The sequence below is a fragment of the Cervus canadensis genome, chromosome 28 (assembly GCF_019320065.1).
Source record: "Cervus canadensis isolate Bull #8, Minnesota chromosome 28, ASM1932006v1, whole genome shotgun sequence".
Classification (NCBI taxonomy): Eukaryota; Metazoa; Chordata; class Mammalia; order Artiodactyla; family Cervidae; genus Cervus; species Cervus canadensis.
Genome location: NC_057413.1, coordinates 20121611 through 20193699, shown reverse-complemented (window position 1 = coordinate 20193699; position 72089 = coordinate 20121611). Strand labels below are relative to the sequence as shown.

The 72089-nt window shown below is 43.9% G+C and overlaps 1 long non-coding RNA gene across 1 annotated transcript; it reads left to right on the top strand.

The window, feature by feature from the left end:
• Positions 1–46081: 46081 nt before the first annotated feature.
• Positions 46082–65164, top strand: LOC122429649. Its single transcript, XR_006266076.1, has 3 exons — positions 46082–46144; positions 53209–53286; positions 65122–65164. It is a non-coding gene; the product is annotated as an uncharacterized LOC122429649 (long non-coding RNA).
• Positions 65165–72089: the final 6925 nt, after the last annotated feature.

Sequence of the window (72089 nt, the reverse complement as noted above, 5' to 3'; positions counted from 1 at the left end):
GAATGTTGAGACAGAAAGCAAGCATTTTAGGAATTCAGAGCAGGGTGAGATCATTGCAAGAAAGGGTGATGGGGAAAATTTTGGTTGGGGCGTAGAACTAGCAGAAATGCCGGTAGTCACACAAACCCAAATACAACTCCTGGCTTCCCTACCAGAAACCTGCCAGGCTCTTCATTGCTAATAGTTTTAAATGAGATAATTATAAGTTCATCTTACCTTTTAGAATATAAAACGCTGTCTAAGAGTGCTTACTGGTCTGTGTTTTGTCACTGGTCCTCCACCCAAATGATCAACATATTAAAAAAAAAAATACTCCTATGTGTTTCACAGTGATTCTAAAAACACAGAGTAACTTGGATACTCTAGATGTGAAATAGTTTGAGTTGCCTTAATGACCCAGTGACGAGCATCTGATGATACAGCTCAAATGCCTTATTAACACTCAGAGTTATACAAGGTCAGCTCTGCCCAGAATTTCTGCAGTGTACAATGCATGGAAATCCAGCCTGTGAGTTGACTGGGCTTGCCTACATTCTCCTTACATAATTGTAACTATTTCTCTGCCAGTAGTGATTTAGGAATGTCTTTCTGAAGCCCTGTGCTCTTTGCCTCAGCTTCCTTCAATTTTTCTAAAGTCTCTGCCCTCTTCCTTAGCATTTGGTTTGCTTTGGTTTCAAGCCACAGAAACTCATAATGGCGAACTTAGAAAAGCTGAGTGTTGCAAGGATATTGAGTAGCTCACAGACTCAAAGGAAGGTTAATGAGCCAGGCTCAGGGAACCCAGGAACCAGGGCAGCTCCTGGGACTCCACAGTAGGAATCAAGTCTCACCCTCACTACCTGATGAAATGAATGACAACTAGTTTTTTCTTTTTTTTTCCTTCCATTCCTCACATTCATGTTCATCATTCAAAGCTCTGGCAGAGAGAGTCTGATTAGTCTGGTTTAGGTAGGGCCCAGGGAATAAAGGACATCTTAACTGACAGCTCAGTGGGATTGCCCATAGGTAATTCCCCTCAAAGAATCCAAAGACTATTGTCAGAAGAGGAGAGAATCATTGCTGCATTGTCAAAACCCAGAAAACATCCACTTAACCCCACTTTTCCTTCCTAACCTCCATTTGCTACTTTTTCTAATTATCCACAGTAGGAATGACCAATGTATCTTTCAGGGTTGTGGAAAACATATACAAATATAAATATACCTTTACTGGAATTTTTCTCCCAAAAGAGTGATGGTTGCGGAAGTTTGGCCTTACCTCTTAGGGTTGAGTAAAAGGATACTTGTTGTTTAGTAGGTGAGTCATGTCTGACTCCTTTGCGACCCCATAGACTGTAGCCCGCCAGGCTCCTCTGTCCATGGGATTTTCCAGGCAAGAATCCTGGGGTGGGTTGCCATTTCTTTCTCCAAAAGACTTTCTGACCCAGGGATCGAATCTGTCTCCTGCATTCACAGGCAGATTCTTTACCACTGAGCCACCAGGGAACCCCTTTAAAAGTAAAAAGATTAAGGAAGATAATACATGTAAAATGCCTCTCACAGTGCCTGGCACCTAGTGAGGTTGATTACATGAATTGCCATTTATCTCCCCTGCCCCTCGCCCATGTACTGGAGCCAGCGCATACCAGCTCAAACCAGCTCACAAGAGCAGATTGTGATGTTTTCATGAATTTTGTGAGCCAACTGACATAACATTGGTAGCTTTTAGGTGACCTTGATGAGAATATTTACACCATGGAAACTGGAAATGCAGCCAGTTTGACTCCCCTCCAGGCAGTTGTTAAATGTTTCTCAGCAGAGCACTGCATCCGCTGTTTTCTTTCCTTCACCAGATGTGAGTAGAGCCACAGAACAGTTCAACTACCTTATAAACACTCGCTTATACAAGGTCAGCTCTGCTCAGAATTTCTGCAGTGCATGGAAATCCAGCCTGCATGTTGACTGGGCTTGCCTAGGTTCTCCTTACATAATCATCACCACTTCCCTGCCAGTAGTGATTTAGAAATATCTTTCTAAAGCCCTGTGCACTTTGCCTCAGCTTCCTTTAATTTTTCTAAAGCTTTTTACCTTCCTTGCTTGGTGTTTGCTCTCGAACCATAGAAACTCATCATGGCTAACTTTAACAGAAAAGTTGAGTATGTGTGTCAGTTAGGATTAGGTTCAGCTGTGAGTGACAAAAAACTAGAATAGTGGTTTACTAGCTATAAATTCCGGAGGAGGCAATGGCACCCCACTCCAGTACTCTTGCCTGGAAAATCCCATGGACGGAAGAGCCTGGTAGGCTGCAGTCCATCGGGTCGCTATGAGTTGGACACGACTGAGAGACTTCACTTTCAATTTTCACTTTCACACATTGGAGAAGGAAATGGCAACCCACCCCAGTGTTCTTGCCTTGAGAATCCCAGGGATGGGGGAGCCTGGTGGGCTGCCGTCTATGGGGTCACACAGAGTCGGACACGACTGAAATGACTTAGCAGCAGCAGCAGCAGCAGCTATAAATTCATTTTCTCCGACAGAAGCAAAGTCTAGATTAAGATTGGCAGTTCAGGCTTGGCTAGAAGCTCTATTTTGTTGTCATGTCTTGAATACATGGTCGTTTACTTCATGATCTAGGATGGCTGCCCAAACTCCACATTCCAGTCGGTAGGACAGAGAAGGGCAAAGAGACACATCCCTTTCTGTAAATTCACTGACAGAAGTAAAGCACAGAATTTCTCCTTACTGAAGCAAAGTCATCTAACCATATCCAGCAGCAAGGGAGGCTGTGTGTTAGTCACTTAGTTGTGTCTGAAACTTTGCGACCCCATGGACTGTAGCCCGCCAGGCTCCTCTGTCCATGGAATTCTCCAGGCAAGAATACTGGAGTGGGTTGCCATTTCCTTCTCCAAAGGGAGGCTGGGATATATCTTATTTACTCAAGGCAGCCCTGTGCCTGGCTGGAAAAGGAAAGGAAGAGAAGGATGGATACTGGGGGACAGCTGGCTGGCCCTGCCACTGCTGGGCAGGGTTTAGGTAAGCATAGGAGAAAGGGGAGAGCCGCGCTGGTGTGATGGGAATAAGTGCTCTTTGTGGAGTTTTGAAGGCGCCAGCTGGAATAGAAGATTAGAAATACTGGAAAATGAAGTTAAATAAGCAAGGTGAAAGCGAGATCTCAGTGAGAGTCCAGGAAAACAGACAAAAGAATCTTTATCTAGTGCCATTAGAAACAGGACACAGTGAACTTTGGGGTAGGGGAGCTGCATGATCAAAGGCACTTGAGAGATTTTAATCTGGCGTTTACGTGTGAGTCCAGTTGGTGGGGGTCAGGGCGGGGGAGGAAAAACAGGAAAGGGCAGGGAGGTTGGAGAGGAGACCAATTTCACAACCCAGGTGAGGTGATTATGTGGGGGCAGTGGGAATGAGGAGGAAGAAATGCATCTGAGAGGCATTTGCTAGAAAATATGTTAGGATTGATGGCTAACCTGATAGAGAGTTTCAGGGTGGGGTGGCCAAGAAACGAGAAAACAAGTGAACCTGGCTTGATAGATGTCTTAGGCTGGGTCACCTAGAGGCAGAGCCTGGCACGGAAATTTTCTCCAAAGGACTGATGGGGGAAGGAGAAGAAGAGTGAGGGGAATAAAATGACAAAGGGAAGAATCTAAGCAAGGATGTGGGTTAAGCCATAATCCAAGTCTACAGGGAGATTCTCTGGCACAAATCAAATCAGAGCCGATGCCATCTTGAGAGGAGGGGGCTGGTGTTCTGCAGCCGCGCATCAGGTAGTCAGTGGTGGAGGTCGGTCCAAAGTGTGCTGTGGGGGCAGTGGCTTGTCTACCGTTCGGTCCGAGTCAACTTTCCAGAAAAGGGGACAGTTGTGTGGGGTTATCAGACAACAAGCCTGGTTCCTGGGGATGAGTAGACCAGCTGGTAAAGTGGATCTGGGTGAGGCCCAGATAGCAATCCATTACAGAGGGTCCACTTTGGATGTGCTGGATTCAAGGGGGCAAAGAAATAAGGCATTGACACATGACTAGAGGGAAACTGGAAATACAAGATAGGAGTTCATGTTGATGAATAGGGTTTCGCAGGTGGCTCTGGTGGTAAAGAATCTGCCTGCTAATGCAGGAGACAATCCCTGGGTCGGGAAGATTCCCCTGGAGTAGGAAATGGCAACCCACTCCAGTATTCTTGCCTGGAGAGTTTCATGGATGGAGGAGCCTGGTGGGCTACAGTGCATGGGGCCACAAAGAATCGGATGTGAGTGAGCACAGCACAGTTGATGAATAGGACTAGTTATGGAGATACTGGCATGGGAGACTCTACACACAGGTGGTAGTTTCATCAAGGAGTGAGCTCTTTGAAAGCCAGTGTTAGAGAGAGAGGACCAAGTCTTTGGGAAGCAAATTGGTTACAGCCTAGTAGGAAGGTGCAAGGGAGAGGAGGAACCAGTGAGTAAAGCAAAGCAGAGAGGGGTAGAGAAGCACATCCATGTGATAATTGACTGTATATTTTGATGGGAAGTCAAGGAAAGAAGTTGAAGGAGAATGAGTATGGAGAAAAGGCTGAGGTGTTTGGTCATTTGGGAGTTTGTTGGTGGCCTTTGAGGGAGCAATTTCACAACAGGACAGAATTAGAAACCACATGGTCAAGGCTAGTAATGCTTTCCACATTTAACGCCATTCCATCTGACTAACTCAGCTCCTCTAGGGCACTTTCTCCTTCAATTTCTATGCTGCTCAGAAGGCCCAGATTTGATCACTGATCCCACATACCACAACTAAAGACCCTGTATCCTGCAAGGAAGATCAAAGATCTCTCATGCCACAACTAAGACCTGGCACAGCCAAATAAATAAATACTAAAAAAATTTTTTTTTCTACATTGCCCATTCAAGCTCTAAAATCACTGCAGATGGTGACTGCAGCCATGAAATTAAAAGATGCTTGCTTCTTGGAAGAAAATCTATGACCAACCTAAACAGCATATTTAAAAGCAGAGACATTACTTTGCTGACAAAAGTCCATCTAGTCAAAGTTATGGTTTTTCCAGTAGTCATGTATGAATGTGACAGTTGGACTGTATGGAAAGCTGAGCACCAAAGAATTGATGCTTTTGAACTGTGGTGTTGGAGAAGACTCTTGAGTCCCTTGGACTGCAAGGAGATCAAACCAGCCAATCCTAAAGGAAATCAATCTTGACTATTCTTTGGAAGGACTGGTGTTGAAGGCCCCATATTTGGCCACCTGATGCAAAGAGCCGACTCATTAGAAAAGACTCCGATGCTGCGAAAGGTTGAAGGCAGGAGGAGAAGGGGCCAACAGAGGATGAGATGGTTGGATGGAGTCACTGACTCAGTGGACATGAATTTGAGCAAGCTTCGGGAGTTGGTGATGGACAGGGAAGCCTGGCGTGCTGCAGTCCATGGGGTTGCAAAGGGTTGGACATGACTGAGAAACTGAATTGAACTGAACATTCCTGCTAGTCCTAAATGATCTGATTATCTAACATGGCCTAGAAGATTACCCCAAGATTTAGCGGGCATGACACTCTTTGTTACTGTCAACTACTAATTGGCACTTGCCAAGAGCATTTGCCAGCGACTGAACATCAACAAGGGCATTTGCCATCTGCCTGTGCTGCTGTGGCTGCTGACCTTTGACCCTCCCTGAAGAGAGTTCAAGATAGAAAGTGAGGCACTCTGTGCTCCAGGGAAACTGGTGGAACAGGTCTTTAGATAGTTTTATTTTCAGGAACTTATTTCATGATCCCAATCCTTGCAGCTCCTTCTGTCTAGAAAAGCATTAAATCCCTTCATGGTGACATCAGCTCCTCATGATTAGCAGAATACCTTTTGTAAATTGAGTGCTTGCTTGCACTGAACTCCCCCTTCATCAAAATCTTATATATTGATTTCTCCCCACTGCTTCTTTGGAGCAGTCTCTAAGAGCTGTCTGAGGTGCTGTCTCTCAGGCTGTCATCCTCATTGTGACCCAAATAAAACTTAACTCACAACTCTCACATTGTGCTTCCCTAATGTCTCAGTGGTAAAGAATCTGCCTGCCAATGTAGGAGACATGGGTTCAATACTTGGGTCAGGAAGATCCCCTAAAGGAGGGTATGGCAACCCACTTCAGTATTCTTGCCTGGAGAATCTCATAGACAGAGGACCCTGGCAGGCTACGGTCCATGGGGTTGCAAAAAGTTAGACATGACTTAGTGACTAATCAAAAACTCACGTTGTGTGTCTTTTTAGTCAACATTACCTTTATGGGTTGTGTGGATCAGGAGTTTGGATGGAGTGCAGGGGGGATGTGCATGGCTTATCTCTGCTCCAGGATGTCTGGGGTCAAAGTTGGGAGACTGGAAGCCTGGAGACTGGGATCATTCATCTGCAAGATCCTTCGGTCAGCATCTAGCCATGGATGCTGGCTATCACCTGGGGGCCTCAGTTCCTTTCCTGTGGTCTAGACCCGGCTTCTCTTGCATGGTGTCTGGGTTACTGAGAAGGAGAACCAGGCATGGACTGTGTTCTTTTTATGACCTCACTTTATTATGATCCATATTGCTCTCCTCATACTCCACATTGGTTACGGCAGTCACAGCCACACCCAGATTCATGGGGAAGGAACGTGAACTCACCCTGGAGTGTCAGTCCTGGGACCAGAAGAGCAAGGGGGAGGGGCACACATCTTTGGAAAATGCAACTTTTCATCCTCTGTCAGAGTTCTCCATTTGCTTCTTATGGGTGGCCCTACTTGGTCAATAGTCATCAGTAATGATGGAAACTGGAGGAACTTCCTGAGGGCAGGGGTCTGGCCTGTTACTATTGTCTTTTTTTATCTTTTATCCTGAACATTTTGAGGAGTAGTAGGCCTGCAGTTGATCTTGTGAGAGGAAGAACTCTTTTTAAGTCTATTTTTCTCAAATGCTGCATCACTTGGTCCTAAACTAGCTATCGTGACCATTTCACAGTTGAAGAAACTAACAGACTTGGGTAAGTGGTCTACCCCTCAGATGACTCAGCCAGCAAGAGTTCAGCTGGTGACGTCAATCCAGGTCTTCTGGGTTGAAGCTATTTTTTTAAGAACTTGATGCCTCCAAAAAGCGGAAGTGTTCCTTTAGTGCCCTGGCCTGCTCCATCCTTATAGTAGCCCAGGGCCAATTATGGGGCTATGGACAGTGACCCCTCAGCTGCTGACTGGCCAATCCTGCATTTGATGCACTGATTTAGCATGGTGATTTCATACCATCATTTAATGTGATAGTGAACCTCTTTTCTTAAGAGAGCAGGTGAGGGCTAGGGCACAGGCCTTCGGGCTGCGCTCAGCTTCTGAGCTGGGTAGATGGCCAGTTGGTCATCTCTCTAAGTGGGCAGCACCTATGTCAGGAGTGTGGGGTGAGTGGAGACGCCAAGAGCTGGGCCAGTCAGATGGTGATCTGAGGCAACCTCATGGGAAGAGGTGGGTGATAGCCTGAATGGAAGTGGCTGAGGCAGTTCCAGTAGGTCCAGTCTGGAGGGGAGAAGGGAGCCAATGTCCATTCCCACCCCAACTCACATCCCAGCCCTCAACTGCATCACAGGCTCAGGAGGAAATTCTGGCCTAGTATCCAGTGTGGGTGGCAGGAGTGCTTATCTAGATCAGGAGTGGGTGGAACAGATCTTAGAACTTGTATCAGGCCCTAATTTTCCAAATCCTGCCTGTGCCCTGCCACCCCCACCCTCTCACACCCAATCTTTGACTTTATCTCTTTAGAAATGTCTCCAGGCTAACAGTTTATTTCTGAGAGATTGCAGATCAGGAAGGACCTTTGGAAACCGCAGTTTCCACTTCTGCTGTTGGGTAGAAAGCATAGGGCAGCCTAAGCCCTTGGTTCCGGGGAAGTGACTAAAGACCAGATCTACTCCATGTTGTAGGATTACTGGCCTTACCAGGTCTCTGCTATCACCCTGCAGCCGCGAAGGGCCCACTTAGGGTCCTTCTGTCTCAGGTTTCTCCCCATCCTGCTCCCCTTGGCTACAGTGCCTGCTCTCCCTGCTCCTGAGCTCCCTTTGAAGGGAGCTCACTGTGACTTTTCATATCACCTCCAACTCTGTGGCCTCACCTTCGTGGACCTTGGTGGACCGGCTTCAACTGTATCATTCGTGAGTCACCCCTGCTTCTTTGTTCCAGCCCCATCAAGTGCTTGTTGCTCTCCCCCACGCAGATTACTCACCGCTTAAGTCACTAGTCCCTCTGGAATGTGCCCCTTCTTCCATGACACCCATTCTCTCCACATCCTTTATTATTTTGTTTAAACTTACAATGTTCCCTTCCCAACCCCGCCCCCCTCCGATGATTAAAATAATGCTTGTTTGTTGTGGAAAATCTGTGAAATGCAAAATGTGTACATACGGAAGAAAATAATAAGTACCCCAAATTCCACAATCCCAATGTAGCTAATGTTCCCATTCCAGTGGATTTCCTTCCAGTATTCTCACCAGCACTCCCTCCTCCATCAGGCCTTCATGTACCTGTATTGTTCCTTTTTATTACTCCTAAAGTCTCTCCCTCTCTCCCCCTCTCCTCTTCTTTCTTTCTTCACCTCCTAGTTCTGTGAGTCAATCAACTCACCCTTACTATCATAAAGGTCATTCTCTCAGTTAAGTCTCCCTATTACGCATTCACAATACCCAGTACTTTTTTTTCCTTGTAGCACTTACCACAGCTAGAAATAAACGATAATTTTTGTCCTCTTGTGTTTAACGTCTGTCTTGGCCACTTGACTTAAGGTCCATGACTGGCTTTCTTGTTTATTCAGACAACCCTAGCATCTACCACTGTGCCCTGGATACAAAGAAACCACAACACCTGGCACCAAGATGCCTTCTTGGATTACTGTGTATCTGTCCTCTCAGCACTTTAAAATAGTCAATTTCACAAATACAGTGAATCAGTTACCATAGGCCTGACCTGACTCCAGGTATAGGATACCCAGTTCTTGCCCTCAAGGAGCCCTTAGCCTTTTGAAGGATTGTGCATGTTAAGTGACTGACTCTTTGTGACCCCGTTGACGGTAGCCCTCCAGGCTTCAAGCTCCTCTGTCCATGGGATTCTCCAGGCAAGAATACTGGAGTGGGGTGCCATGCCCTCCTCTGAAGGATCCACAGAGCAGTAAGTGGGACATTCTACTACATCTTTAAGTACATGATTATTGATGGTATTGAGTGACACATGGAAGAAGGGTCCCTAAACCTTGGGGGGAGGTGACACCATTGTTTCATTTTGTCCTTGGTAATGCGTTTGCTTTGTAGAATCTCTGACTTCCTGCTTCTGTAAGTTGAGTTTCTCTTGCTTCCTCAAATATGTCCAGATCTCTTGCATATCTAAGCCCTCTATCACCTTCTGTCACCAGATCTAAGTTCTCTATCATCTTCCTTCCTTCCTTTGCCTGCTCCACTTCTATTGTGTCTTTGTAAGGAAAAATTGATCTAGCTTTGCAATAAGCAGATATGGTTTTGCCCTCTTTTGGCCCAAGTCCATCGAGGCATCACAGGATCTGACTTGGACCTCTTTGAGAATCACATACTCTTTTGAGAACTAAGAACTGAAGATGGTGGCATGTACAACTTCCTTTGTGAGTCACAGACCAGAACTGAATTCCTACTTTATTGGTGAGCTTCCTCCTTCTGGGTCTATATTTTGGCTTTTCAGTTTCTTCTTAGGGAGACCCACTGGACTTACTTCTTGAGGAACATGGCTCTCCCTTGTAGATAAGCAATAAACTCAGCTTCCCCTCCCCCAGCTCTGATGTCTCTCTATTTTGGATCGTCATTTGCAAGTCTCAGTTAAATGTCAGTCCCTAATGGAGGCCTTCCCTGATACTCCATCCTGGGTTTTGTCCTCTGGCTCTGCATTCCTACGGCGACCTATTTTCACCTTTTATAAGAGTCACCGCCTCATTTCTGTTTGTCTCATGTCTGTCCTTTGGAGCTCCATTGTGAGGGAAGCATCTCCATCAGGATGGTTGCAGTATCCAGGGAACTAATACAGGGGCTGGCACCTCGTGGGATGGGTATCAGCAAATACTAGCTTTTCTGAGTAGATGCTCCATAAGTATCCATTGGCCCGCATTGTCCTCAAAGGATTTTTCAGATAGTATATGCGTTTGGTTTTCTAAAGTGGACTAAAATTTCTCAGAAGAATCCTGTCTTTTCTTTAAATCTCCTGCACTATGACCATCATAGTTTTCCTCATCCAAGAAACATTTCATAAATGATTATTAATTGATCTCCCCCACAATAACTTTCCCAAGAGGCGTCATATTTGAAGAAATGAGAAAATTTAAGTAAATATGTTATATAGCAGGACAACTTATTATGCATTTATTTCATTTTATTTTTTATGCATTTATTATAACAATAATCTATTGAGAATTAACAAGGAATAAAGGAATTCTTCCGTTCCTCTTCTGCATTGTCAGGACACAAAGTCCTTAAAGTTGTGGACCCTTGACCCTTAAGGGGTTTGTTTTTGTATGTGTGTTTCAGAAAGAAAGGGAAGAATCAGGCTGGGTGGGACTTTATAGGAAGCCCACACCAACGCAGGCCTTGGTTTTGGAGGGTGCTGGCTGTCTGGTCTGAGAAGGGAGGCTGAAAAGGCTGTAACCTCTTTCCTGGATGATTCTTGGGCCTCTGGGGACTCAGTTTCTCCCGAGCATGTGGAGTGCTGGGCCTTTTCAAGGGCAACCTCTCTGATGGGACTGGTTGTCAGCTTCTGTAAGAACTGCGATGGGTACTCTGCACTGGGTATTTTCGGAATTACAACAACCGCTTCCCACGCCCCAGGCAAGGCCAGATCGAGACGGTGGACAAACACAGAAACTGTTGTGGTGCCCCTCATCCCAGTGTAATTAAAAATGAAAAGAACTGCATAAAACCAGACAGCTTTAAGGATGTACTATGTGATTTTTTCCTAGATGCCTGACTACTTTGATGCCTTCCTGTTCTCTATCTCCTCCTCTTCCTTCTTCTTCTTTGTCTTGAATATCAAATTATTTCCAAAGTTGGTGTTTTTATTCCCCTCTCCTGGCTTTGCTGAGGGTGTGCTTGGCCAATTAGGAATTACCCAGGTCAGACTTGTGGCCTGTTTCTGATGGACCCCAGAGGCCTGGGTAAGGAATAAGATGATGCTGACCACATGGTCAGAGGAGCAGAATCTCATCTGTGTCCTAAGAACTGCAGAAGCCTTTACTTTCTTGTTTGATCCAAGGCAGGGAGTCTGAAGACTGTCAGACACTAGACTACCATCAGTGATGGTCAGGGTTGAAGCTAGACTTGGTATGAGTCCACAAAGAAATAGGACATCATATGAGCCCCAAGAGCTGTGGATCAATTCATTCATATCCATTACATTTATAAGGATATACATGCTTGTGTGTGTTAGTTGCTCAGTCATGTCTGACTCTTTGCAACCCCATGGACTGTAGCCCGCCAGGCTCCTCTGTCCATGGAATTCTCCAGGCAAGAGTACTGAAGTGGGTTGCCATTCTGTTCTCCAGGGGATCTTCTCGACCCAGGGCCAAACTGGGGTCTCCCGTGTTGCAGGCAGATTCTTTTATCATCTGAGCCACCAGAGAACTCCCTCTCTACACGCTTACATACATAGACGTGTTTCTATATAGGTGCAGAAAGAACTAGTAGTGAGACTATAATTTTTTTTTTAGACTGAGGTTTCTTTTAAACATTGAACAAATGTTATTTTTACAGTAAAAATGTACTTCAAAAACTAAAATGGGGACTTCCCTGGCTAGTTCAGTGGTTAAGACTCCATGTTTCCACTGCAGGGGGTGTGGGTTCTGTCCCTGGTTGGGAATTAAGATTGTGAATGCTGTGTGGCGTGGTTAAAAAAAAAAAGAAAATTAAATCAGCAGCAACAATAAACTCCTCAGATCGCTAATATTTACAGATTTCAGACTATAGGACAGCTGGAGACTCTGCTTTCCAGGAGGGCTGATCCTGTGAACCAGGCCTGGGCTGTGAAGGGGGGCTGGTGATGCCTTCCAGCCGCAGCCTGTCCAGTAGGCAGCCGGAGAGCAAGCTAAATATAGAGTAGTCTGCAAAGGGTGCCAAGATGAATCAGGGCTGGAGCCAGAACATTCCTTCACTGTGTCCGTGAGCACGTACCCCATCCCTAAGTTCCAGGCACTGAGGATGGAGGATTGAGCAAAGGAGATGGGGCTCCATGGGCCCCAGATTTGCAGTCAAATCACAACTACCATCAAGATATAGAGCAGCTCCACTGCACCCCAAAACTCCCTCTGCTACCCCTCTGTAGTCACATATTCCCCCCGCCCCCCCACCACATCTCTTGCTATTCTGATCTAGTCTCCTCAGTTCAGTTTTGTCTTTTTTAAAATGTCACGTACATGGAGTCATATAGCATGTAACCTTTTTGAGACCAGATTTTTTTACTCAGCATAATGCCTTTAAGATTCGTCCAAATTGTTGCACATATGAATAATTTGTTTTTGTTTCTGGATAGTATGTCATGGTATATGAAGAAGTCAAGTGAGGTGCTTACCCATTTTAGCCAGTTTTTGGCAATTACAAATAAAGTTGCTCTGAGTATATAATGTATAGGATGTTTTTTTCTCTTAAAAAAATTTTTTTTTCTTCTTTAGTTTCATATAGTGTATAGGTTTTTATTTTCATTTTATTTTAGTTCTCTCAGGTAAATCCCTAGTGGATTATTGACTTGTATGGTAAGTGTATTAACTTTAAGAGAAATTGCCAAACTATGTTCCAGAGTATGAGTTTGTGCTCCACCAGTAATGAATGAGAGTTCCTGTTGCCTTCTCTCTAACACTTGGCAGTACTGTCAGTATTTCCCTATTTTTGTTACTCTGACAGATCTGTAGGGCTTCCCTTGTGGCTCCGACAGTAAAGTGTCTGCCTGCTGTGCGGGAGACCGGGGATTGGGAAGATCCCCTGGAGAAGGAAATGGCAACCCACTCCAGTACTCTTGCCTGGAAAATTCCATGGACTGAGAAGCCTGATGGGCAACAGTCCATGGGGTCGCAAAGAGTTGGACACGACTGAGTGACTTCACTCACTCACTCACTCACTCACTCAGATCTGTAGTGGTAATTCATCCTGGTTTTAATTTGCATTTCCCTAATGGCCAATAATTGAGCAACCTTTTCTGCATTTATTTGCTTTCCTCTTATCTTCTTTGTTGAAGTGTTTATTCAAGTCTTTTGCCTACTTTCAAAGTTGGGTTGTCTGTTACTTGCTCTTAAGTTTTGAGAATTCCTTGTCCTTTGTTGAAAATGTGACTGGCAAATATTTTCTCCTATTCAGTCCCTTGTCTTTTCATTCTATTAGCTGGATCTTTGTCATGGTAAATATTTTAATTTTGATGAAGAATATTTTTTTAAGAATATTTCTTTTTTATTATTCATCTTTTTTGAGATGTAAATGACACATAGCAAAGTGTACAAACCTTGAGTGTACAGCTCGACAAATTTTTACATTTGTCTTCACCCATTTAACCACTATCTAGATCAAGATAGTATCGCCCCAGAAGTTTCCCTGGAACCTCTATCTAGTCAATATGCAAAACCTCTGACTTGCCTGCCTCTAAATGAACTGCTATTCTGACTTCTATCATCCAGACTAACTTTTTCTAGAAGGTTTCTAATGACAGTGCTCCAAGTTTTGTGACCTGCTTGGTTTTTGTCTTGAAATCAGAAGTCTCCCAAACCCCACACTGGGGAGAGATTCCAATGCCCCTCACCAAATGAGATGCAGAAGTTGGTGAGCACTGCTGGGCTTCTTACCGTCTGGCCTCTGGCATTCCAGAAAATCAAGCTTCATAGCAGAGTCCAAAGACTGGGTAAAAAATGGTAGACAAGGCTTAGGCACCCCTAGAACCTCCAACAAAGGTCTGTCTAGTCAAAGCTATGGTTTTTCCAGTAGTCATGTATAGATGTGAGAGTTGTGAAAGGTTGTTGTTGAACATGCAGAGACGCTGGGATTCTTGGCCTCTGGAGGAGAAGAATTCAATCCGGGGCCAGAGACGAGGCTTGATCACTCAGAGCTTTTGTGCAATAGAGTTTATTAAAGTATAAAAGGGACAGAGAAAGCTTCTGACATAGACATCAGAAGGGGGTAGAAAAAGTACCCCCTTGCTAGTGTTAGCAATAGAGTTATATACTCTCCAATGAATCCAAAGAATGTCTGGAGGTTGTAAAGACCTCACTAGACCCACTCCCATAATTTACACCTTAACATAACAGGATTAGCCAGAAGGTTTTTTCCAGAGACTGTCCTCAAGCAGGATACATTATTGTTATATAATCCTAAGGAATGTAGAGGGACAAAAAAGTTTGTCCTTTCTTCCTCCTTGAGAATTCCAGACCCCCTCTCCTTGGGGACCCCTAGACTTCCTATTAACCTGCCTAGGAAAGGACTCTCTCAGTTGGACTATAAAGAAAGCTGAGCACTGAAGAATTGATGCTTTGGAACTGTGGTGTTGGAGAAGACTCTTGAGAGTCCCTTGGACTGCAAGGAGATCAAGCCTGTCAATCATAAAGGAAGTCAATCCTGACTATTCATTGGAAGGACTGAAGCTGAAGCTGAAACTCCAATACTTTGGCCATCTGATGTGAAAAACTGACTCATCTGAAAAGACCCTGATGCTGGGAAAGATTGAAGGCAGGAGGAGAAGGGGACAACAGAGGATGAGATGCTTGGATGGCATCACTGACTCGATGGACATGAGTTTGAGCAAGCTTCAGGAGTTGGTGATGGACAGGGAAGCCTGGTGTGCTGTAGTCCATGGGGTTGCAAAGAGTCAGACACGACTGAGTGACTGAACTGAACTGAACCTCCAGTGGAGTGGCAAGGGCACAGTCCCAGGAATCAAAAGGCATGGGTTCAGCCCTGCTCCCCTGACATTTACTACATGTCCTTAAATAAATTATATAACCTTCCTGTGCCTCAACCTCATCTGTAAAATGGGGACAGGAATACACACCATGTTATCAGGACTATTCACCAATATGTGAGTCTCTCTCTCCTTCCAGATTCCTAGGAAGACTGCACGTTGCCACATCATTTCAGTTCAGTTCAGTTCAGTTGGTCAGTCGTGTCAGAAGCTTTGCAATCCCATGGACTGCAGCATATCAGGCGTCCCTGTCCATTACCAACTCCCAGAGCTTGCTCAAACCCATGTCCATCAACTTGGTGATGCCATCCAACCATCTCATCCTCTGTTGTCCCCTTCTTCTCCCACCTTCAATCTTTCTTCCCAGCATCAGGGTCTTTTCAAATGAGTCAGTTCTTCGCATCAGGTGGCCAAAGTATTGAAGTTTCAGCTTCAGGATCAGTCCTTCCAAAGAATATTCAGGACTGATCTCCTTTAGGATGGACTGGTTGCATCTCCTTGCAGTCCAAGGGACTCTCAAGAGTCTTCTCTAATACCACAATTCAAATACATCAATTCTTCAGCACTCAACTTTTTTTATAGTCCAGCCCTCACATCCATACAGGACTACTGGAAGAACCATAGCTTTGACTAGACAGACTTTTGTTGGCAAAGTAGTGTCTCTGCTTTTTAATATGCTGTCTAGGTTGGTCATTGCTTTCCTTCCAAGGAGTAAGTGTCTTTTAATTTCATGGCTGCAGTCACCATCTGCTGTGATTTTGGAGCCCCCCAAAAATAAAGTTTCTCACAGTTTCCTTTGCTTCCCCATCTATTTGCCATGAAGTGATGGGACCAGATTCCATGATCTTAGTTTTCTGAAGTTGAGTTTTTAGCCAACTTTTTCACTCTCTTCTTTTACTTCATCAAGAGGCTCTTTAGTTCTTCTTCACTTTCTGCCATAAGGTTGATGTCATCTGCATATCTGAGCTTATTGATATTTCTCCTGGCAGTCTTGATTTCAACTTGTGCTTCATCCAGCCCAGCATTTCTCATGATGTACTCTGCATATAAGTTAAATAAGCAGGATAACAATATACAGCCTAGACGTACTCCTTTCCCCATTTGGAACAAGTCTATTGTTCCATGTCCAGTTCTAACTATTGCTTCTTGACCTGCATACAGATTTCTCAGGAGGCAGGTCAGGTGATCTGGTATTCCCATCTCCTGAAGAATTTTCCACAGTTTGTTGTGACCCACACAGTCAAAGGCTTTGGCATAGTCAATAAAGCAGAAGTAGATGTTTTTCTGAAACTCTCTTGCTTTATTGATGATCCAATGGATGTGGGCAATTTTATCTCTGGTTCCTCTGAAGCCGGTTTGACTATCTGGAAGTTCATGGTTCACGTATTGTTGAAGCCTGGCTTGGAGAATTTTGAGCATTACTTTTCTAGCGTGTGAGATGAGTGCAATTGTGCAGTAGTTTGAACATTCTTTGGCATTGCCTGTCTTTGGGATTGGAATGAAAACTGACCTTTTCCAGTCCTGTGACCACTGCTGAGTTTTCTAAATTTGCTGACATATTGAGTGCAGCACTTTCACAGCATCATCTTTTAGGGTTTGTCATTTAACTCCTACCAATTAGGAATGGCTATGTGACCAATTAAAATGTGTCTCTTCTACACGGAAGTGTTAGAAGCTAGCATATGCTGTGCTTTTCCACATTCTCCCCTTCTACGATGGCAAATGGCGATGTTCTGGGTAGCGGCTGCTCTGTCATCCTGAGGGGTTTCCCAGGTGGTGCTAGTGATAAAGAACCCGCCTGCCAGTGCAAGAGACATAAAAGATGCCAGTTCGATCCCTGGGTCAGGAAGATCCCTTGGAGGAGGACATGGAAATCAACTCCAGTATTCTTGCCTGGAGAATCCGACGGACAGAGGAGCCTGGCGGGCTACAGTCCACAGGGTTGCAAAGAGTCAGACATGACTGAAGTAACTTAGGATGCACATGCTGTCATCCTGGGCCCTGAGGTTAGGCAACGATGGCTCAGAGCAGAGCCTCAGTCAACCCACCGTTGATAAGTAGGTTGTGTAAACGAAATAGATAAATCGTTGTTGTGAAAAACCGCTGAGATTTTGAGGTTCTTTGTTACAAAAGCATAACCTAGCTTCTTTGAATGACACGCCATGCTATAAGCTTATTACTAAGATTATATGAAATAAAACGTATGGGACTTCTGGAAGCATAATAAGGATTGATTTCCTTCCTTTTAAAATCTCCTTCTTCCTTTCTGAGGAGTCATGAGCCCAGGGATACTCTTAACCAGCCCGGAATGCTTGATAAGAGTAAAGAGAACAGAGACCACCACTCCACCACTCAAGCACAAAAAAGAATACAGAGCAACAAAGGGTGGAGTTATATGACACAGAAGAAGGAAGAGAAACAAAGTATTAAGGAAGGAGAGGCCAAGCATAAGAGCAGGGAAAAGAGATAGGCACAGAGGATGCCTGAGACAGAGACAGGGGTGATTCTGAGAAAAATAGTGGCTGAGGATGGAAACTGTATCTGTTCCAAGATGTTCATCCCAACCCCAGGCAAACAGGATCATCTGTTAAGGTAGCTGAACAAGGGAATTTCCTGGAGGTCCAGTGGGTAGGATTCCATGCTCTCACTGCCATGGCCCAGGTTCAATCCCTGGTTGGCGCATTTAGATCCCACAAGTCATGCAGCATGGCCAAAGCGAACCGGTGCTGTTAGTTCCCGGTCATCCATTCCTCAGTCTTTCCACTCAACCATTACTGATCACCTACTGTGTGCCTGGCACTGCGCTCTGCTGATGCAGTGATGTGCAAGACCCAGTGCTGGCCTTTCCTTTCAAGGATCCCCCAGGCTGGTGTGAAGCAGTCACCTGAACAGTTAGGGTACGGTTTGGCCTGGACAGTGATGGAAGTGCCTACCAGGAACATAGGAGAAGGGGCACCAGGCTCTGTTCAGGAGAATCAGAAAGGGCTTTCTAGGAGACATGAGTCTGAGAGTCCTAAAGGGCCACCAGGGAAGCCCGAAAGGTAACTAGGAGTTGCCAAAAGCAGGGCTGGTGAAGGCAGGCTGGAGCAGCTAGTGGAGGTGAGAAGTGCCAGGCAGTCTGGTGTTGCTGGACCCCTGATGAGCGGCAGCAGGCAAGGGGAGATGCTGGAGAGGGCTCAAGGGCCCATCACTGGGGCTTGGTGTCTACCTGGGTGCGAGGGTGGGGCTGGGGTAGGTTTGGGTGGTGAAACAGGGGAGTGACATGGTCAGATTTCAGTTAAAGAGCTCTGCTTGCTGTGTGGACTGTGGGTGGGAGCAGAATCCCCCTCATTTTGTGGGGAGGGGCCCATGCCAAGAGGCTTGCAGGATTTTAGTTCCCCGACCAGGGGTTGACCTTAAACCCTTGGCAGTGAAAGCATCGAGTCCTAACTACTGAGCAGTCAGGGAATTCCCAGGATCTCTTTTCATGAGATCTCCTGGGACTGGGCTGAACACCCAGGTCAGGGCCTGCAGGTGCAAAAGATGGCCTGGGGAAGGATTATCCGGCTAAGTCTTAGTGAGCACTGCCACAGCTGGGCAGTGATCTATGTGCTCCAAGTAGAGTAGGTACTTCACCCTCCCGACAAGCCTGTGATGAGGTTGGTATTCTTATCATCCCCTATTGTGACCACGAGGTAACTGGGCCCAGAGAGTTTAAATTATGTGTTCCGGCTGCACATTCTGGTGTAGGCTACCTGGCTCTTGGATCAGCCTGCCTCCTCAGGGTCTGCTGCCCTCTGGAAGGCGGAATGATGATGTATTGACATCCTGCTTTGAGTTTATGAAATCTTTCACATGGATGACCTCATTCCAGACATGCAACAGTAGCTTCTGTGAGTAGGTATTATTACTCACAGCTAAGAAAAGCTACCGAGGTGATTTGTCAAAGGTTAGAATTTAGGTGGCAGAGACCCAGACTTGAGTCTAGTGTCGCGTCTCACATTCATTTGTCAGTCAATGCCACGGCCAGCCTCATGGTCAACATGCCACATGGTTCAAAGGCCAGGGCATTTTCTACTCCTACTCAGCTGCTTCCTGTCGAGGAAAATGCTTTTCTGAATGGAGGAAGACAGTCATAGAGAAATGTGTTGCTGGCATCAATTTCCTCTGATTGGGCAATGGTGTCCACCATCTGGACCAGGTGACGTCAGCCGTCTGGGTTTCAGCCAGTGTTTTCCCACCCAGGAAACTGACTTCCGGGCAGACTCCCAGCCAGCCAGCTCTGGCCTCCTGGAAGAGCAGACCTCTCTGTTTGCAAAGTGAGAGACTTTAAATCAGATCTCAAGGATGGTTTGGTATAGGGAGGGAGATAAAAATGGGAAAGAGGAGTTCAGAGGACACTGAATAGGAATAGGCAAGGGCCCCCTTTGTGTGGAGTCTGGGGTCTTTCTTGGGGCCGATTCAGAGGATCCAGGGATTTGACGGGGAGGTTTAAAATTTTGTGACTAATGGACTTCAGCAAATTGAGGGGCAGTGGGGGAGAAAGGTAAGCAAAGCTGTGGAAATCTGGAAAAAGTTACACAAACACAGAAGGTCAAACGTAAGTCAAGAATAGAATGTTGTTCTCAGTCCTCATGCACTGCTCTGTGGTTGTTAAGCCTTGAATAAATCAGTAACACGAGAATAAGCAGCTCTTTACTGCTTTACTTTTTGAATTACAAAAATGTACCAGTTTAAAAATCTAAACCATAGATAAGTAAAGTAGAAAGCTTAAGTGTCCCTCCTCCATTCCAAACATCCTTTTCCAGGCCTGGTTCATAAATAATGTTGTTTTTAGCTATTCCATCAGCCAAAATTCATCTCATTTACTGTTCACAATGACCCTACGAGGTAAGAACTATTATTATGCTTTAATTTTTATTTATTTATTTACTTGGCTGTGTCGAGTCATAGTTGAAGGCACTCGGGACCTTTGTTGCATCATCATGCAGGGTATTTTGTTGGAGCTCACTGGCTTAGTAGTTGTGACACATTGGTTTAGTTGCCCCGTGGCATGTGGGATCTTAGTTCTCTGACCAAGGGTGGAATACAGTGTCCCTGTATTGGAAACTGAATTCCCAACCACTGGACCCCCAGGGGAAGCCCTTCCAATCTGTTTTCTGATTCTAGCCATTTTAGAGGGAATAAAGTGGTATCTCATTGTGGGTTTATGTAAGTGTTTTTCTAACGGCTAAAGATGTTGAGAATCGTTTTATGTGCTTATTGGTTATTTGTATATCTTTGGAGAAATGTTGATACAGATCCTTTGCCTATTTTTAAGTTGGTTTGTCTTTTTATTACTGAATTGTAAGAATTCTTTGTATATCCTACTAGATACGACCCCTTTAACAGATCAATGACTTACAAGTATTTTCATCTCATTCTGTGGGTCATCTTTTCACTTTTTAAAAAAACAATTATACTCCATTTATGAACAAAGCTAGTGGAGGTGATGGAATTCCAGTTGAGCTATTTCAAATCCTGAAAGATGATGCTGTGAAAGTGTTGCACTCAATATGCCAGCAAATTTGGAAAACTCAGTAGTGGCCACAGGACTGGAAAAGGTCAGTTTTCATTCCAATCCCAAAGAAAGGCAAAGCCAAAGAATGCTCAAAGTACCGCACAATTGCACTCATCTCACATGCTAGTAAAGTGATGCTTAAAATTCTCCAAGCCAGGCTTCAACAATACGTGAACCATGAACTTCCAGATAGTCAAACCGGCTTCAGAGGAACCAGAGATAAAATTGCCAACATCCATTAGATCATCAAAAAAGCAAGAGAGTTTCAGAAAAACATCTATTTCTGCTTTATTAACTATGCCAAAGCCTTTGACTGTGTGGATCACAACAAACTGTGGAAAATTCTGAAAGAGATGTGAATACCAGACTACCTGACCTGCCTCTTGAGAAACCTGAATGCAGGTCAGGAAGCAACAGTTAGAACTGGACATGGAACAACAGACTGGTTCCAAATAGGAAAAGGAGTATGTCAAGGCTGTATATTGTTACCCTGCTTATTTAACTTATATGCAGAGTACATCATGAGAAACACTGGTCTGGAAGAAGCACAACCTGGAATCAAGATTGCCAGGAGAAATGTCAATAACCTCAGATATGCAGATGATACCACCCTTATGGCAGAAAGTGAAGAGGAACTAAAGAGCCTCTTGATGAAAGTGAAAGAGGAGAGTGAAAAAGTTGGCTTAAAGCTAAACGTTTAGAAAACTAAGATCGTGGAACCCGGTCCCATCACTTCATGGCAAATAGATGGGGAAACAGTGGCTGACTTTACTTTTTTGGGCTCCAAAATCACTGCAGATGGTGACTGCAGCCATGAAATTAAAAGACGCTTACACCTTGGAAGGAAAGTTATGACCAACCTAGACAGCATATTAAAAAGCAGAGACATTACTTTGTCAACAAAGTCCATCTAGTCAAGGCTATGGTTTTTCCTGTGGTCATGTATGGATGTGAGAGTTGGACTATAAAGAAAGCTGAGCGCTGAAGAATTGATGCTTTTGAACTGTGGTGTTGGAGAAGACTCTTGAGAGTCCCTTGGACTGCAAGGAGATCCAACCAGTCCATCCTAAAGGAGACCAGTCCTGGGTGTTCACTGGAAGGACTGATGTTGAAGCTGGAACTCCAATACTTTGGCCACCTGATGTGAAGAGCTGACTCATTTGAAAAGACCCTGATGCTGGGAAAGATTGAGGGCAGGAGGAAAAGGGGACAACAGAGGATGAGATGGTTGGATGGCATCACCGACTCAATGGACATGGGTTTGAGTGGACTCCGGGAGTTGGTGATAGACAGGGAGGCCTGGCATGCTGCGGTTCATGGGATCACAAAGAGTCGGACACCACTGAGCGACTGAACTGAACTGAATGCTCCATTTACAGTTATTATAAAATATTGGTTATATGCCCTGTGCTGTATATCTTTATCATTTATTTTATATCTAATAGTTTGTACCTCTTAAACCCTTGTCCTTATATTGTCCCTTCCTAACTCCCTCTCCCCATTGGCAACCACTTATTTGTTCTCTGTTTCTGTGAGTCTGCTTCTTTTTTGTTACATTCACTAGTTTGTTGTATTTTTTAGATTTCACATGTAAATGATATCTAGTATTTATCTTTCTCTGCCTGACTTACTTCACTTAGCATAATGCCCTCCAAGCCCATCCATGTTGCTGTAAATGGCAAAATTTCACTCTTTTTATGGCTGAGTAATATTCCATTGTATATACATACCATATCTTCTTTATCCATTAATCTGTTGATGGACACTTAGGTTGCTTCCATTTCATATCTTGGCATCTTTTCACTTTTTTGATGGTGCCCTTTGAAGCACAGAAGTTTTAAATTTTGGTGAAGTCCAATTTATCTATATTATCTTTTATTACTTGTGCATATGGTTTCATAGCCAAGAAACCATTACCTAATCCACAGTCACAAAGATTTGAGCCTATGCTTTCTTCCAAGAGCTTAATAGATTTAGCTTTCACTTTTAGATTTTTCATTCATTCTGAGTTAATTTTCTTATATGGTGTGAGATAGGGATCCAGATTCATTCTTCTGCACATAGATAGCCAGTCATCCCAGTGTTACTATGTCTATTTTGCTTTGCTTTGTTTTGTTTGACCAAGCTGCATGGCTTGTGGGATCTTAATTCCTCCACTAGGGATTGAACCTGGGCCCTCAGCAGTAAGAGCTCAGAGTCCTAACCACTGGCTGTTGCTCAGTGGTTCAGTCATGTCCGATTCTTTGTAACCCCATGGAATGCAGCACACCAGGCTTCCCTGTCCTTCACTATCTCCTGCAGTTTGCTCAAACTCTTGTCCATCGAGTCAGTGATGCCATCCAACCATCTCATCCACTGTTGTCCCCTTCTCCTCCTGCCTTCAATCTTTCCCAGCATCAGAGTCTTTTCCAAGGTCTTTCCAGAGTCTTTTCCAGTTCTTCACATCAGATGGCCAAAGTATTAGAGCTTCAGCTTCAGCATCAGTCCTTCCAATGAATATTCAGGACTGATCTCCTTTAGGATTGACTGGTTTGATCTCCTTGCAGTCCAAGGGACTCTCAAGAGTCTTCTCCAACACCACAGTTCAAAAGCATCGATTCTTCGGCGCTCAGCCTTCTTTCTAGTCCAACTCTGATATCCATACATGACCACTGGAAAAACCATAGCTTTGACTAGATGGACCTTTGTTGGCAAAATAATGTCTCTGCTTTTTAATATGCTGTCTAGGTTGGTCATGGCTTTTCTTGCAAGGACCAAGCGTCTTTTAACTTCATGGCTGCAGTCATCATCTGTAGTGATTTTGGAGCCCAAGAAAATAAAGTCTGTCACTGTTTCCATTGTTTCCCTATCTATTTGCCATGAAATGATAGGACTGGATGCCATGATCTTTTTTTGAATGTTGAGTTTTAGGCCTGGTATTTCACTCTCCTCTTTCACCTTCATCAAGAGGCTCCTTAGTTCCTCTTCACTTTCTGCGATAACGGTGGTGTCATCTGGACCACCAGGTAATTCCCAGTATGCCTTTTTACAGATGAATAAATTGTAAATCCCATGAAAAAAAGAAAGTCCCTAATTTTGCCCACCATAGTCCCCTCAGGATTCACTTAACCCCATACCTGATGTACATACAAGATGCTCAATAAATAATAGGGTGAGTCAATAAATATATGCATGATTGAGTCTCAAAGAGGTTAAATAACTTGTGTAGGTCAGTCAGCTGGAAAGTGCCACACATTGTTCAATTCCAAGACTTTTCATTCATTTCTAATGAAGAGTTTTTGTGCGTCAAAGTTTCTGAAAGTTTCTCAGGTTACCAAAAGCTCTTTACCACCAGGTTTCCTCAAAGTTTCATTTGCTGTCTCTCCCTGTAGCATGCCAATAACTTCAGTGTTTGTGAGCAGCCACACTTCTTAAATCTAGCGAGCCTCAGGCCTCTTCTGCCTCTGCCTCCCCTCCCCTAGCTAGAGCCAAAGACTCCACTTTCTCGTAAAATTGTTTTATAGTTGGAAAGTTTTTCTAGCTATCTAACCACAGCCTTCTGCTGCACAATTTTACCATGAATCCTCCTGAGTGTTTGATGTTTGGTATATTATGGGACCTGGTTTAATGCAGGAGGCACGTTGGGTGCGCAGGAAGCTTTATGTGCTCTACTGTATGGAGACCAGCTTTAGGGAAGCCCACTGTCCTTGTTCTGGTCCTGACGTGGAGCCCCCTTTGTGGGCTGTGGTTTTTGATTCTGGGTGTAGCTTGCCATCTTAAAGGAGAACGAAGCCAGCTGGCATAAACACCAGTTATGGAACATTTAAATGGACTCACCTCTTTGGGGATGAAGACAAGGGTGAGCCTGAAGAGAGAAATAGGTACGCCCTTTAAAGTTTTTGAAGTTAAACTCAAACTGTAGCGAGAGTTGGGTTGAATTACCAGCCCCCACTCTGACAGTGTTGAGTTTGGGCTCCCCCTGTTGGACCCTTTGAAAAATAATTATTTGAACTGGGGCTTCCCCAATGGCTCAGCTGTAAACAATCTGCCTGCAAGTCAGGAGCCACAGGAGATGTAGGTTTGATCCCTGGGTCAGGAAGATCCCCTGGAGGAGGGCATGGCAACCCACTCCAGTATTCTTGCCTGGAGAATCCCATGGACAGGGGAGCCTGGTGGGCTACAGTCAACTGGGTTGCTAAGAGTCAGAATAGACTTGAAAAATAGTTATTTGAACTAATACAGGCAAAATTAAGACAAAGATAGGGGAACAAAAGAAAGAACATTTGAGAGCTTGCTATACATTAAGCATTTTATTTGGGCCTCTCATTTCATCCTCAAAGTGATCCTTCAGGGAGTTTTTATCAATCCTAATTTGCAGAGTTGGAAGCTGAAACTTGCCCAAAGTCACATAAGTATTTGAACCCAGAGCTCTTCTGACTCCCTAAAGTCATCCTCTTTCCAGGGCTCTGAGCCAAGGGAGCCAGGGGGTAGAAATAGCACACGAGGTCTTCTCCTTATCTTTACTTCCACCAGGTCTATTTGCTCACTTTGTCAAGACTTCTCAGGGGCCCAGAGACACACTGGAAACCCTCCTGAATTGGTGGTATGCTGGAGTCAGCTCAGACTGGCTGGTGAGAATGTTAAATATTCAGGAGTTTTCCAAGCTGATTGTTAAACCATTGGTAGTTGGAAATCAGTCATGGCAGAAGGGAGTATTTACACCATGGAAACTGAAAACCTACAAATTAGGGATTTTCCCCCACCCTGTAGCCCCCCAGTATAGATTTACCAATATACCACTGTAACTGGGCCTTCTGTAACCTTCTGAGGTTGTCAAAGACCCAACAGAGCATTAACTTTGAGTCCCAGATTGAGGGCTGAGGACAACAGGGTCTGCCCTCGGTGGTCACAAATTCCAGCTGTAGACTGAGGAAGATTGACAATGGTTTGGAAAATGAGGGACTGTGGGCACATGGGAGAGAGTTATGAGGCTGTAGAATGTTGGTTATTCACACATGGGCAAAGTACCACCTTTTTTTTAAACTGAAACTGAAATTTTAATTTATTTTTTATCCACTGCTTAAAAAAAAAAAAAGAAATATAATTGACCTACAACCTAAAGTCAGGGGACTTCCTTAACTGGCTCAGATGCTGCAAAGAAATAGACATCTCCCGTAATAAGAAGAGATACATCCTCTGAGGGGAGGCGGTGGGAGGGAGCATCTCCATGGGGAGAGGAAGGGACTTCCCAGCCCTGCCACGTCCCCAGAAGTCTCCCTGTCCCTGTCCCTTTGTGCTTCTGAACAACCACAGCTGAAGTCATCAGCACCACAGAGACTTTAAACAATTAAGCAGGACTCCTGTAAAGGCCTAGAGTTAAGAGAAGGGAAAGCAAAGAACTGAGCAGCAGGTAACCCGATGATCTGATTCACCAGACAGACTCAGCTGATTCATCTTGTGCCCTCAGCCGATGGCACGGATCTCTCCTCCCTGGCTCCTGACCTGCTGCCTCCATCCCAAAGTAATGTCCGAGTCTTGAGGGGGAACATGGAAGTTCCCACCCCTGCCTGCTCAAGGCTCTCTTTCTTTCTTTTTTATTTTATTTACTTATTTTTGGTCGTGCTGGGTCTTTGTTGCTGCGTGGGCTTTGCTCTCGTTGCGAGGAAGCAGGGACCACCCTTCAGTTGCAGGGTGTGGGCTTCTCACTGCGATGGTTTCAAGAGAAACCTGTTCTGGAGCACAGGCTCCTCAGGGCCTGTGGGCCTCAGGCTTCAGTAGCTGTGGGGCAAGGGCTCAGTCCTTGCAGCTCCTGGGCTCCAGAGCACAGGCTCAGTAGTCGTGGTGCACGGGCTTAGCAGCTCCACAGCAGGTGAGATCTTCCTGGATCAGGGATTGAGCCTGTGTCTCCTGCTTTGGCAGGCAGATTCTTTACTACTGAGCCACAAGGGAAGCCCTCAGGGCTCCCTTTCTGAGTTATAAGCTCCACCCTGAGGGCCCGCTCACCTATGCCTATCGGTGCCAGACTGTCCATCTCTTTCAGACACCACATTACCGCCAGGTGTATGATCTTGTCCTACAGGGCGCAGAAAACCAGGTCTCCAGTTAACCCACACACAGCCAGGGGTGGAGTAGGGTGTGGTCATTCCTTCCAGGAGTTATTGACTCTCCTGAGGTTCAACCCAGGACCGGAGATTGTGATCAAAGGGATACCCAGGTTGGATGGGTGTGCACAAGGCAAGATCTGTGAGCCTGACTTGACAGTTAGGATTAATCAGTCCTTTCTGCAGGGCAGACTTCCACCCGCTGGTACAGCTCCCAGGCGAGGCGAGCCTGGGCAGAGCTCACGGCAAGGCGGACACCGGAAGAGGTGTGCAGTGGGAGGGAGACTGCTCGTTTCTGTTGAGGAGAGGTCGGCACCCACGGAAGCCGACAGTCAGCTGACTACTAGCTGGTGCACCACCTTCTCTAACCTTTGAGAGAACCTGCTACACTGCCTATTCACATCCGTTCATTCAACAAATATTTACTAAATTTCTCTTAGGCGCCAGGTGCTACTGGTTAGGGCAGGAACAGGACAACCGTCTCGCCTCCAAGGGGGTCACGGGACAGAGGAATGAAAGACAGTGAAGTAATTAAAGGGAGATAAGTGTTATGAAGGAAAAGTTCAAGAATATAATGAGGTACCTAATTAAGTCTGGGGTGACAAGGGGTGCTGAGAGGATGAAGGAATCTAACTGCATAAAGGGATCGTGTGTGTGTGTGTGTGTGTGTGTGTGTAGTTAACCCTGCTTTAGCTCTGCTTCGTAAACAGCTTTTATAAAACTGCTGATGCTCTGTCTGATTAATGATAGATCAGAAAGGGATGGTAATGAGATGTACATCATTAGAGGCAACTTAGTAATAGAACAAGCCCTGACATAGATTCCTTCTCATTTGGGTTTGACTCCTGAATCTACCACTTATTAGCTATGATAACATGAGCTAGTTGCCCGCCACTCTGATGCCTTGTTTTTTTGTAAATTTTATCTTCCAGGATTGTGAAGATAAAAGATAATGTATACAAATTGGAATGTTATAGTATACTATAACATTAATACTATATAACTGTTACTATAGTATAACTAATATAGATATTACACTATAGATCATATGTAGAATAATATTATATATATTTTACATATAGTATGGTATAACAACTATTAATATAATAAATAACTATAATACTTGGTAGTTATCTTTGTTGTTTATATATACCAAAAGTGAAAGTGTTAGTTACTCAGTTGTATCCGACTCTGCAACCCCATGGACTGTAGCCCACCAGGCTCCAAGCTTATATCCGAAAGGACATTGATAGTTATGAGATATAAACATGGTAAACCTGGATATTGTTTAACAAGAGTAAAATAACAAATCAAGTAGAGAGGGAAGTGAGGATGAGTATGCAGTGTTGGATAATATATGTGTAGAAAGAGGATGAGCCCTTGGAAGATAAATCAGAAGACTCCTAATGGGAAAGGGCTGCTATTCGAGGCATACTGGCTGCTTTTTCCTACCTCCCTCCCCATGAGAAAATCTTGTTCCAGGGAGTTCAGAATTTTTCAACCTCTAAGGCACGTTTGTAGCACATTTTGGGTGAGGGATACTGAAACGAAAAGATGGATGTGTATTCATCCATTGGCCATGCTTACAGAAAGAAGAGCAGACCCTTTTGACCTTTACAGAGATCTTCATATATTTCCAAATTTGATGATCCATAAGTACTTCTCCAGATTTTCTGGGTCTTTCTGAATCATATTTACATGGAGAGGCTGCTGATTTCTGCTATAGACTCTTACCACAAGTTAACCGCTGTTCTTTCACTTAAGTTTTGTATCTTACTCTGTGTAAGATTTTTGAGCTGCCTGAAAACATTTCCTGAAATGGCTTCTCAAGTCTCTTTTCAAACATCTGCAATTATGTGGATTAAGAAAGCTAAACTGTCATCAAGATCAAAACACCCATCTTTAACTTATTCCAAATTACAGTTCTGAAAAACCATTACTTTTTCACAACTGTTCACATCTTCATTACTTCCAGCAACAGTGTTAATGATTAGTTTTTTCTTTCGTGTGTGGGTGTGTGCGTGGTGGGGTGGTGTTGGTGGCAATATATGCAAAGAAACAAACTTTTTTGTTTCGTTTTTGGCCTAGCCAAGTGGCTTGGGGAATTTTAGTTCCCCAATCAGGGGTCCAACCAGGGCCACTGGCAGTGAGAGCACCGAGTCCTAACTACTGGACCGCCAGGGAATTCCCAGCAACAGTTTTTAAAGTCGTTTTATTTTCTGGTATGTTTCTGCCTACTGGACCACTTGCTGAGAAACACAAAGCTGTTTTGGGAAGCGGGCTGGTCTGCTGTCTTCACTCAGCTACACCCAGCTGGGTGGCGCCGTTCCTGTCCGTATCTCAGCAAAGCTGTGGGTTCCCACACTGTCAGGGGTCTTCACTGACAACTGAAGCAGTCGGCTTGTTAAATCTGCAGATGCCACATGTTTACTGTACCGAATATCCATACCAAGGGACACAAACAAGTGATAAAGCCATGTGCTCCATTATTCCATTGATTCACTGAAATAATTCTAGATATGATGAATTGTAGCTACAGAGTGAAGCCCCATTGTTAAGTGTGTTTTGGTGGTTTGGGGTGGGGGGCAGATTAATGGGAACACATTTTAAATATTGCTCCTTCACCGAGGAGAGACAGAACTCACATGACACAGTTTGTATCTTTGCCTCCCATGTAAATTCCTCTCCTTTTTCTGTCATTGCATCACTGCTGAATCTTCAAGGCATGACCCTTGTTAGGAAATTATGGAAAACATGCAATGACTCTATCATCACCAGTTATACTGTAACTTCTTGCTTGTAAATGCACCCAACTTTCAGCCTCATTTACTGATGATAAAATTGTAACAGGTCCAATAGCCTTTGCTCAGCTGGTGGATTTCCTGGAAAAGGATCCAAAATTGTAGATGGCCAGATGCCTCGCTGTGAAGGGAGCAATGGCTTGTCACGGGTCACGTCAAAGACAAAGCCCTGACTGGAAGAGTTTGGCATCTTTTGGACATTTTTTCTTTACAAAGATGACAAATTTCTTTAGATAGTATTCCTTTTAAACATTGCATGAAAGAAGCTTTGTTGATTGTGTCAGGGAGGTCTTTGACCCTTCAGAGACCTCAAACTCCCCATACTGGATTGAGACTGTCCCTCCAGCATCTTTGCTATACATATGAAACTGCAGCGATTACATGTAACCACCAGGTGTTTGAAATAGGAAATAGGTAAGAGATGTATGTGTTCCTGAGAAGAAGGAATGAGGCTGCACTTGAGAGGAGGAGGTTGAGAGCATTATCTATTAGGTTTCTGAGCATATGAAAAGGTATGATGCATGAAAAGGACCTAGCCCAGAATTGGCATATGCTCCAGCAATCCCACTCCTGGGCATATATCCAGACAAATCTATAATTTGAAAAGATACATGCACCCCAGTGTTCATAAAGTTTCTATTTACAATAGTCAAGACATGAAAATAACCTAAATATCCATCAAAAGAGGAATGGATAAAGAAGATGTGGTGTATATACACACAGTGGAATATTACTCAGCCATAAAAAAGAATGACATAGTGCCATTTGCAACAACATTGATAGACCTAGAGATTATTATACTAAGCAAAATAAGTAAGAGAGAGAAAGACAAGATATCACTCATGTGCAGAATAAACAATATAACACAAATGATCATGTCTATAAGATAGAAACAAACTCACAGATATAGAGAATAGACTTGTGGTTGCCAAGGGGGAAGAGACTAGAGAGGGAAGGATTGGAAGTTTGGGATTAGCAGATGAAACTATTATATATAGGATGGATAAACAACAAGGTCCTACTGTATAGCACAGAAAACTACATTGAATATACTGTGACAAATCGTAGAATATGAAAAATATATATCTGAGTATATAAATATATATATATATATAACTGAGTCATTTTGCTGTACAGCGGAAATTAACATAACATTGAAAATCAACTATACTTTAATAAAATTTAAAAAAGAAAAAAGAGAAAAGGACTTAGCTCAGCACCCTGCAGAGAGAAAGAACTCAATAAATATCAAATTATTATTTACTTAGCAGTTTTGGCACTCTTGACTTCATGTGCCAGCAACACTTCCTGACTTGCTCATTTCCTGCCCTTCCTTGGGTCCTTTTGCCTATCTTAAGTTCTTCTCACCTCTAAAATAATGAGTGTCTTCTCCACATCACATCTGGGGTTTCAGAGCTTGGAGCAGTGAGGGACCTCATGTGTAAGTGTAGTAACAGATAGGGATAGTGGATAATTCCCAAGCCTTCTGACTTAAGAGCATTCGAGCTCTGGGGGACAGGGTTTACCTTTTTCGAAATGGAATCCTGTACATAATTGCATTTGATGCTTTTAAATTGTGCTGGAAAAGACTCTTGAGAGTCCCTTGGACTGCAAGGGGACCAAACCAGTCAATCCTAAAGGAAATCGACCCCGAATATTCATTGGAAGGACTGATGCTGAAGGACTTTGGCCATCTGATGTGAAGAGCTGACTCATTGGAAAAGACTCTGATACTGGGAAAGATTGAAGGCAAGAGGAGAATGGGGTGACAGAGGATGAGATAGTTGGATGGCATCACCGACTCAATGGACATGAATTTGAGCAAACTCTGAGAGAGAGTGAAGGACAGGGAAGCCAGGCGTGCTGCAGTCCATGGGGTCACAGAGAGTCGGACACGACTTAGCAACTGAAAAATAGCAACAACAACAATGTATTGTATAGTTTACAGTTACTCCCATCTGCAGTGATACTGGTAGTGGTATTTGGTGGAGCATGCCAACTACCTCCATTTCCAAAACACAGGCCCAGTCGGAATCAGAGATGTCAGCTCACTTCACACAAACAGAACATGTTCATTTGGCATATCCCGAATCATGCCAAAAGCCATGCCCCAGGTGGGCAAGAGCCTGAAAGAGAACCACCCCAAAACAACTGCCTGCCTGGGGCCTCATTGGCCTCATTCTGAGTAGTTGAATGTTCTATCCTCCTGGTTCTCCCCTCTGTGGTGGGTCGGCCTGGGACTGGGGTGGAGGGTGGGGGAGCCTGCTGGGCTGGGAGGGAATGGAGAGCTGGCTTTGTCTATTAGACTCTTCCTATGACACATACAGAACCCAGTCCTGTGGTTCTGGGCTCTGAAGTGGTTTTTACTCATAATAGCAGCGATGCTCAGGCTCAGGCCAGTGGGAAAATAGGCTAGAATTTAGGGACCTCCGATTTTTTTTTCAGATTCCCCCAAATGTCTCATATCTTTCATATGAGTTTACTTTTTCTGAATCAGGATTGAAATAAATATTGGTTGCTATTTTTTTCTTATGTTTCTTTTAATGTGCAGGATCTCTCTCTCATTCTTTTTTTTTTTTCTCCCTTGAAAGGTATTTGTTGAGGAAACTGTGTGTGGCGTGGGGAAAATGGGGAGGTGGTTTCCTGTAGAGTTTCCCACCGTCTGGTTTTGGTTGATTATGACTTGAGGTACTATGTAACACGCTCCTCTGTCCAACAAATTCCCTGTAAATTGGTAATTTCATTGGTAATTTCCTGATTCAATGTTTATATTTGCAGGATTCCTCAGAAAATGCTGAGAACTTCCGACACAACGTATATAGTATCTGCTTGTCTTTCTTTTGGTGATGTTATCAGTTATTAGTCATTATTGACTAATCCATGATTTCATTGGGGGTTGCAAAATGGTGATATTGAAATTCTATCATTCTGCTTATTTACTACTGGATTACTTCTGTTAAGAGAAATTCCCTCATCAATCATGTGGTCATGTATGGTTCCTACAGGAAAGGCAGGATAAATGTTGATTTCTCTTCATTAGCAGTTTTCAAATTATTGAGTTGGCTACCAAGAACACTCCCAAAGTGACCAATTAAAAATAATCATTATAAAGTCATGGGTTTAAACATATTTGATGTACTTTAGTTCACTGTAGTCCATTGTAATTACTATTCTTATGAATGCTTAAATTGTCCAGTGTTTGCCAACATCGCTTTCTTCTGAGGTAGGCTCAAAAGATTTTGATAGTTCCTGAATTTCTGATATGACAAATATCCAAGCACAACTTGTGCATTTCCTTTTCCAGGTTAAGAACCAAACACTTCTTCAAGGTTTCTATTGAAGGAAATGACAACCAGACACCGTAGTCAGGGGTCAAGGGATGCTCATTGCTACTGGGTTGATCTTTGTTTCTAGAGCCTTCTAGTGGAAAGGAAATACGTACACATATATTTAAAGATATCATCCTTTGTGTATACTAGTACTTTCAATTCCAAATAGAGAGTACTATTGTATATATATATATATTGGGACTTCCCTGGCAGTCCAGTGGTTAAGACTTGGCACTTGCACTGTACAGCGGGCACAGGTTTGATCACTGGTTGGGGAACTAAGATCCCGCATGCCTCGCTATGTGGCCAAAAAAGAAGAAAAAATAAAATAAAGACTCTTACTGTCTTATGTAACTTCATCTATCTTACGTCTGTTCTTTCTCCCAACCAAATATCTCAGTTCCCAAACAAGCCATTTGCCTTATCTCTCAACATTGTCACCATTAATTGATTCAGTGTATCTCACTATGGATATCCAGTCAAACTACTGTGGTTTAAAGTTGTTTGAAACAGTTCTCTCTGTGATTATACCACTAACTCACTGGGCAGATAGATTCTTTTATCTTGCTCTTGATTTTTAGGAAATGCTTTTTCAAGTTAATTTTGTTTGTAGTTAAGTCAAATATTTACACAGTTCTAAATTCAGATCTACAAAGCAAGGTATATCGGAGAAACCTAGTTTCTATCCCAATCTCCTCTATTCTATTTCCTCCTTCCCCCATAGGTAGCCATTTAAAAAATTTTTTGGCTTATCTTTCCATTGTCTATATATATATACACATATATTCTTAGATATGTAGTAGCATAGTAAGTGGTTCCTCCCACTTTTCATTTTAAAAGTATTATTTTTTTTATATTCATTTATTTATTTGGCAGCATCAGGTCTTAGTTGCAGCATGTGGGATATTTGATATTTGCTGTGGCATGTGAGATCTCGTTACCCGGCCAGGGATTTAACCCCGGGCCCCCTGCATTGGAAGGCAAAGTCTTAATTAACCACTGGAGCACCAGGGAAGTCCCCCAAAGTATTATTTTTTTTAAGGTGAGCTGTTTACATAGTTTCACTTTGCTTCTTTCTACTTCAAAATGTGTGCTGGCCACCACTCCATGGCAGTATATATATTTTTTCATTCCTTTTTTATGCTCCTCAGTACTTCATACTTAATTTAACCAGCCTCTTACTGTGGGACATTTGGGTTATTTCTAGTCTTTTGCCATTACAAACAGGGCTGCAATAAATAACTTTGTGCAAACACTTTTCTGTATATTTGTCAGTGATTTTCTGGGATAGTTTCCAAGAAGTGGTATAGATGGGCCAAAAAGGAAGTGTGTATGTAACTTTGCTACTTACTGCCAACCAAATTCCCTTCGAGAGAGGTGGTCTCATTTTGCACTCCCACCAACAGTGTACTTGTTCCCTAGAGGTTGGCCAACAAAGTGTGTTGACAAGCTTTTGGATTTTTGCCAATCTGAGAGGTAAAAAATTATGAACTTAGTACAGTTTCGATTTGTATTTTTCTTACTGGAAGCAAAGTTGAACATGTTTTTATACAATATGGAGTCCTTTACATTTCCTTCTGTAACTGTTCATGCCTCTTGCAATTTTTAAGTTGAGTTTGTGGGAGTGGAAAAAAAAATTCCTTTCTAGGTTCTTTAGCTGGTCTAATAGTTAACTTGACATAGACAGGTTAATAAGAGAAAAAGATGGACATATAAGAGCCCCATAAAAATAAGAAACACAAAGGCAGTCATGCAATTGAGGCTTATATGCCATCCTGAGCTAAAGAATGAGATGGGGCCTGGGGCTTGAAGGATAGATGGTCAATTCACAGGAGGATGAGAAGAGTAGATGTTTGGTAATTAGATGTTTGCCCTGCCAAGCAGGTAAGTCTTTCAGATGAAAACTATCTTTGGTTTTAGTTCTCTCTCGGGGCCAGGTCCCCTACCTCAATTATTTAGGCAGTTAAGGGAAAGGTAAAAACCTTTTCTTGAGTCTGCTGGGTCTTGATCACCTTCACGTCAATGGTCCATATGCCAAAGTTGCCCATTTTGGGGTGGCCTATTTTTCTCCCCTTCAACTGGTTGGTTCTTTTCCCTCTATTTTTGGAAGCTCTTTACATATTAAGGATGTTAGCCATTCGTCTGTGAAATATTTGTCATTTTACTTTGCTTATAATAATGTTTTCTCTTGTAAAATTTTGTGCTGTTACATTTTTATGTAGCCAAACATATCAATCTTTTCCCTCAATAGCAGCTGGATTTTTAGTCCTAGTTATGAAAGTATTCTCCACTCCCAAATAATAGAGAAATTCACCCATTTCCCCCCACTGCTCTGTACTTAAATGGTTTCACTTAAAAAATTCTATATAGAATTTATCCTCTTGTATGCTATGATAAGGAAAAGGCAATGGCACCCCACTCCAGTGAAGAAGGAATTCACAGGGCCTGGACTCCATCTCAGGCCTGTCTGTGCTGATCGTGCGCGGCCACCTCTCCAGTGGACTCTGAACTCTGTGCTTAGCGCCTGTGGGAATGACAATGGAAGGATAAGACCCCCCTCTGGGCAGGGGAATGTTGAAGAAGAGAAAACATACACTAATCACCCCTGCCTCCGGACACTATCTATCAGAATGTAAGCACAGGCTTATCGGTTATTAACTATTTGGAATGTAACTGCGGGCTTATTGATTATTGACTGTTTGAACACATAACACGTGAATGATGGGGTTATTGTAGTTGTATTTACCCTTCCTTTGTTTATGTAAGTCTCAAGGGAATTGCGGTGGTGGGTTTGGACGCGTACACATGGGGTATAAAAGATTTTCACAAATGCTGGTCGGGGTCCTTGGCTAAGAGGAGACTCTGCCTTGGGCCCGCCGGTGTAATAAACTGCACTCCACTATCTGCATTGTCCTTCTGAGTGAGTTTGTTTCCCGGAAAGCGTGGCTATAACACCAGTACTCTTGCCTAGAAAATCCCACGGATGGAGGCGCCTGGTAGGCTGCAGTCCATGGGGTCACTAAGAGTCGGACACGACTGAGCGACTTCACTTTCACTTCTCACTTTCACACATTGGAGAAGGAAATGGCAGCCCACTCCAGTGTTCTTGCCTGGGGAATCCCAGGGACGGGGGAGCCTGGTGGGCTGCCGTCTGTAGGATCACACAGAGTCGGACACGACTGAAGTGACTTAGCAGCAGCAGCAGCAGCATGCTATGATAAATGAACCTTGACTTTTTTTTTTAATATATACAATTTCAAATTTGATCTTATTAGCTCCCTCCCCCAATCACCCTTCAGCTTGCCTTTTCCTGGACGTTTTATTCTTTTTGAGATTTGCCAAAACTGGACATAGATCAAAATAAACATCTTTTCAGCTCCCTGCATTTGTTTTCATTTTGCTGTCTGTTTTTCTTTCCTGGACTCTGTGATTTCTGCCCAGTGTTTTTCCAGCAATTCAAGGGATTTATGATCTTTTGGGCTTCAGGAAGAAAGAGCAGACTAAAGACCTGTTCAGAGAGTGGTTCAAACTGGAGAGGTTGTGCAGATGCCCAGAAGGGCAGGCTCTGCTTGGAGGTGGGGTAGAAAATGACTTCCGGGGTGGGGTGGGGTGGGGATGGAAAGGTGTGAAGCATTCAGTAACTCAGTTTTTGTTGATGATCCGTGTTCCTTGTTTCTACCGTCTTTGGTCTTTTCTTTTCCATCCCTCTGCTTCCTTACCTACTTTCAGACAGCTCCTTGCTTTCCCCCCTACTTCTCTTTGCAAACAGCTTCTTATCCCAACCATTCAGCAAGCTCGAGGGTGCCAACTGATGGCCTGCTGCCTGAATGTCTATAGAAACATGCAATTTGCTAGCAGCGTGTTTACAAAAAATATTGAATGCATTCCCAACATTTAAAAGTGGGAGACTGCACATAAAAATCCAGATTTCTGGATTTTAAAAATTCAGGCTATCTGGCATGAAGGGGCCCACATTCATTGCTGGTAACAATGGAGCTGCCCGTCTCAGGTCACCAGAGTCTACTCAGTGTCCCCTGGCCTCCCTAACACTGAGGGAAAATGTCAGCTGGCATTTACCATTTAGCTTGAGCAGCTGTTTTCCCTCTAGCAGAAAAATTTCAGTCCCTACCCACTTGTTTACTCCAGAGTGGGAAAACAAAGAAACAGCAGGAGTCTTGTTTTTCTCAGCCCGGGAATGCTTTGTCATTATTTGCATTTCCTGCTTTGACCCTGAGGAGGCTGAGCTTGCAACCTTTGCTATAACAAAGACTCAGGTCTCCTGCTCGCTTTCTGTCACTCCTTTTTTCTTTCTCCATTGTACACCCTCCTCCCACCTTGTGTTCATATGAAGATTAGTATTTAATGCATTGCTATGACATTGAATAACTTCAGGACCACTACTGAAACTGTTCTGATCTTCGACCTTTAGAAACGGTCTTCAGAAATGGTTTTCAAAACCATTGTGTTTCTGCAATAGTTTCATGTGTGAAAGAAAATGAGAGCAGTCACTTTATCAAGAATCTAGCTAGCACAACACTGTAAATCAATTATACTTCAGTTTTAGAAAACATAAGAATTCATTTGTATCATCAGCTAATAACTTATTCATGTGGGTGAAATCTGAGAAACTCACTGAGCCAGGCCAAAGAGCCTTCTTTTAGGGTTATCATCAGATGGGGGATGGCAATTGGAGGGTAGTAGCAGAAACCCGAAAAACAATGACAAATTAAGTGTTCTATTTTTCTGCATTTAAAATAACTCTTGGGATTCCCCTGGTGGTCCAGTGGTTAAGAATCTGGCTTGCAACCCAGGGGATTTGGGTTGGAGGTCTAAGAACTAAGATACCACATGCTGCGAAGCAACTAAGCCCCCACACCATAACTAGAGAGTCCGTGCACCTCACTGAAAGATCCCGCATGAAGCAACGAAGATCCCGCAACTAAGACTTGATGCCGCTAAATAAATAAAATAAATATAATAAAAGTTTTAAATAACTCTCAAGGGGAGAACAGGTCTCCTACTAGGAACTTGGCTTCCTCTAGCTTCCTGAGCCGCCATCTACAAGGCTGAGTCTGTCCTATATTTAGTACCTCATTTCTTAACTTATTTTCCTTTATGACATTTACACATCCTGACTATTTGTCTACGATCTGTCTTCCCCACCAGACTGTAAGTTCACTGGGGGTCTGGACCGATGTCAGTTTTCTTCATTCTGAATCCCCAGCCTGGAAAACAGTGAGCGTTTGTTGAGTAAATGAATAGATGCTCTCAGCGTGGCTGTTGGAACTCAGAGCACCCCCTGAGTTTGTGTTTTTGGAAGGAAGAAGTGGGAGAGTAAAGGACAAAAGGGGACCGAAGCCTAGAGTGTCAGCTCCAGAAGAACTCTTCTGCAGGTCCATTTAGTGACTTAGACTAACACCCCCTTAGCCAGAAGTGTCACACTCCTCCTGCTGAATGGCAGGTTGATAAAAAAAAAAAAAAATTTGTTTATAGCACAGGAATATTAATAAGCGAAATAAAACTAGGGTCTCTTAGAAGGAGGAATGGGAGAATGGATCCCCTCTCTGAATGCTAGGAGCTCCAGAGACATGGGACTCTTCACCATGACCCTTGGCCCTAGACTTTCTACTTTATTTACTCTTATGAGTAACATCAGCTTCCTTGAACTTCACCACATGGTAATTCCTAAATTTTGTACTTACTGATTATTTGTTGAGTTTCTAAGATGTAATTACACTTAATTCCAGGAGGTATGAGTAGTAAGAACCCCCTCCCCCAAATCTGTCAGTTGTTCTATTTTTAGGCACCATTGGCTCAGCTGGTAAAGAATCCGCCTGCAATTCGGGAGACCTGGGTTCCATCCCTGGGTTGGGAAGATCCCCTGGAGAAGGAAAAGGCTACCCCCTCCAGTATTCTGGCCTGGAGAGTTATAAAGACTGTATAGTCCATGGGGTCACAAAGAGTCAGACCCGACTCAGCGACTTTCACTTTCACTTATTCTTTTTGAAACACTCAGTGGCTTAAGCTCTACCCTACAGGTCCCTGACCGGGTATGTGTGCACAAGTGTGCATGTGTGAGTGCACGAACCTGTGTCCACACATCACGAAAAAGAGGAGGGTGTTAGCCTCTCCATTCTCCTTTCCTAGGGTGATGTTGTCCGGAACTGAAAACTCTTTACTGTGCAGAATGCAGGCTTGTGGACCCCAACAGGTACACCTGGAGGTGTGGACAGAGTTGGGGGTCCCAGCCTGTGAGCTCACAAAGGTGATGAGGAGGGCTGAATTCCAGCCTGTGCTCAGCTCTCTTGGTCTCTCACCCTGGCACAGGGCTTGGGCTGCTTGCCCAGAAGGGTCCCTTTTACTAGTTTACGCAAAATGTGCCCTTCTTTGCCATGGGTGTATGCTTATCAGCTGCCTGTGCCCAGAAGAAGGGCCCTTTCCTATTTAAATTACCAGAGGAGGAGTTTTTAAAATGCACCCAAAGTCTCCCTGTGGGCTGGCTGCAGCCCCTCTCCTGTATCGAGGTCAGCAGATTTTGCCCCTGCTTGTTCTGAAAGCCAGAGAGATGGGTGAGTTGTCACTGTCCACCGCTCACCCCTTCTCTCCCTTCTTTCCTCCACCGAGTCAGTGTTGGGCTCCTGGATGTCTCCCCGTGTGCTGCCCTCAGCAAAACGCAGCTGAGCTCACATGGGGTGCCGCCTGTGCTGCGCTCCCCCGGAGGTCAAGGAATATCCCAGCCTAGCTCACAGCTCTTTCCAAATCGCCTTGCGGGTGTCTGACCTCAGCCTCCCTCATCTTGACTCTATTTTAGAAAGTGACACCTGCTGATGTTAGCACCAAACTGGGATGAGCTGTTTCTGGAGCCCCGTGTGCACGGGCCACACCTTCCAACTTGGAGAACCTGTGAATGTATGAAATAATCGGCTCTCAAAATGCTCAGTGAATAAGGAGAGGACAGAATATTAATAGTTACGGGGCAGGCTGTTTTATTTTTTAAATGACAGATTAGCCTGTGTGTCAAATTACATCTCAGAGAGAAGTTTTCTGTATAACAAAAATGTGAAGGGGGAGCGTCTCTGGGTGAGGAGGGTGGAGGAGAGGAGCCCTGCCCATGGTGTACCTGCCTAGATACTCATCAGAGTCCCTTCAGGCACCTCCCTGTCTCTCTAAGGGTCTGTGGAGCATGGTTTGCGTGTGTGCAGGGCAGTGGAGAGAACCCAGGCTTGGAGCCAGGAAATGGCATGAGTTCTTGCTTTTCTACTAATTCTTTGAGAGGCCTGGGGCGAGTGAAACAACTCAGTCTCTCGTGTCAGCCTCATGTCACCCACGGCAACAGCAGAACAAGTCATGCAGGTGCCTGGAGCTTAAATGTGGAATTACTCCAAAAGATCTCCTCCTCACCTACTCAGAATATCCTTTTTCAGCAGCCTCCTCCATCTCTTCATTTGCCCATGGATCTTGATATACTCTGGGGGGTGGGGGGGTGGAGCTGATTGCCGCTTCAAACTCCATTACCTTCCTCTCCTGCAATGGGGCCTCAATTTTACCTGGGTGTCAGTATGCTTAAAAACGTTTCCTTAGACTCCCTTGCTTTTAGGGGTAGCCACATGGCTACTTGACTAACGAATCATTAGAAGTGTGCTTCTAGGAATTCAATTGCTTCTCTGATTGACTTTTTTAAAAGGTAGAGAAAAAAATTAAAAAGTAGATTCAGGTGTGACATGCCTTTTGTCCTTTTCTCTTCCTTTCTGCCTGAAATGTGGAGGTGATGCCTGAGGGTGGAGCAGCCACCTTGCACCCATGAGGCAGAAGGATAGACAGAGGGACGTCTAGCAGGAGAATGGATTCTAGGTGACTTTTAAAAAAAAAATGTATTTAATTTAATTAAAGGCTAATTACTTTACAATATTGTGGTGGTTTTTGCCATACATTGACATGAATCAGCCACGGGTGTACATGTGTCTCCCCATCCTGAACCCCCCTCTCACTCCCCCACCCATCCCATCCCTCTGGGCTGTCTCAGAGCACCAGCTTGGAGTGCCCTGTTTCATGCATCAAACTTGGACTGGTCATCTATTTCACATATGGTAATATACATGTTTCAGTGCTATTCTCTAATCATCCCACCCTCACCTTTTCCCACAGAGGCCAAAAGTCTCTTCTTTACTTCTGTGTCTCTTTCGCTGTCTTGCATATAGGGTCACTGTTACCATCTTTCTAAATTCTATATATATGCGTTAATATATTATAGTCATGTTTTTCTCTTTTTTTGTTTGTTTGTTTTTAATTAATTTATTTGTTTTAATTGGAGGCTAATTACTTTACAATATTGTGGTGGTTTTTGCCATACATTGACATGAATCAGCCATGAGTATTGCTGTTTTTCTTTCTGACTTACTTCACTCTGTATAGTAGGCTCCAGTTTAATCCACCTCATTAGAACTGACTCAAATGCATTCTTTTTTTTAATAACTGAGTAATATTCCACTGTGTATGTGTACCATTACTTTCTTATCCATTTGTCTGCTGATGGACATCTAGGTTGCTTCCATGTCTTGGCTATTGTAAACAGTGCTGCAATGAAAACTGGGGTACATGTGTCTCTTTCAGTTCTGGTTTTCTTGGTGGGTATGCCCAGCAATAGGATTGCTGGGTCGTATGGCAGTTCTATTTCCAGTTTTTTAAGGAATCTCCACAGTGTTCTCTATAGTGGCTATACTAGTTTGCATTCCCACCAACAGTGTTAAGAGGGTTCCCTTTTCTCCATACCCTCTCCAGCATTTCTTGTTTGTAGACTTTTTGATGGCAGCCATTCTGACTGGTGTGAGATGGTACCTCATTGTGGTTTTGATTTGTATTTCTCTCATAATGAGTGATTATCCGATAATGAGTTTTCATTCCAATCCAAAGAAAGGCAATGCCAAAGAATGCTCAAACTACCACACAATTGCACTCATCTCACACGCTAGCAAAGTAATGCTCAAAATTCTCCAACCAGGCTTCAACAGTAGGTGAACTGTGAACTTCCAGATGTTCAAGCTGGATTTAGAAAAGGCAGAGGAACCAGAGATAAAATTGCCAACATCCACTGGATCATCGAAAAAGCTAGAGAATTCCAGAAAAATATCTACTTCTGCTTTATTGACTATGTCAAAGCCTTTGACTGTGTGGATCACAGCAAACTGTGGAAAATTCTTAAAAAGATGGGCATACCAGACTACCTGACCTGCCTCCTGAGAAATCTGTATGCAGGTCAAGAAGCAACAGCTAGAACTGGACATGGAAAAACAGACTGGTTCCAAATCAGGAAAGGAGTACATCAAGGCTGTATATTGTCTCCCTGCTTATTTAACTTTTATGCAGAGTACATCATGAGAAATGCTGGGCTGGATGAAGCACAAGCTGGCATCAAGATTGCCAGGAGACATATCAATAACCTCAGATATGCAGATGACACCACCCTTACAGCAGAAAGCAAAGAACTAAAGAGCCTCTTGATGAAAGTGAAAGAGAAGAGTGAAAAAGTTGGTTTGAAACTCAACATTCAGAAAGCTAAGATCATGGCATGCAGCCCCATCACTTCATGGCAAATAGGTGGGGAAACAATGGAAACAGTGACAGATTTTACTTTTTTGGGCTCCAAAATTGCTGCAGATGTTGACTGCAGCCATGAAGTTAAAAGATGCTTGCTTCTTGAAAGAAAAGTTATGACCATCGTATTAAAAGGCACTGTCATATTTAATATGACAGCATATTAAAAGGCAGAGATATTACTTTGCCAACAAAGGTCCATATAGTCAAAGATTTGGTTTTCCCATTGTCATGTATGGATGTGAGAGTTGGGCTATAAAGAAAGCTGAGTGCCGAAGCATCAATGCTTTTGAACTGTGGCGTTGGAGAAGACTCTTGAGAGTCCCTTGGACTGCAAGGAGATCAAACCAGTCCATCCTAAAGGAGATCAGTCCTGAATATTCATTGGAAGGACTGATGCTGAAGCTGAAACTCCAGTAATCTGGCCACCTGACGTGAAGAACTGACTCATTTGAAAAGACCCTGATGCTGGGAAAGATTGAAGGCAGGAGGAGAAGGGGACAACAGAGGATGAGATGGTTGGATGGCATCACTGACTCAATGGACATGAGTTTTAGTAAGCTCTGGAAGTTGGTGATGGATAGAGAAGCCTGGCGTACTGCAGTCCATGGGGTCACAAAGAGACACAACTGAGTGACTGAACTGAACTCAACTGATGATGAGTGATGTTGAATATCTTTTCGTGTATTTGTTAGCCATCTGTGTGTCTTCTTTGGAGAAATGTCTGTTTAGTTCTTTGGTCCATTTTTTGATTGGGTCATTTATTTTTCTCTCGGTAACTTCTTTGAGCAGCTGCATCAGTTTTGGACTGTCTGTTCCAGTCTTCTTGAATATTATATAAGAAAAATAAACTCCTATTTGATTAAGCCGAATATAACTTTAACCAGGATACCCTTACCCTGGGTAGTTTTGTTTGGAGCTAGAGTAAACAGTGTCTGATATGTTCCTGCCTTTCAGTGATGCTTACCAGATGCAAAATCCATAAATCCATAAATGTATTCAAGAGATGCCCAAGTTACCAACTCCCTCAGGAGCTGCCAAGTCCCCTGGGAAACCAGACTCTGGCTCTGCTTCTCTGTAGGGGGATAGGACATAGCATTAAGAAAAAAATTGGCTTCCTTGGGTCTTCCTTGCCACACTTTCCCTAGTTGTGGTGTAGGGCCTTAGTCGCCCCATGGCATATGTAATCTTTTCAAACCAGGGATTGAATCCATGTTTCCTGCATTGGCAAGTGAATTTTTAATCACTGGACCACCAGGGAAGTCCTGGACATAGCATTTTTAATTTCCAGTTTCCTCCTCTATAAACTTGGAGAAGGAAATGGCAACCCATTCCAGTACTCTTGCCTGGAAAATCCCATGGACAGAGGAGCCTGGTAGGCTACAGTCTATGGGGTCTCGAAGAGTCTGACAGGACTGAGCGACTTCACTTTCACTTTTTACTTTCATGCATTGGAGTAGGAAGTGGCAACCCACTCCAGTGCTCTTGCCTGGAGAATCCCAGGGACGGGGGAGCCTGGTGGGCTGCCAACTATGGGGTCGCACAGAGTGAGACATGACTGAAGCGACTTAGCAGCAGCAGCAGCCTCTATAAACTGAGGAATTGGTAACTACTTAACCGGCATAGTGTGTTAAAAGCCCCAACCTCATTAGCAATTATAACCACTATTAGTATTTCTCCCTCCTCTGAAGTTTTTTCAGGGTTTTTCCAAAGGGAGTTGGGAACATTTGCTGCCAAGTTCACCTTGGGAGGTCCCTAGGCCCAGATCATTCTTGCCTTCATGAAGTTTCATGTCCTGCATTTAAGATTGAGAACTAGGGACTTCCCTGGTGGTCCAGGGGTTAAGAATCCACCTTGCAATTCAGGGGACATGGGTTTGATGCCTGATTGGGGAACTTAGATCCCATATGCCTAGGAGCAACTAAGCCCCTGTGCTGCAACTACTGAGCCCACATGCTCTGGAGCTCACTTGCCGCAACTAAGACCCAACACAGCCAAATAGATTGAAAAAAAAAAGATCAAGAACTAGAGTATTCTCACTGAGTTACACATGAAATAGGTGGGCCTGGGGCGGTACTACAGACAATGTTCTACCAAACCAGGAGAGATGGGGCGATACAACATGATCTCTTGCTTAGTGAGCGCTGTCCTCCTTGGGGAGCTCGATGGAGGTGGAGCCACTTACCATAAACCCATGACGGTGAGAAAGGGAAGTTCCAAAGAGGTTGGGGCTGAGTGGGGGCCTATGAAGGGTAAGGGACAGTGGTTTTGCCTCTCCTGTTCACCTCTTTTAATAACACTATTTTCATAATTGTTCTCCCATGACCTTGCCTCTCTCTATCTCCCAGGGTATGTCTATAGTCTCCGTTTTTGGCCTTAGGTATGAGACAACTTGCTTCCCTGGTGGCTCAGTGGTAAAGAATCCGCTTGCCAATGCAGGAGACGCAGGTTCGATCCCTGAGTCGGGAAGATCCCCTGGAGAAGGAAATGGCAACCCACGCCAGTATTCTTGCTGGGAAAATCCCATGGACAGAGGAGCCTAGTGGGCTACAGTACATGAGGTAACAAAAGAGTCAGACACAACTTATCGACTAAACTACAACATGAGACAAGTTGAGACAACTTCCTTGCTATTGTTTATCCTGCAATTCTCTGAAGGTATTCTTCTAATAGACTTTTGCCATCTGTCACTGTTTTCTACCTATTTCCGGATGTCCTCATTTTTTCTTGCTTATTTCTGTTATGTGCTCACTCCCAAAATCTGATCTGTACTTCAAGGTCTGTCTTGGATGCCTTTATGAGGTCACTTGGATAGAGACGCTTCCCTTCTCCGGAACCCCGTCACCCTTAGTTTCCATGGCTTCTGAGATCATCACCAAACTGGCATGTGCTTGCATTAGACTTATTGCCTGCACCACCCTTCAGATTCCTTAAGGCAGGAATTGTCTTGTACAGAGGCCTGCCCTTGGCACAGTGTACTTGCTTGAGAAGTTTCACTGAATTCAACCGGAAGTTCCAATTTGGGAAGAAGGGACAGACAGCAAGCATGATACATTTAAAGGAAGAATAGATCATTTCCCACTTTTTCTTGAGAAAGGCCTCCTATGTATGCCTCTGCCACACACGTGTGTACATGCTCAGTGGCTCAGTCGTGTCCAAATCTTTGCCACCCCATGGACTATAGTCTGCCAGGTTCTTTAGTCCATGGGGTTCTCCAAGCAAGGATACTGGAGTGGGTTACCATTTCCTACTCCAGGGGATCTTCCTGACCCAGGGATGGAACCCATGTCTTTTGCGCCTCTCGCATTGGCAAGCGGATTCCTTACCACTGTTCCACCAGGGAAACCCCTGCCACTCAGATATAGGACAGGGAATAAAAGGCTTGGCTAGAAACCACCTGCTCGCAGAACTCTCTTCTTCAAGAGAAACACAAGCTATAAAAGAAATCACTGCCACCTCTCATTTCCTGTAATAAGGAAATTCTGAATAACTCTTTTCTGGGGACTTGCTGAGTCAGAGGTTCACACCTGATTAGGTAAGCCCTGGGTGTGGTCAGGGAAGAAGTGATGAATTTTTTTTTTAGTTTCTGCACCCAGAATCAGCTATTTATATATCAGTGATGCAAGTTTCCATATGTAGAATTCTTGATATTGTTCAAAGTAGTTTCATACACATGCCCAAACAGGACTGACCAAGGTTAGCTGTCTAGAAAAGGAATGTGATGGAGCAGGTTCAAAGGATCCCCCAGTCCTTGCAGTGGAAAAAGGAGCTTTCTCCAGGGTGGGAACACAGTGGGAAAGGAGAAGCAGGACTTCCCTGTTCTGACAGTGTTAGCACCGAGATGGGACCAGCGGGAGAGAGACAACAGGCTGGAGAGTAGATTTCAGGGTCACTGGCAAGTAAATGGGAATTAAAGAGCTGACAGTGGGCAAGGTCACCCTGGGAGGGTGAGAGGAGGAGGGTGGACTGAGGATGTAGTCCCAACACTCAGAGGGTGAGAGGAGGACAAGACCCCTGAGGAGGCCAGGAAGGGACGGCAGAGATGCTAGGAAGAAGTGAGGGAGGGGGTTATGGAAGCGAAGGGAGTCCAGACTGAGGAGGGAGGGAAAAAGAGAGAGAGAATCAGCCTTAGTGGATGCAGCACAGACTTCCTGCTGTAAGAATCAAAATGTGTCCATTGGATTTGGAGTGGGGCAAAGGATGAGGTGAGTGAACAAAAGTGGAGACAGAAGGTGAATTTTCCAGGTGCCGAGAGGAGTAAGAAATAAGGACAGCATAGGAGAGACATAGAGGTCACTAACTGCTCCTACAGTCTCCTCCTTCCTCCAGCAGTCCCACGAGGTATAAAGGCCTGGCTGTTTCAGCTTATTTTGGTTTGCTCCGATGGGGAATACCTGCTCCAAGCACTCCATAGAGCTATCTGAGGAAGCATTGCGGGACCGAAGCTGGGTTTCTCTCCTGCCTCTGCCCTGTTCTGCTTTCACTGGTATTGGTCCTTAAAAGACATCTTGCATCCCAAACTCCATCTTGGCTTCTGTTTCCGGAGAGCCCAACTGCCCACAGAGAGTGATGAAAACAAGGGAAGGTAAAAGAAGAGAGCAAATGCAAAAATAAAGGTTTCTTTTTCCCCCTTTCTGTTCACTTAAGAGTAGGAAGGATCCAGGGGAGAAGAACTGCATGAAGACACTGGCGAGAGACAGGAGAGTTGACCGAGCAAGGTCCTGGGGAGAAGAGGGAGGTGGACTTTAAAGCTAAAGAGAGTGATTGGCCCAGAATAAGAGGGACATGTTGCCCAGTCCCTGAGACTGAGGCTGAGGGCATGCTGATGGGTTGATGTTGAGCGTTTGGGAGTCGGTCACGGAACACACGGCCAATAACTTTAGTTTCAGCACTGGGTGATGACTCTGTACTGGAGAGATGGAAGGAGGAATCCTTGAGGTTAAAGTGGATGAGATACCTTCCCCCACAGTGAGAGAGGCTCTGGGGGAGGCAAATTTTAGCACAGCTGTAAACAGAGGAAAAACCTTGGGCAAAACTCATTAAACAAGATAATGGGATCTGGGACAGAGGGGAAAGATCCACTTCATTCCATCAGAATCTGTTTGGCCTGTCCAGATGGATTTTGGGTACTGATTCTGAAGTCCAATGAGTTTTCTATGTCTTAAAACTCTGCTCCATCCACATAGTTGCTAAACGCACACTTGTGTGTTTATATAACACACAAGACATGATACAAATATTGAACAGGGCAGGATTGTGGTGAGAACCTTCCAGCACCTTAGGAAGTGCTGTGTGTGTTCAGGCATATCTGACTCTTTGCGACCCCATGGACTGTAGCCCTCCAGGTTCCTTTATCCAAGGAATTTTCCAGGCAAGAATACTGGAGTGGGTTGCCATTTCCTTCTCCAGGGGATCTTTTCGACACAGGGATTGAACCCGCATCTCTTTTGTCTCCTGCATCGGCAGGAAAGTTCTTTACCTTGGGTTATTATCACTTAAACAGCTCCAATTTCTCCTAACTGTACAATCGCCTATTCCAGGAGGATGTGATTTGAGATGCCATGAGATACATTAATCAAATGCAGACTCTGGTCAATTATACTGCCTCATTCTATTGGTCTATAATCCTGACAAGAGAACATGACATATGGAGAATCTAGCATCACCTGCCCTTGCTGAGCCCCCGTGAGACCCTAGCAGCCACATTTGCTTCTCCCAAAGGCTCACAAAACACCTTTTTGTATCTCATTTGAGGATTTTTCCTCAAAGGACTCAAAGGTCATTTTCAAGGTCACTGATGAGTAGTTTTTAACATTCACCTTCTTTTCCATATTAGGAAATCAGAGTTATATTCTCTGTAACCTCTCTCTGCCTGTCTGTGATTCCTCAAAGACTGTTGGCAGTGAGTTGGTGACACTCTGAGTTAATTCCTTTTTTTTTTCTTGAGAGCTCTGGAGTGGAATCCATCCAGACTAGCAAGCTTGAACACTTTTAGAACAGCTATATTTTCTCTTACGTTCTTTCTTAGCTGTTTGTTTCTGAATCCTGCTTACCACGTTTTTCTGCCCTCTTCTCTTCTAACGCCATGCTTCTCACTGAGAAGCTGGATGCACTAAAAAGATTCTGCTTTTCCTCTATCCTCTGGAAACAGGACACATTTGGCCAGCAAAGGGACTAACTCCTAGCATGTCCTTTTTTCCTTTCGTTGGAACCAGCTTCCCCTCCTACCGAGAGCAAAATTCCTTATCATTTCCTGCAGTGATCTGGACACCATCAAGTTCAACACCCTGCCATTTAACAGAGTGAATCATAATTCTAATGGGAAAATGGGAGGAAAGTAAAAGACAAAAGGGAATTACTCTAAAATGATGCATGCATACTTTTTCCCCAGCAACTGCAAAGGCAGCGCCCCAGCTCACCAACCGTGTAATTCTGTGTTTCTAATTTATTTGGCCACCAGAGGGCAAACTGAGTGCATTTTTTTTTAAAGGAAGGGGGAAGGCTGCCACCCTAAACAACCCCAACAAAACACTATTAGATAATCATTGCTGAAAATGCCCACAAGAAAGCACGTTCCAAGTGTCTGTTCTAAGTTGATATTTTGATATGGTTTCCTCTTCATGAAGACATCTTAACCTTAAAATTCCTAAGATGGGCCTCCTGAATTTTCTTCCCCTCCCTTGTGTGTGTGTGTGTGTGTGTGTGTGTGTATGTGCGCTTGTGTGTGTAGAAAGCCCCCTGAGAGCAAGAATGGGTTGCCTATACCGCATCTGACATGTACTTCCCTTTGCTATAAACGCCTCATTATTGAGCCATTGAATCTCCAAGTGGGTGAAGAGATCAATGAGGAATTAGTGCTAATCTTAACATTATTGGACTAAAACACGAATCCCACCTGTGAAGAGAAGTGCTGAGTCCTATGGGAGTCTGAGGATGAGTGCAGTTGATCCCTGAGTGTTAGGCTGTCCCTTCTGGTTGCATCTGGGTATGACTTGGTGCTTGTGGGGCTTGAAGTCCGAGGTAAGGGGTGTCCAAGTCCACTGTGGATCTTTGAGGCTGACGAGTTGGGAGGAGGAGGGGGCATGAGGGCGGTGATGACAAGAAGGAACTGAAAAAGTGAAAATATGCAGGGTTTGTTTTGTGTTTCTGTACACTTTTGACCCTGGGGAATTTTAAAGGACTTTTTCTGATATTTATCTTAGATGGATGGAGTCATTCATTTGGTAAATATCCAAGGCACTATGTAGGGGTTGGGAATAAACAGTAAATGCCGCAGAGTATTCCAGGCTTCAGGGAGCTTTTCTTTTTTTTTTTTCAGTTTGGCTGTGCTGAGCAACATGTGGAACCTTAGTTTCCCAACCAGGGATTGAACCCTGGGCCCCAGCAGTGAAAGCGTCTAGTCCTAACCACTGGACTGCCAGGGAGTTTCCCTTCAAGGAGCTTCCTAAGTTTGTTTTTAGCCCCATAAGGACAACATGGAAATCCTAGGAGAGGTGCTTTGACACCCAGGAAACATCCAGGGTCCAGATGTGTGGATGGAGACACAGCTCCCAGCAAAAGCAGGTTTTCTTGAAAACTGCTGATTGTGAGGAATAAGTCAAAATGGCAAACCTTCAGGAAAATACCCTAAATCATTTCTTATATAGAGGAATACATTGAGTGTTTGCTGAAGAAAGGAAGAGAAAGCAGCATGGCAAAAGTGTAAATTGATCCCTGGTGATAGCTAAGATCTTGATGATCTGATAAAATGGCACATAAGGCAGAGCAAACACACCCTTGTGTTAAAGCCAGAATTTTCATCCACAGTGAAAGATGTTACCAAAGACAGTTGGAGGAAATCAAGTCTGTTACCGAGTATAAACAAGGTCCTACTGTACAGCACAGGGAGCTATAGTCAATATCCTGTGATAAACCATAATGGAAAAGAATATAAAAAAGAAAGTCTTAATAAACAAGAAGGTCATACTGTGTAGCATAGGGAACTCTATTCAATATCCTGTGATAAACCATAATGGAAACGAATATAAAAAAATGTCTATATGTGTATAACTGAGTCACTTTGGTGTACAGCAGATTGACATAACATTGTAAATCAACTATACTTCAATTTAAAAAAAAAAGATCGTTACTGAGTCCAGGCTCCTACTGTTCACTGCTCAACAAGCTAATAAATTGCACTTTGCTGTGGGACCATCACCACCATCCTCTCCAGAGCTCTTCTCATCTTGTATGACAAGCTCTGTCCCCATGAAACAACTCATTCCCCACTTCCTCTAGCCCCTGGCAACCACCATCTTACTTTCTGTCTCTACAAATTTGAGTCTTTCTTATAAGTGGAATCTTACAGTGTTTATCTCTTTGTGGCTGGCTTATTTCACTGAAAGTAATATCCTCAAGGTTCATCCATGTTGGAGCATGTGTTAGAGTTCCCATTTCTTTCTTCCTTTATTATTTTTAATTATTTATTTTGGCTGTGGTGGGTCTCCCCGCTACACCCAGGGGCTTTCTCTAGTTGTGTCGAGTGGGGCCTACTCTCTAGCTGCAATGAATAGGCTTCTCATTGTGGTAGCTTCTTTTGTTGCCGAGCATGGGCTCTAGAGCACAGGTTTAGGAGTTGTTTTCTTTTAAAGTAGAGTAACATTCCATCATATGTGTAGATCATGTTTTGTTTACTCATTTACTCACTGATGGACACTTGGATTGCTTTTACCTTTCACCTTTTAGCTGTTGTGAATAGTGCTGCTATGAACATGGGTATATAAATATCTCTTTGAAATTCTGCTTTTGGTTATTTTGGGTATGTCCCCAGAAGTGGAATTGCTGGATCATATGGTAATTCTGTTTTTAATTTCTTAAGGAACCACTACTCTGTTTTCCATAGCGGCTCCATGATTTTACATTTCTACCAACAGTGCATAAGCGTTTTAATTGCTTCATATCCTCACGAACACTTGTTATTTTCTATTTTGATAGTAGCCATCCTAATGGTGAGGTGGCATAAAACCTCTTTAAACACAGGTTGTCTGATAATTTTGATCTCCCAAACTCCTAACTTTGCATAAAGTCCTAAATTCCCTAATCACAATGTTTTTATCCAAGAATATTTTTAGGAAACGATACCCCCCGCGGTTAGAGAAAGGATATTCTATGTCATTTTAAGAGTCTTTACCACATATAAAGGTAAAATTTTGAATTCTATTTTAATTTTCTTTCATTATGAATGAAGTTGAACTTTTCACTGTAATTGTTAATTAGTTATGATTTCACTGCTGTGAATTGGGTCTGAATTTCCTACATGGTACAATATAAAGGAGAAATAACTACTGAATGTTTTCTGTGTGCCAGCTACTGTTCTAAGAATTTCACATGTAGTAGTGCAGTTAATCCCGACCCACCATGAGGCCGGTGCAACCATTAATCTCATTTTTATGGAGGAAACAGAAGAATGGAGGGGTCAGGGAACTTGTCCAAGGCCCTGCCCAGGAAGCCTGGATTCAGAGTCTGTGCCCTTAGCTGCAGGATGGCCAATATTTTCCTAACCTGCTTGATTTTTTTTCTATTAACTATAAAATTAAAAAATAATTATCAGCCTATGCCTTTCTTTTGTTACTTTTTTTTTTGGCCATGCCCTGGGCAGTGAAAGCAGAGTCCTAACCACTGGACCGCCAGGGAATTCCTAGTACATTTCTTTATCTTTCAGCCAGTCTAGAACATTCTGTCCTTTTCAGATAATAGAAAAATTTTTATATTAGATGTTTATATATGTATTAATATGTATTTCCTTTCCTTTCTTTTTCATTTTTATGCAGACTATTATGCAAACCATTTTTATTTTTATTTATTTATTTTTTGCAAACCATTTTTAAAGTCTTTAATTTGTTACAATATTGTCTCTGTTTTAAGTTTTGGTTCTTTTTTTGGCCCTGAAGCATGTGAGATCTCAGCTCCTCAACCAAGGTTCAAACTCCTACCCCCTGCATTGGAAGGTAAAGTCTTAACCGCTGGACTGCCGAGGAAGCCCCTGTATGTATTTTCCAAATAATCTTCTCTCTGAAACCATTTATTGAATTATACTTTTTGTTCCATCATTTCGTGATGGTTCCTTTCTGCTGATCTTATCTCCTAATAGCTGTTTGTTTAATAAACGTTATATGTTCAGTCATCTCTTTGAGGATCCTGAAGTCTCTTTCTGGTCATTCTGTTTTTTTTCAGTTCATCAGGCGTGATTCTGCCTCTGGGGTATTGATGCTGCTGGTTGCTTTTCTTAGTATTAGTTTCTGTGTATTGTGGAATTTTAGTTTCCAGGTCACTTCCAGGTTTTCCATCTTTCTTCTCCAGGTCCTCACTCCTTCTTGTCCAGTGACTGAGCAGTTGCCCTCCCCAGGGCCCTGACCGGTGTGAAGTCTTCTATGGCATCCAGGGCTCCTGCCCTGGCCTGACCTGCCGATGAATCAGGTCCAGTCCCACAGCTGAAGGAGGCTAGGTTACAGCCATGTGTAGCACTGGATGCTCTGTAGGCCACAGTCCCAGGCAAAGTCAGTAGCAACTTATTTCAATCTATTTTTTTTTTTTTTTTTTGAGATAATGGGAAGAGACCAATCACAGCTCCTGAATTTTTGATATGAATTGACCACTCTGGTCCCCCAGCTCAAGTGGGCAATTCAATTCTTTGTCATCAATCGACAGGACTTGAATTACCAGCTGCCCTTGACTGTATCCAGACTCCAAAAAGCCTACAGCATCAGCCTTGTTCATCTTTTGCGCTTTTATATTCAATTTCTGGGAATACCCATGAGGATAGTCTCCCCTTGTGAAAAATGGATTTTTTATTTTATCTTACAGTTTATCCACCATTGCTTTGTACTGGAAGCTTTGGGTTCTCTTTTCGATTTCACTCGTGTGTCTATGTCTTTACGTACAAGCATTCATTGTTGCTTTCTCTCTCTTATTTTTTTCATTGTAGCTCTCTGTTATGAGTTAAGGAGCCTGTCTCACAAGTTCCTCCAATCATGTCCTGGACACTTTCTCCAGTCTGGATCAGGTAGGAAGCTTTAAAGCAGTAATCTGACATGAGAGAGGAGGAAATGGTGCTGTCTAACCATTCAATGTGAGGACGCATCAGTGGAGCCCTGGGGTTGCTGTTCTGAAACAGCAGCAAGGTTTCTCCTTGGGAGTTCCATGCCAACAAGTCACCCGGGGTCTCCAGCCAGGCTAGATCCAGCACCAGGAGTATAGCAGAGCGAACGTTGGTGGCTTGACAGGATTCCTAGATGGACAACCAGAAGTTGAGAATCTGAGGGATTCCTGCAGAAAATAATGGTGTATACAGCCGCCGGGATGTACCTGAGGATGTACCTACCTGCACCATGTTCTTAGGACACCACAAATAAATTGTCCAACATTCCACTCTAGAGGAGGGCACATCCGTGGCCCCGGGTCCCTCCCCCTCTCCTGCTGCACCAGAATATTTCTCATGCCACAGGCAAGGTGATCTAAACACAGAGCTGCATACAAGAGTCGTGCCTCTTTTGCAGCATAAACAGAACCGGCTTGAGGGCCCTCATGGCTAAGAATTCAGGGGCAGGGAGCAGCAGCCTCTGCCCCACCCCGAGGCCCTGGCTCCCTTTCTGCCGCTCGGCCTGCGATCAGGCCCAGTGGGGCTGACAGAGGTGTGGACGCGGGGCAGGCTCTCCCAGTACCAGACACACAGGGCTCTCTGCCTGGCCAGACTGTCTCTTGAGATGCCTGTGCAAGTCTGCCCCAGAAACACGTTCTTCCTGGAACTGGGTGTCATCTCAGGACAGAGAATATCAGGAGTCATAACTTGGCCTCGCGGCAAGTGAAGCTGGCTAATCCGGCCGGAGACTGCAGGTTGTTGGGCTTGGGCTTTGGGCCTGAGCCGGGACTTGCAGCGGGGAACCTCTGGGAGTGCCACCAGGGGGAGCCCTTTCCACATCATAGATGTGCCGGTGTGCGCACACCTGAGTTTCTACATGACGACCATACTGAATCGTGCCTCCATTTTCCTAATTTATGTAGAGTCAAGCTCGTCTCCTGCCACGGTTCAGGTTCTAACTTACTTCGATGTAGTTATGTAATGTTGAAATCACACATCACAGTGTGGGCTCGGAGAGAAATTAGAGAGGTTACATGTGTCTTTGACTCCCAAATGCCGCCCGCCCGCCCCCCCGCCCCTCTCCCCGTCCACCTCACCTGGCAACCAAGGTCTTGAGATCGCCCTGAAGCTAAAGTGGCCCCAGCAGCAGGTGGAGAGGGGCATCAATGTAGGGAGGGCACCTAGGTTTGCTGCACGGCCCTCCAGCAGGCATCTTTGCTAGGATGGAGAGCCCTGCCTGCTGGCAAATCCCTCTTGCTCTTTTTAGATGCTCTGGAGGCTGCAGATGGGGCCACGAGTGGTTCAGGGAGGCTCAGGGGAGAATCCGCCTGGCTGAGAAGAGAGTGTGGCTGCATCTGAGGAGGGCAGTGGCTGACCCAGCTTCCGGTGTGCAGGAGGGCCACTGGGGAAGGCGCTGAAAAGAGGGGCTGAGCCGGGCCAGATGGAGCCAAGGGGATTGTTCCAACATGAACGTCACAACTAGATTTGGGCTCTGTGTAAAGCACCTCATGTTCCCTGGCTGGGTCACAACACAGGGTGGTGTTGTTAGAGGCCATCGAGTAAGTCTGAAGGAATTTCAGGGTCTTGGGGGCCTTATTATCCTCTGGTGCAGGCTGAGAAAAGCCAGGCTCTTCTAGAAAAAGAACCATGTCCAACATAGTCCTGCCCACGTTGTACGTAAGAGATGGGAGGAAGGAGGGAGGGATCAAAGTGGAGAGAGGAGGCAGAAGGTAGGCCTGCTGATCCTCTGTGGCTCCTGTGTTTCAAACACTAGTCCCCCTGAGGGAAATGAATGGACTCAGGACATAAGCCCGGCACTTAGAGACCAAGAACCACCCCCCGACTCCCGAAGGGAAGGGATTCCCTTGGAGTGAGAGTGAGGGGACTCGATGAGGCTGTGGACATTGTGGGTCCTAAAGGATGGGGGTCTTTAGGTTGAGCCCTGGGAAAAGGGCAGAGATGGCAGAAAGGCCTGTGACAGCAGAGGAGACCTCGGTCTGGCTTCTTGGAGCCTGCAGTCGCTGAGGAGGAAGCAGCCTGTGGAGCTGCCTCACAGCGGAGCCCTTGGCCCCAGCTAGAGGCAGGAGAGCAGCTCCCCACACAAAAGCGCCGTGTCCCCCAGGGAGCAATGGGAAGGAAAGTTGTAGCAGATTCGTGTGGTGGATACTTCTCAGTGAAGACAACGTATCATCCTATAGCCCCATGTGACATAGAGTGACTCTGCAGACAAAAAGTCCAACAGAAGAAGCCACATCTGAAAGGGCACATAGTGTATGATTCCATTTATAAAAAGCTCAAGTCCAGACAAAATTGTAGAGGCCAGAAGAATGGTTACCCTCAGGGGAGGGGAGTGACTAAAAGGAGTAATTAGGGAGGCCCCTGGCATTTGGGGAATGTTCTACTCCTTAGTCTAGGTGCTGGTTGCATAGATGTGCTTGCTCGGTGTGTGAAAGTTCACTGGGATTTGTGTGCCGTTCTATACAGATGTTATATTTGTGTAAAACTTTTTTTTTAAAATTTAAGTGCAAAAAAATGAGACTCCAGAACAGAGTGAGGGGGTGGGAACGCTTTTCTATTATTTCAGTGCCCACTGTGCTCCAAGCCCTCCTCATAGGATCTTTGCTCCCGTCTCATTAAGAGTAGGGGAGGCAGGGCAGAATTTAAATTGTGAAGGACTTTTACTCTTTCATTTTTGACATCTTCTGTGAATCAATATATATATATATATATATATATATATATATTTGACCAACTGTTTAATGGCATCCTGAATTGATCTCATGCATTTTTCAGCTCCTGCGAAAACTAAAATGGATAAAATGGGGTTTGTGTTATTGTAAGCCTGCAATTTGCTTCCTCCTTCATAAAATACTAGCTGGACCTCCAGTATGTGAGCATCAGCATCTGTAAATCTAGCAGCATGACCGGTGGGCCACTCACATCAAGCAGGCAGACACTGTTGATCAAGCTGGCGGTCTCCTTGATATTGTCTCCTGGTCTCCTGATATCGTCTCCAATGTCCCCAGTTTCATTGCTGCAGGCAAGTCTCAACTCACCTAGATTCACTTGGAGGAAGGGGACTAATTCTATCCACTGCTGGCGATTAAAGATGGCCATAAATGCTTTTAGCCACTTCTCCCATTGAGAAATGGGGTCTTCTTGAATCTGAGTGGGTTCAACAGAAGTTGATGGAGGTGATGCTGAGCTACTTCCCAGACCTAGGCAACCTCCAGTTCCAGTCTCTTGGAACAGTCTCTGGGAGCCCAAGCCACCATGCAGGAAGTCCCGATTCCCTGAGGCTGCATGCTGGAGCAGACATGCTCAGCACTGTGGTCACACCCGAAGAGCCCAGTTGTCCCCCCAGGGAGACAGAAATGTGAGGGAAGCTGTCTTGAACACTTTGGATTGGCCCATCTGCCAACTGAGGGTGATCCCAGTCCACATTGATAGGAGTAGAATTGCTAAAATGACAGGTAAAATCATGAGCGAAGCTGTTTTTAGTCACTAGGTTTGGAGCAGTTATTCAACAATAGGTAACTGAAACATCTGAATTGCTATCTGGACCAGAGCCTCCATGTCCTTGGTTCTGTAAGAATCCATCTCCTTGACTCACTTTGCCAATGTGGATACTACAGAACTTGCCAACTCTTCAGTCCATTAGAATTCTTTTTGTTGCCAGGCTTGTGGCAGACTAATTTATTGTGGAATTATTTTTTGTTCTTTTCTTATTGTGCTATGTATGTTTCCCCCACTGGGAAAGTTATGAAGCTTTTGCTCTCAATTCTGAGCTTCTGTTTTGGGTATAGAGAGAGTGGGTGGGTGTTGGCATTTGGATTATGTGCAAACACCTAGACTGAGAGGCAAAGAAGTGGGCTGTGGGTATGTGCTGAGCAGCAGAGGCTGAGAATCTCTGGGGTGTGGAAGCGTGGTGCCCTCCCCGAAATGAGTAGGGGAGTCCTAGATCCGTAATTGTGTCCAGAGAATACCCAGAGAGGACGATGATAGCTGGGGAATGCTGAGAGAGGACAGAAATGATTGCTCCCAGGCGGGAGCACATAGGCCAGGGTGCCCAGCGGAAACCCTGCAGTCAGTGATATGGACATCTGTAAGGGGCAATGCTGGGCCTGACGGAGGGGGCTCCAGGGTTGACAGCAACCTTTGAAATCAGAGCGAATAACAGAAACAATGGCTACTGCTGTGGACTGAATGTGTCTTCCCCAGAGTCATGTGTTGAAGCCCTATCCCCAGTGTGACGGTATTGTAATGGGTGGGAGGTAATCAGGTCTAGATGAGGTCATGAGGGTGGAACCGGTGTAAAAGGAGGAAGAGACCAGAGCACGCCTCCCTTTAACACCATGTCATGTGAGGACACAGTGAGAAGGTGGCCATCTGCAAACCAGGAAGAAAGCTCTTACCAGACGCTGAAGCTACCAGCACCTGGACTCCCCAGCCTCTAGAACTGTGAGAAAGAGACGTGTGTTGTTTAAGCCACCCTGTCTGTGGTATTTTGTTGCAGCAGCCTGAGCTGCCAGCTACCCTAGTTAGCAAGTCCAGGGACTTGCTCTCAGCTCTTCTGGCACTGCTTAAACCCCTGATGTTTTACAGTCTCCTGAAGGGAGGAGGGAGCCCCACTAATGACTAGGGTTGAATTTCCTTCCAGTCTGGCAGTTTGGGACACAGAGCAGATTCCATTTAATTGAGAAAAAAATGAGGAATGTGATATTTCATGCACACTTTGTAACCAAAAATGATAAATGTAACATGCTTCTCAAGCCATCCGGAACATTTCATGGCTTTTTCTTTATTGCACTGAGGGCTCCTCTGGCCATTGAATTCTTGGTATTTTCCTTGGCAGGATTTTCGTGAAACGTCTCCAAGGTTTGGATTTATTTAATCATTTAGATAAAAAGGGCATGGAAACAGAGGAGGGGCTTGTGCAGAAAAGTAAAACCCAAATATTTCTGATGCATGCCTTTTGTTTTTCACTTACTGAACATCTGGTCTCCGTATTCTTTGATTTTAACAAATCATGTATGGATTTTTAAAATTTCCAATCTTAAAGAGATGACGTTTATGTAGTTTAAAATGAAAAACATATCAAAAGGTCCATGAGAAATATCACTCTCACTTAGGTCCCTCTCTCTGTTTTCCCTCACTTTGCCCTGTAAGTAACCATTTTTAATATAATAGTGACTTTTTTTTTATCCTTCCAAAGTTTCTTTGTGCAAACGTACTTTTTTTTTCTTTCTTTTTTAAATACCTTTTTGGCTGTGCTGGGGCTTTGTTGCTGCACAGGCTTTTCTCTAGTTGCAGCGAGCAGGGGCTACTCTAGTTGTGGTGTGTGGGCTCCTTATAGTGGTGGCTTCTCTTGCTGTGGAGCACAGGCTCTACGGTGTGCGTGGCCTTCAATACTTGTGGCCTATGGGCTCAGTCGTTGTGGCTCACGAGCTCTAGGGCACAAGCTCAATAGTTGTGGAGCACAGGCTCTGAAGCATGTGGGTTCCTCCCGGGCCAGGGATCAAACCTGTGTCTCCTACACTGGCAGACAGATTTTTTACCACTGAGCCACCAAGGAAGCCCTGTTATCTTCTTTCTTATACAAAAAGACATATTATATATATCCTGCTCCTTCTTTTTTAAAAATTGAACTGCTTCCTCTGGGTATCTTTCCATGTCAGAGCACATAAAACTCTTCCTCTGGTTTTTGGACACTATTCCATTGTTGTCCCCAACCTTGGCTCAAATGGTAAAGAATCTGCCTGCAGTACAGGAGACCCAGGTTTGATCCCTGGGTTGGGAAGATCCCCTGGAGAAAGGAGTGGCAACCCACTCCAGTACTGTTGCCTGGAGAATCCCATGAACAGAGTAGCCTGGCAGGCTACAGTAGTCCATGAGGTCAAAAAGAGTTGGATACGACTGAAGTGACTTAGCACATGCATAGGCTGTCTAGTAATATAGTTGGCCCTCCATATCTTCAGTTTCTGCATCCGCAGATTCAACCAATTGTGGCTCACATGATATGTTTACCCCCAGAGGTTGGTTGAATTTGTGGATGTGGAACTGGCAAATACAGAGAGTTGGCTATGGGAATTAAGCATCATCAGATTTTGGTAAGGGGTACTAGAACCAACACCCTGCAGCTACTGTGGTACAACTCCATTATAAAATAGAGATGAGAGATGCTGACATATTTTGAGAAGTCTATCATAAAAACTTCACTGTTTAGCAAAAGCATTATGAAAAGAAATCAACCAAGTGCAAGTGTCTTATCACAGAAGCATAGGATCCAAGCTTCCAGTTATTGTAGGAATTGAAATTGGGTGTAATAAAGGTCCAGCCATTGTAAGGGAACTAGTATTCCAAAAGATGAGGGAAGCTGAGGACTATGTCAAGATACAAACATGAAAGAGTGTCACAATTTACTTATTCTTTGCCTTCTCTTAGGGATGGAACAAGATGAAAGATTAACCCAGGAAGCATATAGTACAGTTGGCTTCCTCCCTTATACAATTCCACGTCTTCATTTTCCATGTTAACATTCATATGGAATTGATTTTGAGTATAGAGAGAAAATCCTAATCGTTAATGTATTTCATATGGTCAGAAACAAAATACCATTTATGTTATGTAATATAATAAAACTGTCTTTTCCCACTAGTTTGAAATGTATATTTTACCATATACCTGTTGACCTAAAACTGCCAATTACTTCCCTAGCAAAGGTAAGTTTACTCTGGATCAGCAAAAAGTTGCAATTCAGAGCCTGTAACCACAGCAAGCCCAATGCAAGTCCTTGAGTGGGAGGGAAGGAGAGGTAAACTCTTTTTAAAACAGGAAAAGGAAGTTGGGAGGGCTCTAGTAAATAGAGAGTCCACTGGAGAAATTGAGAGTTCAGAGTATAGTGGCTTGACATTGGCTGAGTTGTGACAGCCTCTCATTGGCCAAACTCTTGCCAGGAAGAAGAGGAAGTCTTTCTTCTTCCTGTTGGGCTTTGCTATTGTAATGGGGTGTGAGAGCTCCCCCTTCTGGCCTATTGACTATTTTAATTGAGGTTTCCATTTATCAGTTTTTATATATCAAACTATATTTTTAAACATTTTAATTAATTAATTGGCTGCACTGGGTCTCCATTGCTGCACAGACTTACTCTAGTTGCCGTGAGTGTTGGCCTACTCTCTAGTTGCGGTGTGTGGGCTTTTCACTGTGATGACTTCTCTTGCTGGGAAGCACGGGCTCTTGGGTGTGTAGGTTCAGTAGTTGTATCTTGCAGGCTCTAGAACACAGGCTCAGTAATTGTGGCACGTGGACTTAGTTGCCCTGCAGCATATAGGATCTTCCCAGACCAGGGATTGAACCCGTGTCCACTGCATTGCAGGGTGGATTCTTAACCACTGGGCAACCAGGGAAGTCCCAATATACCAAATTTTTACATACAACTTAGAGCTCTTTGTGGGCTTTAGTCAGCTTCATTGGTTAAGCGGTTTTAGTACCGCAAGACTTGATTTTTACTATCAGGTCTTTCCAGTGTATTTTAACATCTAGTAGGTCTGACACCTTTTCATTCCTTTTTTTTTCCCCCCCAAAATCTCTTGAAAATTTATTACATTAAAAGTCCTCTTATTATTGTAGTTATCTTATATTCAAAGATAACTTGGGGAAAATTGACGTATTTATAATTTTGAGGATTCACATTCAAGAACTTGGGGTGTTCATATTAATGTTTATGGTCCTTCAAAAATGTTTAATCTTCTTTCCAGGGATGTGAATGGATGTGTTTCTCTTGAGTATGTTTCTTATGTATTTTATATATCAATATTGTGAAGAAGAATTTTCTGAATTATATTTTCCAACAGGTTGTTGCTGATAAATAGAAAATCTATTGCTTTTATATATTATTTTGCAATTGTCCACATATCTGCATTTAGTTTTACAGTTGATACTCTTTGATTTTCTAGGAATATAATCAAGGCTGCAAGTAAGAATACTTTGATTTTTTCATCCTTTCCTGTATATCCAATATACATTCAAGCTCTTTAATTTTATGTTATCTTATTGTTTTGGATATGTTTGTCTAGGAAATGTAAATAATAGCTAATGATAGTGTCTATAGTGGGAAATTTACCTAATCATAGGAATGTTTCAGTATATATTATCTGGGTTGTTGATTCTTTAGCATGAAAAAAAAATGTCTTTTTATTCCTAGGTTCTAAGAATTCTTTTTTTGTATACTTATAGTATTAATTGTTCAGTTTTATTAGCTATCAATAATCTAGATGATCCTGTGGTTTATCTCCTTTGGCTTACAGATATGATAAATTTGTATATATTTTAAAATATTAAGCTATCTTTGCATTTTTGGTTAAAATATCTCATACTAAAATTTCATCTTCTGGATTGAGACTCTGGAAACCTTAAAATTTCTTCCAGAAATTCTATATATCCAGTCAGCTCCCAGAAAACCTCCTATGACTAACCTCTCAGAAAGAAGCTATTTTTCCCCTTTGTTCCTTGTCCAATATCAAAGGAAATCTCCAAATTTCAAGTAGGTCAGGCTACTAATACAAATCAGTTCTGATAAAATCATCATACAATAAACAACTGTTGCTTGCTAAGTGATTACTCAGTGCTAGGCACTGGATTAAGATAAATATTATTTTATCTAAGCCTTCAAATTGCCCTTAGTTTCTCATCAAAAGTATACTGTAGTTGAGACAGGAAGGAAGAGGGCAGGGCACAACCTTTAAAAGAATGCCATAGCCACTGAGTCTATGACAAAATTAGTAGGTTAGAACCTACTAGGACCAAGATGGCAGCAAGATTCAACTTCCAGTAGACCTTGAGCTTCATTACACGCTCATTGTAATATATGGTTCTTCCTACCCCAGCCCCCACCCCACGTCCTCAGTCTGCCTTTTGTCAAACTTTAGCCAAAGAATAAGTTTAATCAGAGAAGTAAGAAAGCAAAGAAAAGTAGTCAAACAGGACAAAGCAATAACAGTTTAGTCATTAAGAAAGTCAAGGACCTTTAGTTTCTCCTCAAGGACAGACATCTGCCTGCCGCCTTCCCCCTCCCCCTCCCCCATCCCCCCATCGCTGGCCTCTGAAATAAAGCAAACTTCCCACCAACCTTGCCCTTCTAGTGTTGTCTTTAGAGAGGGGAGCAGCCTGGCTGAAGCCTACTTTCAGTAACACAATGACACCCACAGTTGCCATGACAATTCTGAGGCTGATCATAAAAAGCTGAAAAGTGGGCTTGAGACTTCCTGCCTCTTCCCTTAAAATAATTGAAATAATCCTTCCATTTATTAGCCAATGAAATTATCCAGCCCATAAAAACTAACCACCCCGTATTTAGAGGCCACGTATACCTTCTGAGACAGACCACCCTCTATGGACTGTGCATCTCTGCTTTCACTTTTCTATGGCTCTGATCTTGAAGTCTTTTCCGCTCAAAGCCAAAGACCCTCACTTGGTGGCCCATCCCAGGAACTTGCCGGAGACCTGGGACATGACCACCCTCTTGTGCTCCATTTTCCGGCAACCCCTTTATAAAAAATATTACTAAATCTACTTACCTATCATTTTGCCTCTCACTGGATTCCTTCTGTGCTGAGACATAAAGAACCTGAGCTTCATTAAGTTCTGAGATGAGCCGTGTTAAAAAAAACAAACAAACCAACTCTGCTTTTGATGATAATTTTCAAACCTACACAAAAATACTAAGAGCACAGTGAGTCTTGTATTCTTCCCAAAGCTTCAACAACTGTCAAAATTTGGTCATACTCACTTAATCTACCCATACTACTTCCCCCCCCGGCCCCAACCCCACCCAGGGATCTTTTAAAACAAATCCCAAACATCATATCATTTCATCGATAAATTCTTCAACATTATGCTCAACTTGTATTGTGTCCCTAGAAGCTGACAGCAAAATGCCAAACCAAAATTCATTATAAGAGATTCTGTAAAGGTTTGTAACAATGCAATCCAAATTCATAGCGCAATGAACGTCAGTAATTGCACAGTCCTCAGAACTGGAGGGACTGTGTACTTTTTGAGGAACCCTACATGAATTTGGTTTCCCTTAACTGAGTTTTTGGTAAGAATTGGAGGGAGGGGGTGATGTTCAAGGTTATATATTCCAGCAAAAACTTAACAATGCACCACAACTACCGAGCCCTCCTGCCACAGCTACTGAAGCCCGCATGCTCTAGAGCCCGTGCTCTGCAACAAGAGAAGCCATCAAAATGAGAAGCAGGATTTTCTCAGTCGCTGGGAGTTGTTCGTGGCATTGTTATACTTTGCCAGGAAAAGGCAAGCCTGGCCACAGCAGTAATTAGACATGGGTCCAGTGCTCCCCTATTGGACCTGGTGCCCCATTAGCAGTGGCGGACTTTAAAGTCACTGCCTGGATGTCACTCTGAGGCATTGGGTCCCCAGCTTTACTGAGCACTACACCCCTGGCTCAAGTTCTTGGCCATCCTTGCAAATGTTTTAGGCTTCCTCTTTGCGTTCTCTCTTCTTTGGCGTCACTAATCATAGGACTGGGTCTTGCCCACTGTTCCTGATTTGAGGGGGTGAGCCAGAACTGCCATCTTTTCATGGGTGGGTCCCTTTCTTTTTTTCTTTTTGGCTATGCAACTTGTAGAATTTCAGTTCTCTTGCCAGGGATTGAGCTTGGGCAAATGGCAGTAAAAGCCCGGAATCCTAATCACCAGGCCACTAGGGAACTTTCCAAGGGTCCCTTTTCCCCCTCTCTCTGTCAAGAGGTCTCTAACACTTACACATGATATTCTCCTTTCCATTCTAACATTTTTTTTGTGAAATTTACTGGCATGCTTCTGGAGCTGTCCACAATACTGAACCTTGTGTATGTACCACCCCAAGCATCCTGGCCCTGAGCCCACGGATACTGTTGGTGCAGCACCCATAAGCTTTGTACCAGTCCCCTTCTCTTTCTCCTATGACTCTACTATTCCTCCACTGTCTTAGAGGAAAGTTCTAGCTAGCATATTAAATGCTTTATTCTCTAGACCTGGCATAGTACAACCAGAAATCATCTTTGGTCCAAAGGCTTTGGATTTTTGGTGACTCGTGATAACCATTTACATTGTTACAACTATACACTAGGTAAGAAAAATTATGGGGCATAAAGGTGGAGACCATCAGCTACACAACAAACTCCTCTCTTCTTGGGGTACACAGACTACATCTCCCAGACACCCTTCCAAACAGGTTTGGTACACTACCAAGGTATCTCCAATGGAGACCAAATTATCTCCAATGGAATGGGAGCAGAAGTGTAGATACCAACCTCCAGGCCTGCTCTGTTAAAAAATCTCCCACATTCCTTCTCCTTTCTCTTCCCCCTTATGGCTGACGGGGAGCTTGACACCCAAGGTGACCTTGGAAGCCGTAGGTTGAAATTGGCAGAGCCACTATCAGTCCAAGTGCCTGATAGACCACGAGGAGGGCAGCTGCTCTTGGAATACAAACCTTCTCAAGACTGTTATATAAGAAAAAACTTGTATTATATTAACTTTAAAACTTTAAGTGCTTTTTTTTTTTTTTTACTACCACAGCTTAATCTACTGTAACTAATAGAAGGGAGGATGACAAAGCAATTTTATTTTCATTTTTCTTTGTCCCTTTAAACCCATTTGGTGGGACTCATTCTACTTCTGCTCCTTGATGGACATTTGAAACAGGTTCCAGGCTTCCCTGGTGGTCTAGTGGTTAAGAATCTGCCTGTCAATGCAGGGGACACCAGTTCGATCCCTGGTCCAGGAAGATCCCACAGGCTGTGGAGTAACTAAGCCCATGCACCACGACTACTGAAGCCTGAGTGCCTAGAGCCTGTGCTTTGCAACAAGAGAAGCCACCACAGTGAGAAGCCTGCGCCTTTTAACGAGAGAGTAGCCCCTACTCGCTGCAACTGGAGAAAGCCTGTGGATAGCAACAAACACCCAGCACAGCCAAAAAAAAAAAAAGAAAAATCTTAAAAAAGAAACAAACAGATTCCACATATGTAATCAAAGGTCACTTGGTTTAATTTCCTCCAAAATTCAGTAATTAAATGGTCTGGTTTCATGTAATAGTAAAAACTTCAAACTTTGTTTAAATTCAAGGCTTCTTCCTCTCTTTGTGCCACAAACAGGCCAGATGCTGTCACCAGGAACTGAAGTGTGTGGTGATACCTCGTTTCCTGTTTCTTGCTTTGTGGCAGAAACTGCTATTGTCCCTCAGTGTGCATTCACTTCTTCTTCCTTACTACTAAGACTCCCAAATTTTTGGTGGACTTGTAGCCACCCTGAATAAAGACTACAGTTCCCAGCATCCCTTGAAGCTAGGTGTGACCACGTGACTAACTTCTGGGCAAAAGGGTCTGAGTAAAGTGAGTGATGGGAAGAACCCCTGGAGGAGGGCATGACAACCCACTCCAGTATTCTTGCCTGGGGAATCCCCATGGACAGAGGAGCCTGGCAGGCTACAGTGCATGGTGTCGCAGAGTCTGACACAACTGAGTGATTAAGCACATAAGCACATAAAGTGCATGAGGAACTTTTTGGTATTGCTTTGGACTGCGGTGGGGGTGGTGCTTCCCTTCCCCTTTCCCTCTTCCCACTGGCTGGGACAAGGACCAAGCAGATGTGGTGATGGGTCATTTCAACCTTTCGGGTGAGAACAGCATTCTAGTGAATGGCAGAACAGCCAGATAGAAGGATCCACCGTCCCCAACCTGGTGGAATTAACATATGCAGCCCAGGAGTCATTATGTCAGAAACATTCCATGAAAAATACTTCAACTTTTGTCTCTTTTTAACAGAAGCTTTTGCCCCCAGCAGCTGCACTTTTATACTAACTATTCAGTTCATCTTGTATGCATGCTTCTGTCTTTTCTGCATCATCTTGCTAGCTTACCTTGGACCCCAACAGGGTTGAGTGGTGAGAGGGAGAGGCTGAAAGGGACCAGGAGAGGACTTATTTGACTAGAACTCCCGTGAGATGGCCTAAGTTTTTAGGCAGAGCTGATCCTTCCTTTCATTAGGCACTTCTGTGGATTCTTTAGGAGACAACGCCTTCCCTTTGCTAGGATTTCTCACTCCCTGATTGCTTGATGTGGGCAAGTGCCCTGCTCAGGCTAGTAAACTATATTTCTTTCTCCAGTCTCTAGGAGTTGGGCAGGACTCCATCAGGCTCACCAAATCCCTCCGGGTAACGCTTTTGGACAGGATCTAACATCATACTGCATCAGGTTTCACATCTGGTCCACAGGAAACGTCATAAATTCAGTGCTGGAATCTGGGAAGGCTGGCAGCCTCTCAGCCCAGCAACCTCTCTTGTTCCACCATCAGGGCAGCTAGCCAGTCTGTTTTTTATGATTTTCAGATTGAGTCAGCCACCAGATCACCCTGTCCTCCACACTGCAGGGAACACACAGTAAACTCTCTGGAGGATACTATGAAGCCCCTTTCCCTGGGCTTGAAGGGAAAGAAAGGCCTGTCTCAGATTTCCTCAAGAGACTGAAGGGCTGCCCTCTTTCTTCTCCTACCTACGGTCCCAGCTTTATGGAGACAATCCCGGCTTGGCACTGTAAAGGGGGTCTGGCCCCTTCCTCAAGATTCCCTTCTTATTGAGGAAGAGATTCAAATTTTTTTGTTTGTTTTGAAGCTCATTTGTCTTGAATAAGAGCTCGTTTGTCTTGTTTCTTTGCTTTCCAAACACCAACCCCACCCACTTACCTCTTATCTTCCAGGGCATCATGGAGAAATGAACACGTCCAGAAGCTCTAGTGAAACTGCATTCTATTCTCCTTCTGTTTGAACTTCCAGCCCACCTTACCCGAGGCCACTGCAGCAGGACTCCGCCTGGGCCTCTGTCACTGCCACTGTCCCCGGCAGAACAAGGGCCTCTCTTACCCCAGCGGTAGTCACTAGTCTGTGGCACAAGCAGTATTTCAAGGTTGAGTTAAAACATGTAGCCTGAGTGTCCCTGGGTCTCACTAGCCTATGGATGGGGTGTGTGTTCAGTCACTTAGTCGTTCGTGTTCGACTCTTTGTGACCCCATGAACTGTAGCCCACCAGGCTCCTCTGTCCATGGGATTGTCCAGGCAAGAATACTGGAGTGGGCTACCATTTCCTCATCCAGAGGATCTTCCTGACCCAGGGACCAAACCTATATCTCCTGCATTGGCAGATGGATTCTTTACCACTGAGCCACCTGGGATATGCAAATAGGGTCATCTTAAGATAATAAGCCAAGTTTTAGCTTCTCTTTTCAACTCTTGCAAAGTCCCCTTCTCTAAGTATTTCTGGGGGTCTGAGTGAGGTCTCATATGTCTCACAAATCTAGTCATCCAGTATATGGTAACTGTCTCCATCTCCCGCTGAGCATCACTCACTGAACTGGAGCCCTTAAGATGCCAAATCTGCAGGAGGTGGGGGTGTCTATGCCTAGAGGGGAGATGCTTTTCCTCTCTTTTGTGATCCACTTCATTAGTGCAATGTCTCTGCAATGCCTGTAGGCTCCGGGATCTTGCAGAGCTTCTAGGACTACAGCTTCCAGGTTGCCATTCAGCCTTCTTTCTGCCTGGGATGCAGGCAGGACTGGACCAAGGATGCTGACAAACATCCACTGACTCTCTTAGTCACCAGAAATTTCCTGAATTCCTTGTACGAGCTAGTCACATGGTGAACAAGATAAATGTGGTCTCTGAAACCAAGGAGCTTTCAGCCTGATGCAAAACTGAAAACCAAACACCCCCATCCCCCCACCCCTCAAAAGAAAGCACTTAAAATGTAACATTCAAGACTTTGTTATTATTGGGTCAAGTTCATTGTACTTGGCTGTTGCTTCTGCTTGGGTGAGTTCTGTGCATGAAGCCTGTCAACCCTCAGGCAAATAGACGCTGACAGCGCCTTACCTAAGGTGGCACTCCTCCTCACCCCTGGGGCCCAGCGCTGGAGGTTAACCATTACTGTGCTGTAAGTGTCTGAAACTCTCCACTCCCTGCAGTAAAACTGCTTAAGAGACTGGCCAGGCCACTGTGATAACTTCAAAAATATAAAAGGAGGCCAGAGATTTTCTAGTCCTGGGGTAAGAGGGGTCAGGCCAGCACAGACCAGGCACGGGGAGGTGTAAGACCTTGAGAGAAGGTAAATGAAGGGGAATTTGTACAGAGAGAGGGGTCAGGTTGAAGAAGGAGGTATGGGAGAAACTGAGGGCAGTCTTGGAGGCCTATTTTCTGCTGGTCGAGGGAACCAGAGAAGGGAGAGAGAAAACCTGGAAATGAACTTATAAACTAAAATTCCAGAATACATGAAAACTAACACTGAGGAAGGCAGCAGCAACATCAACACTCCAGAGACAGATTCATGCCAGATGAAAAGAATAGAAACACCAGAAAGAGACCTCAGGATCCTCAAGGAAATGATTGAACATATAATGTTCATTAGGAAAAAAAAACAACACAGCAATTAGGAAATAAAGACTAGCAGAAAAGTACCATCACAAAACAGTGGAAGAAAAAAATGTAATTCAATAACTATTTGGGGAGAAATGATTATTTGGGAAAATACATACACATGTGAAACATCTAATATACCAAAAATCCAAATATTTTCTATTATCTGAAAAGGAGAGGATGTTCTAAGCTGGCTAAAAGAATTAAATGGTCCAGTTTTTTAAAAAAAAGGAGTATAGTGATAAATTTAACCACAATTTTGTTTTCATTTTTATAGTTGATGGAAAAAAATTAAAAGCAAACAAATAACTTAAGAAAATACTGGCCATATTATAAAAAAGAAAGAAAGAAAGAAAGAAAATACTGGCCATATTGTAAGTAAGGACACAGTCTCTGAATCCAGACTTTCTGGGTAGGACCTTAGGCAAGTTCATTGACTTCTCCACGCTTCTGTTTCCTCCATAAAGTAATAATTGCACCAGCCTCATGGTGGGTCAGATTAACTGACCCAGTAACTATTCAGTTACTACCTGTGAAGCTCTTAGAACAGTAGCTATGGCACAGCATCCAATAGCTATTTCCATTTTATTTTGGACCATGTAAGAAATTCAGACACAAACAATGCGCAACAGAGAAACCATAACTAACAATTTAGTGAAAAGTTCAACTTCACTAATAATGAAAGAAAATTAAAATAGAGTTCAAATTTTACCTTTCTAGTTGATAAAGACTTTAAGATGACAATATAGTATTCCTTCTCTAACCATGGGGGTTCTGTTCCTAAAAGTCTCCTTGAATGAAAACACTGTGATTAAAGAATTTAGGATTTTATGCAAAGTTGGGAGAGGCGAGATCAAAATCTTTAGTAAACCTACGTTCTGAAAAGGTTTTATGCCACTTCACCATTGGGATGGCTACTATTAAAACAGAAATAATAAGTGTTAACGAGCAGATGAAGCAATCAGAACCTTCGTGCACTGTTGGTGGGAATGTAAAATCGTGGAGCCGCTGTGGAAAACAGTAGTGCTTCCTTAAGAAATTAATACAGAATTACCAGATGATCCCGCAATTCCACTTCTGGGGACATACCCAAAATAACTGAAAGCAGAGTCTCGGAGAGATATTTACACACCCATATTCATAGCAGTATTATTCACAATAGCCAAAAGATGAAAGCAACCTGAGTCCATCAGCGAATGAATGAATAATCAGAATGTGGTCTGTACAGAAAGTAGAATATTATTCAGCCTTAAAAGGAAACGAAATAATTCTAACACACATGCTACAACATGGATGAACCTTGAGGATATTATGTTCAGTGAAATAGTGAAGTCGCTCAGTCATGTCCGATTCTTTGCAGTGAAATAAGCTGCCTCTAAAAGACGAATACTAAGATTCCACTTATAAGAAGTAGTCAAATTTGTAGAGACAGAAAGTAGGATGGTGGGTACTAGGGGAAGTGGGGAATGAGGGGTTGTTTCATGAGTATAGAACCTGTCATGAAAGATGAAAAGAGTTCTGGAGAAGGGTGTAGTGATGGTCTACAGCAATGTGAACAAACCTAACACTACTGAACTGTACATTTAAAAATGGTAAAGGTGGTAAATTTCATGTTATGTGTGTTTTACCACAGTTAAAAGTTTTTAAGATTTTGTTTTTTTATGTTTAAAAATCATTCTTTATTTTTACTAAAATAAGCTCATAAAAGATTACAAATTTTACCAGAGTAACTGCTGACCAAACAACGATTGTCCATTAACCCTCTCTTATTGGAAGGCGGCCTCCAAAGTCCTCCCTCTCCTGCAGTTTCAATGAGATGTTTGCAAATTAATTCCAGTTTATTACCACTAATGGGCTTACAAAGAAGGATTTTGTTTGCATACAGTTCTTCATCCAAACACTCAGCGCCTTTCTAATTATCAGCAGGAACATGTAATGTATTGCAATCATGTATTGCAGTTATGAAACAGTGTGGGCCAAGCAGAATGCAGTATCAAGGTCACAGCAGTAGAAGCTTGTGCACTGCCCTGGGATAGTCTGTGGTCCCAGCCCTGGGATTCCGATTTGCTGGAGGGGTGTGGGAAGAGGGCCCGGCTGGCTCTAAAGGGCACCTGCAGAAGGGGTGGGATCAGGAAAGGAGACCCGGCTACCACTGGGACCCCTCCCTCAACCTGCAGTTCAGCCATAGATGACAGTTTCCATTTCCTGGGTTTTACTGTCCTCCTTTTGTTATAAAGTGGAAAAGTTGGACTGAAGTCGGGTCCTCATTCCATGACAAGACAACATGATATGTGAGGAAATAACATGGGCCTTAGGTATTCTCTGTAGTCCTCTTCCTCAGTCTCCCCCACATAGGTCCTTCCTGCCTGGAAGTCTGTCTCCCATCTGTCCCCACCTGCCTTTGGCGGCTGTCTTTACTCAAGCGTTCAACACTGCTCACTGAGACAGTTTCAATAGCCTCTCAACTATTTTTCCAGACACCAGTCTTGATTTTCTCCAACCCACCCTGGCACGCCTCTAGCATCTTTCACTGTGGATGAAATTTCCGGCTTTATTGCAAGGGTGTGTTTGCTCTGCCTTATACACCATTTTATCAGGTCATCAAGATATTAGCTATCACTAGGGAGCAATTTACATTTTTGCCACATGGTACCCATTGTGTTACTGTCTCCTTTCTTCAGCAAACCCTCAATGATTTCTTTTGCATAAGAAATAATCCAGTGGGAGTTTCCTGGTGGTTAGGATTCTGCACTTTTACTGCCGTGGCTGGGTTCAATCCCTGGTTGGGGAATTGAGATCCTGCAAGCCGTGCATCAAGGCAAAAATGAAATGAAAGAAAGAAGAAAGAAATGACTTAAGATGTTATCCTGCAGGTTTCCTATTTTGACGTACTACTCACAATCAGCAGAGTTTTAAAGGAATTCTGCTTTGGCTGGAGCTGTGTCTCCATTCACACATCTGGACATTGGGTGGTCCCTGGGGCCTCAAAGAAACCTCTCCTGGGATTTCACTCTTGTCCTTGGGGGGCTAAAAAACAAACTTAGAAAGCCCCTTGAAGGCTGGAGCTTCGTCTCATTTACTGTTTATTCCCAACCCCTACACAGTGTTTGGGATATTTATTGAATGAGTGACTCCATCCATCTAAAATAAACATTAGAAAAAGTCCTCGAAGATTCCCCAGGGTCAAAAGTGTACAGAAGCACAAAACAAGCACTGCATGTTTTTACTTTTTCAGTTCCCTCTTGTCATAACCACTCTCATGCC